The following is a 50737-nucleotide window of genomic DNA, read 5'->3' on the forward strand; positions in this document are numbered from 1 at the left end:
TTTCATAAATATCCATACTCGCTTTCTTAATTACTATCATTATAGGCTCGTTGCATAATGTACTATTAAACGATCAAGAAGGCTGTAGAGATGAGTATATATTCGCGTTAGGTAGAATGTCTTTATTCTTACGAAAATGAGTATGTTCTAATGGTTACGAGTATATAATCACAGGAAGTGCTCATACTCTTAAGTATAAACCTTGAGAAAGTACTTAAGCTTTATTCATACTACCCAAAATCATCCACGAGCTATACACTCCTCAAACAGTGACTGTGCGTCCTTCTTCCTAAAACAAAAAGTACGGCATTATTATTCCAAATTATCCAACAGCACTCCAAACAGTAGCACGCTCGCTGTGGATAGATCGCTGATGCATTTCTCAAGGATTTTCTGGGGCCCAGTACCGAGGGTTTTGTTTGTTGACGCAGTGCAACAAATGGAAATGAGTTTACTCACATTTTCCAATATGGCCTCGCAAGCATCTTGGCAGTTGAGTCAGTCACGTTGCCGAAGTCCCTGAACCACTACAGCTTTGTAGGGATGGAACTTGAGGTCTAGGTGTAAGATTCGTCTGACACTCCGATCAGATATTCCCAATAGCAGAGCATGTTTAATGGCTGAACGTCGTGGAGATGTGGTAACAGCATGCCTCACTGCTGCGATATTCTCGGGAGCCTGAACGTTGCGACATCTTCCGGACGACTTCTGTCTGAATATTGAACCTTTTGTCTGAAATGTCTCACCCATAACAGTACGGTTTTCTTATCAGGAATTCTTTCGTGTCGACCTACTCGAAAATAATTACGAAATTGTCACAGCGTTGCAATCACAGTCACAATTAAAAAAAAAAATGCTCAGCATCAAAATGCACTATGTTCACCTGTCCACGCCATGATGGTAACTGAAACTGCATGGCTTGTGCTGTTCAGAGATTTATGCCACTCAAGCGCAACTATCAAGAAACCTGTAGGCCTATGGCGGCCAATTCAAACCGGGGGATTATTCTGTATATTCCCTAAGTTTTACTGAGCAGCACTAGCCCATGTACTTCCCTATGAGTACTTCAGGTAAGAACGGTAAGTAATTCGGTTGTGTATTGGTTGACCCGGGAAGGAATTCGGTGGGATCTTTATCTACTTACCATCAACTTACCATAAGTTACTACTTTACCTTATGGCCTTAACTCTGCCAGCGAAAATAAAACATTATTATTATTATTATTATTATTATTATTATTATTATTATTATTATTATCATCATCATCATCAACCGCAAGGTATTCGAGTTCCTCCCGTTCCGTCCCTTAGTCACTCCTGTAGGGTTACCAAATTTCCTCATGCCAGGATATAGTATTTAGTAGTAGTATTTATTTATTTAACCTGGTAGAGATAAGGCCGTCAGGCCTCCTCTGCCCCTCTACCAGGAGATTCCAACTACAATATCAACAATAAAATTACAATTAGTATTAAATTTACAATTACAATTACAAATAATATTACAATTAGTATTAAATTTACAATTACAATAAAATCAAAGTACGAAAAGATTACCTGAATAATTAAAGATAGATAATTTATCATAGAGAAACAAAGAATATTTTATATTTACTGAATTACAAATTAAATCTAGAATAACAAAATTGTATAGTGATAAAATTACTGAATATTGAAATATTTTGTGATAGATTAAAGAAACTATTTACAAGTAATCAATTACTGACCAAGTGCCTAGTAAGTTTTCGTTTGAATTCAATTTTATTTCGACAGTCCCTGATGCTAGCAGGTAGCGAATTCCAGAGTCTTGGCAGGGCTATTGTGAAAGAAGATGAGTATGAGGAGGTGCGATGGGATGGTATTGTTAGTATTGTTTCATGACGAGAGCGTGTGTTGAGATTATGGTGGGAAGAAAGGTAAGTGAAGCGAGACGACAGGTACGAAGGAATAGAAGAGTTCAAGATTTCGAAGAGAAAGAGAAGTGAATGTAAATTTCTTTTCTTATCTAGTTTAAGCCAACCTATTGCTTCCAGGGATGGGAAGCAATAGGTTGGCTTAAACTAGATAAGAAAAGAACGCGTTAATGTTTTTATTTACTTTGCAAGACAACTGTCCATTTTATTGAGAAAACTACAAAGAGATAAACAATTTCTTATCAGTTTCCGTAGTGACAAGAACACAAATCAGAATCTAATGATAAGCGCAGAAATCACGATCGTAACCTACGCATGCGTAGACTACTTCTCGAGTAAAACAGTGTTAACATTAAGGGAAGAATAATATTTTCCGGGAAAAGTATTCATTTCAGACTAATATAGTATTAGAATTTTTGTTGTACTCTGTCCAAGAAATAAACTGTTAAAATCTGTACAGTTATATTACTTCCACCCTGTATATAACTTCACAGACACTCACATTCAAACACAAATGAATAAACATATTAAAACGAATGACACAGGAAATGTTCCTGGGTGTTGTTGTTCAGTCAGCTGTCCGGAGATAGGTGGGAACCTCATAAGTGACACCAATAAAGCATCACTCATGAAGTAACTACCAGTCAGCTGTATGTCCCTGGCTGGAATGCGGCGACTGTCTACTAGCGAGACAAGGACAGAGCTATGTTACGCATGCTACTACCTAAGTTGAAAACGTTGTTCACCTTTTGCTCATGGTGAAAATAGAGTTGCCAGGGACCTTTTCCACAAAGCTATGGTATTGTATATTACAAATTACTGCTGAAAGATGTTGTAAAGTATGGAGTTATATCTTTCTGTTCCACGAAAGAATTAAAGTGTGTTATACATTACTGGACTTCGTTGAATTGCCACACGCAGCATGCAATCAGGTTGCCGATGTACGGTAGTATAGAGGAGGTGGGCGACCGCCCGATCTCGTAGTATGAGCAGTTCATGTTAAGAGTTGTGACCGGTCCAAATAGATAGAGCAGCTGCAGCTAATGTATACCTATGTAAGCACTTGTTTTTGCATTACTGTGGTTGGAATAGTCAAAGCTTAACATTTGTTCAGTGCAGACAAGAATTCAATCAAACATACTACAATGAGAGTGTTGCTGTTCCAAACAATTGCCCCTGGAATACCCTTACCACCGCAGCCATTCTTGACCCGTTGGGGAACGTGGTTGGATGCTGTTAATTATTATGCAGAACATTACGGCAAAATAATGGAGGTAATTGATGCATTGGATAGCACAGACAGTTCTGCTGTTGCAGCTGTAAAATCATTGCCTTCTGAACAGTTATTAGAAGATATTCTGGTCATTGTTTCTAATTTTAAAATCCTGTCCAAAAGCATTATCCTGTTAGAATCGTCTAAACTACAACTCTCAGAAGCCCTTAATATAATGGATAAAATATCACAAACCGTTATCCAAAATAACAATTCACTAATTTCAAAAAAAGTGAAATGTAAGTTGAGAAACATTATTGCTAAAAATTCTGCCTATTCACAACTTCGTATTATAAATGATGTACTATCAGGTCACACCAAGACGTCTGAAGTTGATGTACTAAAAAGTAGTGATTTTCCGTTCTTAAAATACGTACGTATTACATCGTGTGATGTTGAACGTACATTTTCCCTATATAAAAACTGTCTGGGTGACCATCGGAAGGTCCACACCTGTGGAGTAACGGTCAGCGCGTCTGGCCGCGAAACCAGGTGGCCCGAGTTCGAATCCCGGTCGGGGAAAGTTACCTGGTTGAGGTTATTTCCGGGGGTTTCCCTCAACCCAATACGAGCAAATGCTGGGTAACTTTCGGTGCTGGACCCCGGACTCATTTCACCGGCATTATCACCTTCATATCATTCAGACGCTAAATAACCTAGATGTTGATATAGCGTCGTAAAATAACCCAATAAAATAAAAATAAAAAACCATCGGAGGAGGTTACTTTGCAGTCGCTCAAAATGTACGTAACTCTTCATTGCAATGCACATATTCAAGGATGATGTGAGTATCTTACATGTAAGTTAATATATCTCACTACAAAATAATTGTGTATTTACATGTTTAGACATTTCCCACTTCAATGATCATTCATTATATTTCTTGAATGCAGGATACAGGTTTTATTGTAACCGCAGTATACTGCTCAGTGTTTACATTAGAGGCATACTCAATCCTTAGCACGCCCCCTTCTCATACAGTCTATACTGCGTGCGCAGTAAACCTTGCGATTCTCGTGGAAATTCCACGAAGTCTATACATTACCAATGAATAGCTACGTCGTTAACGAGAAGGACAGGCATCGGCACGAATCGGAGTCACGTGATCATCATGGTCTAGTCATGGCCATCTTGACAATCGCTTAATATAAATACATGTTCAAAGAAATTGGCCCCAGGTCTAGCCTTCTAGATTATCCTATGTTTCTGGTCCTCATCAACAGGTTAATACAAAATTGTACATTAAAGCACTGGGTTATGGCTGGAGCAAAATCACATAAAATATAGTTTTGTGTAAAAATGGTGTGCGATGTGCCATTTTTGACATCATTCCTGGCAGACGTCTGCATCGGACGTTTTCGCTCGAGCACCAAGTAGTTCATAGCATAATCCGATAGGTAGCGTACATGCATGATGGGTAAAATTGTCGCGAGCGATAAATCCTCGAACGGTATAAGTCGAGCGTTAGACATTCGTTCTTGCTGCAGTGTGAACTGTGTAGTATCATCATAGATGTTTATCATTTCAAAACTTTGCAGTGTTTAACTAACCTCTCCATAGTACAACTACAAAACTTCCTTTAAAATGTAATATAAATGTTGTAGGTAAATTTTTTTTTTATTCCAAACAGGAGTAATTTTGTTTCGTGCCACATCTGATAGATGTTATTGGATGTAAATGTAATTATTATAAACGGAGAACACAAATCACGATAATGCAAGAACCGTATCAAGTTTTCTAGTAATAATAATAATAATAATAATAATAATAATAATAATAATAATAATAATAATAATAATAATAATAATTAGTGTATCAATCTTTTTCGTCTGTAACAGTTGTGCAGCATGATCATTCGTTTTATTATATTTTCTGTGACGTTATCTCTGTACTAATATTGTTATTAATCTACTGCTATATCAATAATATTTTGTAAAACGTTTCTACATTGTCGCAGTATATAGGCGGAACACTATGTATGGACCTATCATATTATATATGTGGTAAATCAAATATTGAATAATTATTAATTACCAATAATAACTGTATATCGAAGTTTTTCATACTATTTTATTTATTACTTCGTGTTACTCTTTTGGTACGTTCCATTAAACGTTTGTCATAAACGCAGAAAATAAAGCCTTATTTTTACCGCGTGAGCAAAACATATGTGTATCTTATCTGTCGCCTTCCATACAAGATAAGAAATGTCGGTGAGATGACCTTGTTTTGTGCTTCTATCTTTTACGAGCGTATCACGACCGAACTTATCTCGCTCGAGGGTGCGACATTCGACCCGAGTTCAAGCGAGCGATTAAACTTCAATGCAGCACTCTGGTTCCTGGCTTCAGCAGACAAAAATTTGTTTTAACAATTTTTTATCGCAGGCCCGTGTTATCGATCACTATCGATTAGTAGAGGTCAGGTGTCTTTGATCGCAGTCGCAGAGCATGGTAGAGGACAGGTGGAAGAAGACAGCGACAACAAAGGAATGGAGAGAGTGAAGATGTGACAGTGATGCAGCTGGAACACGCACTCCGATAAGAGGTCCACGTGCCCACCAGCAAATCTGTCTTGTAATTATTATGCATCAGTTCTTACCGGTACGTGTTCCAATCGATACTTGGCAGATTACACGCGTTTGATTAGCATCTTTGTCAGCGAGATAAATCACAGATACTTTAACGATCTAATCTCTTTTTAAAAATAATTTATATTGAGCTGGCCATATCACGACACTTAAGAATGCTTGTATAAACCCACACTGCGATTTTAATGATTTGTAGTAAATCTTATGGATATAAATTTGGAGGACGTACGGTTATCCAAAGGAAGACTGGACCTTTAAATTCCAGATACACGACACTGCGCATGATCGGAGATCCAGAGCACAGATATACAGGGACATCATTTTATTTTTACTAACTTTGGGTTAAAGGTTCAAAACCGGAAACACCGTTGTCTACCCCCTTCCACTGGAGTTCGATGATACTGGCGTAAAATACAAACGAATCACTTTACTAGGTATACGAAGGAAGAAAAGTAGTTCATCCATTTACGTAAAGTAGGAAATATCGCGATTTTGAATTTGATAATTTTCATTAGGTTTTTCTTTAATCAAAATACAGTACTGTATTAACAATAAGTGTTTTTACTCCATTCGGACGTATTAATTATGCAGTGTAGCCTACATTATACTGTCTACAACACATTAGTGTACAGTATAGAGAATGAAGTTAAATTGGAAAATAATCATAATATGGATATTTAAACAAATTTTTGAAAATGGTGGCCGTTCATTTCGATACAGGCTTCAGTTCTTTTTTGCATATTACCACACTATAGACTATTGTACCTAATTCCAATTACCAGTTTCGTCCTTCGTACTAGTAGCTCATGTTGAAATAATTCTGTACCTACTCTATAAAAGAGGACTTTACGTACTGTAAATTCAATCGTCACTTCTGCCCAATCCGACAAGATAAAATTACTCAGACATGCTATCTACTGTCCGATCAAGTGGCTTTGTCGCAGGGTCGTAGAAAGGGGGTGGGAATCATGTGACAGTTAATTACTTAACGAGGCCCTTTTATTTAAGTTATTTTAAACAGCTGTATAATATAACGTAGACGTCCAATTCCTAACAGAAATTAGTGTTTCCAGAAAAGAGCTAAGACAGCCCAGCTACTAGACTTTACAGAGGGGCGAACAGAAGCAGGTGGGAGAAACCGGGATGCGACGTAGGGAAACGAACGACAGTACCTGCAGTACCTGTACGAGAATATGATTCAATATATTGAAAGCGAACATATTTCTGGAACATACTATACTCACTAACTCAGTACTGTTTGTGTTTACTACGACCGTAAGGCGACTTTGACTGTATACGCTTGGATCTGTGTGGAGAATGGTTCCAAGTTTACTAGTAGAAGGGGTGGGAGTGAAGTACATTCAAACACTCAGTTACAAATAAAAATTGAAGTAAAAATAAAATGATGTCTCTGTATATATGAAACTTCCCTTAACGGACACTTCCCAATAGCGGACTCCTCTCCATAGCGGACATTTTAAAATTCCCCTGCAAAATAACATTGGCCCTTATGATATAATTCTTCCAAATAGCGGACATTCTCAATAACGGACGCGGACACTGAAATGTATCTCCCAACAACAATTAAAACTTACAAATAACGGACAGCGTGAAAGAAAGAAAAAAAAGACGGTTGTAAATTAAACGGAATTCTTTGCAACAATCATTATCGTGCATTTCAACGTTCTTGTACTTTATTGAAGGTAAGCAGCACAGTTGTTAGTTGTGATACTGTACGTGAGCAGTCCATACTTTCTTAGTTTGTCAAGTTGAGTGTTCGGAAGTACAGTCACATTAAAAATGTCACAAAAACGTAATAGTAATATACGTTACAAGAGCAGTATGTTGACGTTTTCATGGTCGAGGAAAAGATTGAAAAAGCGAAACGTAGTTAAGCTTTTTTAATTTCCGAGAACATGAAAACAAACATACCTCTCGTGTATCGTACATTATTTTGTGCGAAGATCGTTTATTACATACCTGAAAGACGAATTTCTAATTAGTTGCAATGAAATCTCTATGTTGGTTTCTGTTTAATGACGGCAACTTCGGAAAACCAAAATATTTTTCTTCAACATTGTTGCTATAAAATGTTTTCTGTGTTTACTATACTCCAGCAGGCCGTGATATACGTCTCTCTTTTTTTTTCCCCCAGTCTATAAATGCGAACTTAAAACAAACGGTAAGGATGTAATGATTTATTTTTCATTTTAATATTTTAACAATATTATTTATATAACATATTGCAGTAATAACATCGGCATCTGGAATCTTGTTGATTTTTTCACGGCTTCCTTAATGTTACTTGTATCAGGAATGCAATAAGTTTCGTGGAGTAGTAGACTTTACTTAATTTTTGCAAATATTTAAAAACAATAATTAACATTGCAATTTAGGTGAAATTGCAGTGGTAAGTTTGCAATTTATAATTATTACTATGTTAAACGTCTCTAAAAATAATATGTTAAAAGCCTAAAACAGTAAAATGAATGTCGCGCTTAAGCGGTAAGAAGAGGGAAATTGTTATGTGTGTTACGTTGGGAATACTGAATGTGGTATTTCACACTTACCGCGTATTGGTTCTGTGCGGAAAACAAGCAAATACGCACGATCTCGCACAAAATATAATGTTGAATATGTATGAGAAATTTTAATGTACTGTATACATACTAACGATTTTCTAAATAGCGGACACTTCTCAATAAAGGACATTTATTTTTCCCCGGCGGTGTCCGCTATTGGGAAGTTTCACTGTACAAGATAACGCGTAATTGGATTACCGGTATTTCAATTCACTCTATTTGGTTTGTTGTTGGAACTCGTTGCGAAACTCGGCTGAAAAACTGCAAGAAAAATATTAAGTTGTTGTTAATAAAAGATAGCCTAAATATTAGGCTATAGAAATTCTTTTCATTAAACGTGAATCTTATTTCATTTTATTAATTTCGAAATGATTGCAAAAATATAGGTAGACAGCTGAATAAAAGAATCCCTTCAATTTGTTTTATGACTTGTAATAAAACCGTGTCCACACCTGTGGAGTAACGGTCAGCGCGTCTGGCCGCGAAACCAGGTGGCCCGGGTTCGATTCCCGGTTGGGGCAAGTTACCTGGTTGAGGTTTTTTCCGGGGTTTTCCCTCAACCCAATATGAGCAAATGCTGGGTAACTTTCGGTGTTGGACCCCGGACTCATTTTCACCGGCATTATCACCTTCATCTCACTCAGACGCTAAATAACCAAAGATGTTGATAAAGCGTCGTAAAATAACCTACTAAAAAAATAAATAAAACCGTAAATGAAATGTATAAAATTGTAAATTTACGGTTTTATTTTAACAACACGCTTTAGCAAACTTATTGTCACAATTTAGATCTTACAATATCTATTTGAATTGGGTGATTTTTTCTTTTTAACAATAACAATTAAATGTAAAATGTTTTTTGACAAGAAGCATTAAGGAATTGATTTTAAATTAGTAATAGTTATTTTTGCACGATAGTGTGTTTTTTCGTCGTCACTGCAAACGGCCCCCACTATTGCAAGTTGATTTTACTGAATTCAGATTTGCCAACCTAGATAAGTATATTAATTATAGATATATTAATTTGTCCTATAGGATTGAATTCGGCGTAGCTCAGTGGTCAGAGCGCTTGGTACGTGGAACCAAGGACCCGGGTTCGATCCTCGGCGCCGGAGCGAATTTTTCTCCTCAAATATTAAATGTCAATATATACAGATGAATTCTGTAGGACAAATTAATATATCTATAATATTCTCATAGCTAGCAGTGCATAATAACTAGGGATTCCCGGCCAGATAAGTCACTCAACTGAGTGCGCTCCTAGTATAATGGCAGTTGACATTGGATACACGTCAACATATATGCCTAACTTGGAGTCAGGCCACAAAGGGAAACATTGAAGGAGGAAGGTTCGATCCGGTGCTGTGGATTGAATTCGGCGTAGCTCAGTGGTCAGAGCGCTTGGTACGTAGAACCAAAGACCCCGGCGCCGGAGCGAATTTTTCTCCTCAAATATTAAGTGTCTAGATAAATATGTTGAAATATTACAAATATACCCTAACTGCTGTAGGGTTGTAATTAAAGCTACTCCTGCCATATGACGACACCTATGATAAATTTCTTGCTGAGAAGTAGCTCATATTGTCTAAAAAGTGCTTTCCATACTACATTCCTTGAACAGATAAAATTTCTCCCGCTATCGCTCAAAAAAATACTAGTGGAAACACTAGTAATGCCCCACTTTGATTTATTGCTATTTTCTACTGACTGACCTCAGTGTCAACCAGTCGCAAAGATTACAACGTGTTCATAATTCTTGTGTTCGCTTCGTCTGCGATGTCCGTCGCGCTGACCACATTACCCTATCCTTCCAAACTCTAAACTGGCTACGGCTTAATGAACGTAGAAAGTCTCATTCACCTGTTCTCCTTTTCCAAGTCCTTCACACCTCTACAGCTACCTACCTTGCTTACCGCTTCAGTTATCTATCATAATCGCTATCGCGCTTGTGGAATACCCTACGCAGTGACATCAGGACTGTCGGAATTTAACTGTATTGCAAAACAAACTCATTAAGCATTTTCTTACTGCGTGGAGTGCAATGCACTACACCAGCCCCGTGGCAAAAATGTGATCGTGCTCCGAGCCACTGTGTAACCTGCAACGTGCATAGCACATATGGAGGGAGGCGGACGCCCGAAGGGGAAGTGAAGCAACTGTCTGACTTATTAACGGATTTTCATTTTCCTTACGGCAAGCACTTAAATATAATTTTATATAATACAAGGCTACAAACTAATGTTTAATACGTGTAACGAAGAAAGAAATGAACAAACAATAAAACATAGGACACATTATCACAACCTAAAATTAACTGTCTTCAGAATATCTCTGAGACAGAGTTTCAAAATCAGGAATTATGTCACTTACTGCCAGTCGTAGTTGATCGCGAAGGTATTTGTCTGTCAGTCGTGATCTAAATTTGGTTTTTATTATTTTAATTGTTGAAAAATAATTTTTCACAAACGTAAGTTGTAGAGAACATGGCTTCAACAGAGCAAGCGAAAGAACGAAGCTTCGGGTATTTATTTTTTAACAAAGATTTGGAAAGTTCAACATTTGTCAAGTCCTTACATCTAGCTTTCATTTAACATGACATAGTAAATTAGTGAGTTTAAATTGAAGAGCTAACCGCATTATTCGTACATCTGCTGAAAAAGGGACAACGTACAGAGATAATAATAATAATAATAATAATAATAATAATAATAATAATAATAATAATAATAATAATAACAACAACAACACTTAACCTTCTAATGTTTCATGAGTGACATGTATAATGCCGTTTTATGTCATACAACGTTTCCTCATAATACTTTTGAAGAAATCATACATTTAATATTCTCATCAATTTGGTTTTTTGTAGAGGTACATGCTTTAGAGAGAGACATTGCGACGATACGCCACAATGTGCTCGCGAGTCACATTTTTGCCACGGCTGCACTACACTATGCATACTAACTTACTGCAAATGTTTCGAAATTGTTACTGTTTTGTTCCGCTTTATATTTGCACAGTCAGCTACTTGTTTCTAGATATTTAGTCGTTTTTCTTAATCACTAAGGGTGCTATGGATAGATATTTCGCTAGCCCGCGCTACGAGCGTGCTAAACTAGCCCCGGCTATCGACTGATTACTTGTACAGGATTCATATCATATCATATCGCTATCACTGGTTTATGAATACGAAAAACGTTAGGTCGTTGATTATCCACCGGAAGCCCGCGCTAAGAATGTCTATGAATATGGCCCTAATACAGGGACATAATTTTATTTTTACTAATATTTCTAGTATTAACCTCGCTATACCTTTGCCTTAAAGGATGTGAACCGGAAACACCGTTTGCTACCCCCTTCCACGACTGGAGTTCGATGATACTGGCGTAAGATACAAACAAATCACTTTACTAGGTATAGGAGGGATGAAAAGTAGTTCATCCATTTACGTAAAGTAGGAAATATCGCGATTTTGAGTTTGATAATTTTCATTAGGTTTTTGTTTAATCAAAATATACTACAGTATTAACAATAAGTGTTTTTACTCACGAACTGAGCTGTCCGTTCGGACGTATTAATTATGCAGTGTATATTATACTGTCTACAGCACATTAGCGTACAATATAGAGAAAAAGTTAAAAATAATCATAATATGGATATCTAAACACATATTTGAAAATGGTGGCCGTTCATTTCGATACATATTTCAGTTCTTTTTTGTATATTATCACACATAGACTATTATAGGCCTACCTAATTCCAATTACCAGTTTCGTCCTTCGTACTAGTAACTCATGTTGAAATAATTGTGTACCTACTCTATAAAAGATTACCTTAGGTACTGTAAATTCAATCTTCACTTCTGCCCGATCCAAAAAGATAAAATTATTCAGACATACTGTCCATCCAAGTGGTTTTGTCGCAGGATCGTAGAAAGGGGGGAAATCACGTGAAAGTTAATTAATTAATTGAAGTTATTTTAAACAGTTGTATAATATTACGTAGACGTCCAATTCCTAACAGAAATTAATGTTTTCAGAAAAGAGCTAAGACAGCCCAGCCACAAAGGGACGGGCATAAGTGTGTAGGGGAAACCGGGATGCGACATAGGCAAACGGACGACAGTACCTGTGCGAGAATATGATTCAATATTGAAAGCGAACATATTTCTGGAACGTACTATACTCACTAACTCAGTACTGTTTGTGTTTACTAAGACCGTAAGGCGACTTTGACTGTATACGCTTGGTTTTGTATGGAGTACGGTTGGAAGTTTACTAGTAGAGGGGGTGGGAGTGAAGTACATTAAAAAAACTGAGGTACAATAAAAATTGAAATAAAAATAAAATGATGTCCCTGTATATTAGATACGTAGTCAATAAATTGTGTTACTATTTTTGCGCTCATTGTGGTCTTAACTTCCTCCTTGTGTACATGTAATTTTTTTATTATCTCTCTCTTTTTTTTGCATTTGTGCTTTCTGTATTAGTAATTGTAATTTTATTTCTGTTTCTTATTTGCTTCTTCTCTCTGCATTTATTTTCCTATATGCCTATTTGTATTCTGGTGGTATCGTAGAGAAGAATCTATCTCCGCCAGATTAAATAAATATATATAAATAAGTAATTAAGTAAATAAAGAAATAAAGAAATAAAATAACGTCCACACCTGTGGAGTAACGGTCAGCGCGTCTGGCCGCGAAACCGGGTGGCTCGGGTTCGATTCCCGGTCGGGGCAAGCTACCTGGTTGAGGTTTTTTCCGGGGTTTTCCCTCAACCCAATAGGAGCAAATGCTGGGTAACTTTCGGTGCTGGACCCCGGACTCATTTCACCGGCATTATCACTTTCATCTCATTCAGACGCTAAATAACCAAAGATGTTGATAAAGCGTCGTAAAATAACCTACTAAAATAAAAATAAAATAACTACAGAAACAGATCACGAAATGTGTCTCTGCGGCTGGGTAGTGTGTGAGTGATGAAGCAGCTGTAGATAAATTACACAACCTCCTTGTCATCTTAACACGCTTCATTGCCAATGCTCCGTGCTGGTACCATTGAGCTCTATACTAAAATGTTTATGATGTTGAGATCACTGGCTGGTACCTAACTATCACATTAGCTACCGGCGTGGCTCAGTCGGTTAAAGCGCTTGCCTGTCGATCTGAAGTTGCGCTCGGGCGCGGGTTCGATCCCCGCTTGGGCTGATTACCTGGTTGGGGTTTTCCGAGGTTTTCCCCAACCGTAAGATGAATGCCAGGTAATCTATGGCGAATCCTCTCACCAAATACCATCTCGCTATCACCAGTCTCATCGACGCTAAATAACCTCGTAGTTGATGCAGCGTCGTTACATAACCAACTAAAAAAAACAAATCACATTCTTTATTGACATCCTTTATTGCCATTTCATCGGCTTCATGTATCGTATTAATGCTTTGTATTTAGAAAACCATCAAGACTGGTGCTTTGAGACAAGAAACTAACGTCGCGTTCTATGTGCCATAAAGAAGTTGTTTGGCCTGCAACTAATAGGAAGGGCTTCAGTCACGTGCACTTGTTGATATACGAAGTCTTCTTGCATGGAATGAAGATTAGTGGTTCTGATTTTCTACCTATCAGTTTTTTAATTACCACGTCAATAGGAGCGGAAGGAAATACGTAGGCCTAGTAGAATAGAAAGTCCATACCTGTGGAGTAACGGTCAGCGCGTCTGGCCGCGAAACCAGGTGGCCCGGATTCGATTCCCGGTCGGGACAAGTTACCTGGTTGAGGTTTTTTCCTGGGTTTTCCCTCAACCCAATATGAGCAAATGCTGGGTAACTTTCGGTGCTGGACCCCGGACTCATTTCACCGGCATTATCACCTTCATCTCATTCAGACGCTAAATAACCTAAGATGTAAAATAACCTACTAAAAATAGAATAGAAAAAAAGATGAAAAATTATCTCCGTGTAACAAATTTTATTATCACAGACGTAACACAATGAACAATGAAATTAAATAATTACATCATATTGTACATAAATTTTATTGTGTAAAGACATCGCATCTGCACCTGTATGAAACATTGCAATAAGCCCATTTGGGTGTAAAATAATACTGTTCTTTCCTAGGTAAAATGCAGACTTCATAGTAAAGGTACAGTATGAGTATTCGGATATGCACAGCATTTGTCTTTTTCCTCACCGTCATAGGAAATTAATTCAAATAGAATACATGAAACAATAAACTTAGTCATCTGTGTATCCTGTAGAACAGTCATAATTACAAGTTTTCTTTGCATTGGTAAAAAAATTTACATCATTCTTAATTAGGTCATAAAAATCCTGAACATTACACAATGTTGTTCTTTAGTCAACTGTCCGAAGACAGGTTTGAATCTCATAAGTGACACCAATAAGGCATGACTCATGAGGCAACTGAGCCAGGAGATAATGCTGTAGGGTGGTCAGTTCCTTTCCTCCTCCATTGCATATATCGCTGACTAGGAACATATTACGCCAATCAGATTGCAGACGTATTCAAACAATATCCTATATAATTCAATGTAATTTGGATTTCACACTTTGTAAGACTCAACTTTTATTCCTTTTATTATTCCATTTTGTATTTAAAATTGAACATACTTTATCTACATAGGCATTTGAGCCAGGAATACTATAAAAAAAAAAACAAGACGAAATTTTGGATTTTTATGACCCGTAGACTACAACCGACATAAGGCACATGATTTTTCCTATACAATTACTGGAAATCCCATATAATACTGAACGCGTGGCAAGTTATATGGGGAAGTTTGCGCGCTAGAAATTACAAGGATTTTTCCTCTACAATTACAGGAAATCCCGTATAATACTGAACGTCTGGCAAGTTATATGGGGAAGTTTGCGAGCTGCAAGTTTGTGTCCTCAATGCTTGAATTTGGTGTTTTTTTCTTAGATTTTCCAGCTAATCACCTTTTTCTATTTTGCTGTCTGCGACATTTCTAAGTATTTGGCCCTTTTAATTCGATCACTGTGTCTATTCCAAACAATAGCCTGTGCGGGGCTAATTTGTAATATCCTTTCGATAAGTGAAAGCAGTAGCCTATTTCGGCGCCAGCAACTTTCATTTGAACTTTAAAGGGGCGGTCAATTGTGCAGAACTTTATAAAGTTGGAAAAACTCTCATTTTGTGCCCCGCGTCACTAAAATAATAATAATAATAATAATAATAATAATAATAATAATAATAATAATACCTTTGAGACGAAGCAGAAGTGGACAAACTGAATCTATGATTTCATGACAATCTATCCAGTTGAAACATAAACATTCTGGTTTGTGCAGAGCGAATGAAGAAGCTATGCAGTACCATTAAGGAGGTGTGAGCTAGGTGACACGTGATTAACGTATCGTGTAATTTGCGTATTAAGAATGCTGGAAAAAATTGCTGCATTTTTGTATTCTATGTAGTGTATGTAAGGAAAACCTCCATTTTGGGTACCCGTGGTCCAAATACGTCACGGATACGGTACCACGTGACTCCAGCAGCCAAAAAAGCACATCAATGTCTTTTTTTTTAAGATGACGGATTAGCTACATAAATTTCGTGCTCTGAGCAGTTTTGAGAGGATAGAAAGTCCAATCCAAGGAAAAATCAAAGACGTTCTATGATTCAACCGGAAAAATGCTTGAAATCGGTGCGACGGATATGACGTCAAACTATACCTTCTACTCCCCATAATCCTCCGCGAAACACTGCCAAATATTCAATTGGTGCTGTCGGTTTCGGTCATACGTAAACGCTTTAGAATGGATGTGGAGGTAACGGGAGTATTAGTAGATTATTGTAATATGAACGTATATTTCACTGTTTCCTATTTATTAGGCCTAAATGTGTTATGCTTGTTACATGGACTGAATACTTCATTTCTGCTTTCTTTTATTGCTGTTCGCTATATTCTCCAACAGAACAGAATATTATCTTATCTATACTAATAATAAATCTGTAGCCGAAAATTTTCTGGTAATTTTCGATTTTCCAAAAATAATTGGTCCTAACATATATAATTAACCACCCTGAAACCGAAAATCGCTTTTTTGAAATTTTTGTTTGTATGTCTGTCTGTCTGTATGTTTGTTACCTTTTCACGCGATAATGGCTGAACGGATTTCGATCAAAATTGGAATATAAATTAAGTTCGTTGTAACTTAGATTATAGGCTATATGGCATTCAAACTACATTATTTAAAAGGGGGGTTATAAGGGGGCCTGAATTAAATAAATTGAAATATCTCGCTTATTATTGATTTTTATGAAAACTGTTACATAACAAAAATTTCTTTAAAAATCATTTCCGATAAGTTTTAGTCTTTGAAAAATTTTGATAGGACTGATATTTAATGAGATAAATGAGTTTTAAAATTAAAATAACTGCCATCTAAGGCCGTGTAATGAATTAAAAAACAAATGACTTCGTCTATAAGGGGCCTTGGACAGCAACAATCGAAAGCTATGAAAGAAAGCCTACAGATAATGTTTCTGTGTTTGTATGAAGTAATATCGGAAGCTAAATTAACCGATTTGTATAATTAATTATTAATTCACCATTGGAAAGTGTAGTTTGTCTAGATGGACATAATGCTATAATGTTATTACAGTAACTTCTGAGTGAATCGAGGACAGGCAAGATTAAAATAGCTTCTTATGCACAGAAAACTTGATAGGCTATCCTGTACATTCGTTTCCTGTATTTCCTAAAATAATTTTTATGACCAAATGAGTGGTCTCTGGATCAAAATGATCGCATTTTAATTATGCAAATACAATTTAAATTAGTAACATAATAAACGATTTATCCTTCTATCAAACACGAATGTTCCCTGGATCAAACGTCCTATTTTAATTATGTAATTACTTTATATTTATTTCTAACGGGTGCAGCGGAGCGCACGGGTACGGCTGGTCTTATTAATAATTGATTAAATAGTAATCTTACTCGTGTTAATTATGTAAGCATGTGTGGCTTACAGCTGCTTCGGTGTTACTTGACACCATCTTCAGAGCCTACTAGATCTCGGCGCTATCTCAACTTCGCTGCCTGTTGTGTGGGTGCGTTCGTGTGATGAGTTGAGTCAAATAGTGTGTGTATTCTGAAATTGATGTATGTGTTGAGAATTTGTTTTTTTTATTTTTTTTTATTTTAGTTGGTTATTTTACGACGCTTTATCAACATCTTAGGTTATTTAGCGTCTGAATGAGATGAAGGTGATAATGCCGGTGAAATGAGTCTGGGGTCCAACACCGAAAGTTACCCAGCATTTGCTCATATTGGGTTGAGGGAAAATCCCGGAAAAAACCTCAACCAGGTAACTTGTCCCGTCCGGGAATCGAACCCGGGCCACCTGGTTTGCGGCTAGACGCGCTAACCGTTACTGCACAGGTGTGGACCTGAGAATTTGATTGGGGTGTGTTTTAGTGTGTCTGTATATTTCATATTGTTCTAGTGTGTTGAGTTTCTGGCTTTTTGGGTTGTATGTGTAGGATTTTCATGTCTCTATTTATGTTATTGTATGTGTGGTTAGCATTAGTTATGTGTTCGGCATATGTAGATGTATTGTGTACTCTGGTTATTGCTTTAATGTGTTCTTTGTATCGAGTTTTGAATGATCTGCCTGTCTGTCCAATGTAGAAACTGTCGCAACTATTGTATGTGAGTTTGTATACGCCTGTGTGGTTGTATTTATTTATTTGTGTGTTGAGATGTCTTTGTAGTGTGTTTTCTGTTCTGTATGCTATGTTGTATTTCTGTTTTCTGAATGAGGATGCGATCTTGTGTGTGTTTTTGTTTTCGTATGTTAGTGTGGTGTATTTTTTGTGTTCTTTTGTTTGTGTTGTGTTTGTGTGTTTTGTGTTTATTATTATTTATATAATATTATTATTTATATTATTATTTATATAATATATATTATATAATATAATTATTTATATTCAAGTGTTAAAAGTAGTGTACGAAAGATTCAACATGGATTATCTTATTTATAAAAATAACACCCCGCTCAATTTTACTAAACTTTTGAAATATTCACAATACGAAACAGAATTCGTAATCGTCTTAATAATACGAACAAAACAGCTGATTAATACGTATGAAAAGAGATGAACTATGGGTAATTTGACGGCCATATTAGTACACCCTTTTTATTTCCACCATTTCAAGCGTATACTCCCTCTTGTCTTTCTATCCTCTCAGACTAATCCACAAACAGCCATGAAGAAATGCTTTGATAGTTACAGCATTCAGTTTGACCAACATTCTGCAACTTACAGTTTCCAATAATTCCACATTTCTCTATAAACAATGCGTAAGTCCAACTTTGTTCAATAAAGTTGGATTTTTTTTATTGCACCCAGCTTTTACACATGGGCACTTGTATGTGGCTCTACCGAGAACACGATCGCAAGATACTATAATAGTACATTATGCAACGAGCCTATAATGAAGGTAATTAAGAAGCGAGTATGGATATTTATGAAACGAGCACAAGCGAGTTTCATAATTTTCATACGAGCTTCTTAATTACCATTATAGGCGAGTTTCATACGACTTTTTATGCTCGACCATATTTCTAACTTGATATTAATAATTTTCTTTGTGTCTGACCTTGGCCAATGTCCCGTATGTTGTGAGATGTGCGCAGACGCGAAAATATTGATTTTTTCCTAGGAACAGATGTTCACATTGATCTTGCTAGGCCATAAGAACCTACTGAGATAACATTGAAATTAAATTAGACATTGAAAAACGAGATGACAAATTGAATTTATTTGAATATTATTTACAATTAACGCTAATTATTATAGTAACAGAACATAACCTTCTGCGACAGTATTGGATTTCCAGCCTCCTTGACTTTTCGCTAATTCTCTTTCGATTGCATATCCGAGAATAATCGACACTTGCGGTTTTATAACGATAGAAAGCTGACCTGTCATTGGCTGAACAGTTGTAACCTGTGTCGTCATTGGCTGAAAGACCTGACCTTTAATGAGTAGGTGTACTTTAATGACATGCATTAAAGGTCTGCTACCAGGTGTATAATTATTACTTTTCGGCATGGTCGAGCATAAAAATTTAATGTAACACAAAGTGAGGAGCAGGGCCATGTTTTAAAACATAGAGTTTTTACGAGAAACACTGTGTGCAAAGAAATCCTTTCTGGTTAAGGTGAATGAAATACTGTTGCTATATTTTTATCGTGAATTTCTTGGTTCCTTTAGAATCAATTATATGTATAGATTTATACTCAAAATAATTATAATCCGTTCGTGGATTCTGTATTGTCCGTCCCAGCGATCTGTAGAGTAGAAAGACGAAACAAGAGCTCAGCGCATGTGATATGTGGGAGGGCTAGGACCAATGACCGCTTTGAGGGGAGGTATTGCTTGAACGAAGCGAGCTTGGAAGGAGGGGATCTGTAGACGTTAATCACATTTCCTGTTAACACCATGTGCTATCACGAGCATCTTGCCTCTTAGCGGCCTCGAGCTGATGCTGCCCGCAGTACACTCCGGCACAAATAGACTCCTCCCACATGAGCGAACTTACTTCACATATTCCTGAGGCGGACCATAGAGAAAGTGGCACATGACGTCACTCGGGAGAAGGCTTAGCCACAGTCTACTATATACAGTCACGAAGCTTGGGATAATTTTTTGCCAACGACTTGCATTTCTCGCGATAATTGCTAGCCGCTTGGAGCGCTGTGAGTACTAGGAACAATATACTTGTTTTTTTTAAAGATGGGACATGACAGTTAAGCGGCCGAACTTGGAACTACAGTGCTATGTTGCCAATATTGACTACCACGCTGCCAGCTGATTGAAGGTATCAATTGACGTTAAAACATTCATTGACAATTGACGCGAAGGTAAGAAAACAGTACAAAAATCGACAGAGAATCAAAGACCAAACGTACCAATGCTAACATTGTGTGCACAATAAATGTCGCCAAGAGAGCTATTAAGCACTCGCCACGTGGGAACGGTAAGTTTGGCAACTCAACCGTTGTTACCATAGAAACAGGCCTGCCACGCTATATGACATTCAGTTGTTTTTCCGATTTCAACGCTCCTGTCATGTCCCATCTTTCAAAAAAACAAGTATAGACTGTGTCACTGCCATCGTGATCTAATACAGGCCGCAAGGCAGACTACGTGACTGGCTTAACCCGATCACGAAGGGCGGCGTTTCAACCATATAAATTAATTGGAATGCATAAAGAGTAACATAATATATTTCTCTAAAATGTAGTGTAATTGCATTAATAAAATTTAAAACAATGATTAGGAGACACTTCAGACATAATTCCTTGCGAGTTAAGGTGTAATATTATTTTTGGTGTAAAAATTACGTTGTTCGTATGTGTAATACCTGCCTTTATTTCGATTAAATATTGCGAAATTTTGTACATTCATTTATGCACGATTCAATAATTTTCAGTTGCACCGTACGGATATTTAGATATGTTGAAATTATAGGTTATGTTTACTGTACCAGTTGCCCCTTTCTGTCTAATTTTAGTGGTCTCCAATGCCCTGCCACTACATACGTATGTTATGTCATATGGAAATTATAGGTTATGTTTACTATATTTAACTTATATTCGCAATTATACATTATAATTAAACATAATGTCATATATGACACCCGTCACATTCTATTTGTCTGTATTTTAATACAACAATTGAGTACTGAATTATTGTATTTATCTACCACCTAAGAGACGAAGTAACACAATCGTACGTACACTAATTTCATAGGAGTGGTATGGTAAATTTTCTGTCTACAATTAAGTGAGGTAGATGTGCTAAATTAAAATCAGAATATAAATTCGTTTTTATTGAACCTCAAAATAGCTTCCATTCTAAACTTGAAATGTTGACGCGAACAGATTATGTTAACATGTAAAATTCTCTTCACAGTTTTGTAATTATTTCTGCAACATATTATGCAACAAGAAGTAAATGGAACTTATGGACAAACTGCACTAAATAAAGCTTAGCAATGATAAGCAATAAAGTTATAATATTTCACTGAGCTCCATACACTGAAATGGAAAACCCGAACAAACATTACGGCCTGGTCTAGATCGAAAAGGCATTGACTGTGCCGTATTTCGCATTTTTTGTGAAAAGCTATGTAAACTGTGAAATGTTCGTTATCGGTTGTAATAACTGTAAATGGCTAAAATACAATAATTTGAATAATAATATGGGACAAGGAGACGTTTGTAGTACTATAAGTTGTAAGAAAAATAGATTAGAGTTTTCCTTCTTCGGAAAGATCCAGGAAGGTGAGTTTATAGAATATAATATATATTTTGTGAAAATAATTATTAAACCTTATGTATTTCATATTTCAGTAGTGGAAGGAAGGTGTTAATTTTTTCAAAAGAACACGATATCGAAAGTACAGATGCCTCAACTAGCAAGCTGCCTCGTTCGCGCAGGCGCATACAGCACTTCTCCCTTACCACTGTCCGCCTACTGCCGTGCACTGTGGACTAGGACGGTACAGCTCAGTTCTAATGACAGTTGAGAAGGCTGCATAGGGAGGGTACATCTTGAATACATTGTCAAGAGGTCAACTTTTCAGATAATATGACTATACCTGGGTATCGGAGTCTAGGTGGGCCCCCTCCGTTAGCTCTACTACTTCTCCTCTCCAGGCAGCTTCCTAGTTTGAGGCATCTGTACGATACATTTTATCGTCTGCTAGGGAAAGAGTCTATGATGAGGTGACAGCGATCCTGGTGGTGATCAACTATCTATGGATGCATATTTCAACTGTCTGTGTTTGCATATTTAGTAAGTATTAACCTTCGTGACTGTATATACTAGAGTCTGTGTGATGTATCTTGTCTCACTGTGAAAAGAGAGAGAAAGGAGACATGTCTTACTTCGTCTGTATTGTTATGGCAATGGAGGAATGGAGCGGTGCCGTCCATCCATCCAGTGGCGGAAGGGATCAGTTGATACATTCTGTAGCGCAAAATAAAATTACAAAATATCTCTCTTCGTACTGTGTATAGTCCTACCATCGGATCTGTGCCCCCGTAAGATATGCGAACTGAACCTTAATTCCTTTTCAGCCTCGGTAATTCATTTCTCCCCCTGTATTCCTATTTCTCTCTTTTCTACCCCTCTCTCTTTCTCTCCCCCCCTACTCGCGGGACAGTTTATTTGCACTTGCAGTCCAGTGTTGTCAACTCAACATGAATACTGTAGCATGGAGTGGTGAAAGAAATATTATTAAGCAAGTAATAGCATTTTGCATAAGTCAATCAGCGTCATCAGACCTACTTAAATTAAATTATGAATAAGTAATAATTAACCTTACAGTATTATAAGCAATATTCAAGAGATATGATACTGTTTGACGGAAGTTTGGCAACATCCCTATTCGACAAGGTTCTTGGCCTGCTATTTGATGTAGTGGGAGAGAAACGGGTGAAATGGGGAGAGAAGAGGCGTTAACTTTTCCAAGAACGACGACAGCGCTGAAGGGGCATAGATTCGATGGTCCGACAATAGTTCCGTCACTGAGCTTGTCTTTCAAGAACCTGAGTTCCGGCAGCCTGTACAATGACAAGGTTTTGAAAGGAATCCTGAAAATTTACAACCCTCCTATAATCTCCACCCTCATTTGAAGGGACTTGTTTTTATTGCTACTGAGACAAGATGCCTCCTCCCTTCCCTTCCCCAAGCTAGTGACAGTTCCCTCTCTCACGCCCCTGACCGCTCATTGGGCCAACCAGCTATGATACGAGTTGCGCAGAAGGTTGTTTTGTGACTGGCGCTTTACAGATTGGACGGACTACACATGCATTATTTGGGGCTGTCAAAAGAGCGGGTTAGGAGAACTGGGAGTAGGCGGAAACTCCTCTGCTGGCGCCGTCCCTGACCTGATCAGGTGGCGTTGTAGGAAGGGATGCTGTCCTGCACACTGGCGCGGCACACAGCCTGTCTCCTGAGGTCGGGCCGAATCACGACGTGGATCACGGAGCCCACGAGCAGCGTGCAGCACAGCGTCACGTTGGCCCAGAGCGGTCCCACAGACCGCAGCATCTCTCCGTACCCCAACGTGAACAAGGCGCCCGATATCTGTGCAGGCAGAATCAAGATCCCGGCCGTCATGCCTTCAGGCTCCGGGTACGTCAGTTCAGCTGCGAAGTCGTACGCAATCGGCATGTACCCGCCCAAGAAACACCTGCAACAAAGGGACATCGCTAGAAAATCAACACATTCCAGTTCAAAGGAGCTGAACGTGGCTTCAATTGAAACATTTTTATAATAAAATACTCTAGTAATAATGTTTTGGGTACTGGTACAGAGTTGCTAATCTCAAAAACTGAAATGAAAGCCTGCCAGGGGAGTTTAACTTTTGTGTTGCAAGTTGTATCCTCATGAAAGTTCGTCAACTTGCCGGATTGGGGCTGGAGTGGTGTTAGCTGTGTTACCACAAGAATGACGGGAAAAACTAATTATAAGTGTTGCCAATCTGACAATTTGAAACAGATGTTATGAATAAACATTATTTACAGTTTGTCTCTATTATTATTATTAGACCTCTATTATTGTTATTATTATTATCATTATTATTATTATTATTATTATTATTATTATTATTATTATTATAAGGGTGTGATTGATGTTTTGTTATTTGAAATGTTGTATCAGTGAAGAAGTGTGTTGTGTCAGTGTAGTTTACAGTGGCAGTGGAAAGTATTTGAACAGTGAAATGTTTTTGAAGTGTTAGTGAAATCAGAATAGTGTCAGTGAAATGTTTCACAGTTCCAGTGCAGTGAGTGATTTGATAGCGAAATGAGTGTAGTGCTGAAAGGTTCTTCTGCATGTATAAACATAGTAATATGCGTTACAAGAGCGGTATGTTGAAGTTTTCATGTTCGAGGAAAAGTTTGAAAAAGCGAAACGTAGTTGAGCTTTTTTAATTTCCGAGAATTGAAAGAAAACATACCGTTCGTGTATCGTACATTATTTTGTCCGAAGATCGTTTATTACATACCTGAAAGAGGAATTTCTAATTAGTTGCAATGAAATCTCCGTCTTGGTTTCTGTTCAATGACGGCAAATTTGCAAAACAAAAATACCTATCTTCAACATTGTTGCTTTAAAATGTTTTCTGTGTTTACTATACTCCAGCAGGCCGTGATATACGTCTGTCTTTTTTTTTCCCCCCAGTCTATAAATGCGAACTTACAACAAACGGTAAGGTTATGTAATGATTTATTTTTCATTTTAATATTTTAACAATATTATTTATGCAGGGACATCATTTTATTTTTACTAACATTTGTAATATTAACCTGGCTATACCTTTGGATTAATGATTGAGACGCGGAAACACCGTTTGCTACTTCCTTCCACGACTGGAGTTCGATGGTACTGGCGTAAAATACAAACAAATAAATTTACTAGGTATAGAAGGGAAGAAAAGTCGTTCATCCATTTACGTAAAGTAGGAAATATCGTGATTTTGAGTTTGATAATTTTCATTAGGTTTTGTTTAATCAAAATACAGTACAGTATTAACAATAAGTGTTTTTACTCACGAACTGAGTTATCCATGCGAACGTATTCATTATGCAGCGTAGTTATATTATACTGTCTACAGTACATTAGCGTACAATATAGAGAAAGAAGTTAAATTGAAAAATAATCATAATCTGGATATTTAAACACATTTTTGAAAATGATGGCCGTTCATTTCGATACAGGTTTAAGATCTTTTGTGCCTATTATCGCACTATAGACTATTGCATCTAATTCCAATTACCAGTTTCGTCCTTCATACTTAGTAACTCATGTTGAAATAATTCTGTACCTACTCTATAAAAGAGTGTCTTACGCACTGTAAATTCAGTTTTCATTTCTGCCCGACCCGCACAGATAAGCTATCTACTGTCTGCGTCCAAGTGGTTATGTCGCAGGATCGTAGAAAGGGGGGAATCACGTGATAGTTAATTACTTAATGAGGCCCTTTTATTTAAGTTATTTTAGACAATTTCTAACAGAAATTAATGTTTTCAGAAAAGAGCTAAGAAAGCCCAGCCACTAGTCTTTACAGTGGAGCGAGCAGAAGCAGGTGGAGGAAATCGGGTTGCGACGTAGGCAAACGGACGACAGTACCTGTGCGAAAATATGATTCAATATTGGAAGTTTTCGTCACTAGAAAACGCGAACATATTTCTGAAACGTACTATACTCACTAACTGAGTACTGCGGCCTTGGTTCTGTGTGGAGGATAGTTGGAACTTCGTTAGTAGAAGGGGTGGGAGTGAAATACATTCAAAAACTCAGGTACAATAAAAGTTGAAGTAAAAATAAAATTATGGCCCTGTATAACATATTGCAGTAATAACATCGGCAAGTTTAATTTTGCCGGTCAAGGAGATGTTTAGAAATGGAAAATATCTTTGACATCTAATTCTGCACATTGAAATTAATTGTTACATTTGTGCAGTTATTCAGAGTCACTGGAGCACCACCACCAGTTTTTTCTATTGTGCAGTAACTTTAGTGGAGTTGTAGAGTTTACTTAATTTTTGCAAATATTTAAAAACAATAATTAACAGTGGAATTTAGGTGAAATTGCAGTGGAAAGTTTCCAATTTATAATTATTACTATATTGAACGTCTGTAAAAATAATATGTTAGAAGCGTAAAGCAGTAAAATCAATATTTCACTTAAGCGGTAAGAAGAGGGAAATTGTTATGTGTGTTAGGTTGGGAATACTGAATGTGGAATTTTAGACTTTCCGCGGATTGGTTTTGTGCGGAAACCAAGCAAATACGCACGATCTCGCACAAAATCATATATAGGCCTACTAGTGATTTTAAATTTGAACTTAGGGTTAAGATATAAATTAGATTTACTTTAATTAATTATGTTATATTGGGATGCTCCTTGTTAATATTATTGTATATTGCTATTATTATTTTATTATTAATATTATGACTCAGTATTATTATTGTAATTATTGAGTGTAATTAGTTACCACTGCCACCAGGTATTTACCCATTTGCAGTGTGAATAATTACATTATTATTATTATTATTATTATTATTATTATTATTATGATTATTATTATTATTATTGGTATGAAAAGGTCTTCTCTTTATAGCCTATTTATAATTTTAGTCGGAGACAAAGTAGCCGTGTTCTGTTCAGCTTGTCAGTAATTAGATGTTGGCGACCCTGTTATGTTTGAATATTCATATGTTAACTAAAAACCTTGCGGTATGCATATTATGGTTAAATATTTCATTTAAACTGTTAAATCATTGCGGTCTCTACTTTCGGAAGTAGCAGTAGCAGTAGTAGCCTACCAATAGTACTAACTTACAGGATGAATTTGCGATATTGGCCAATAACGTTTCAGAATCGCCTTAAAATCAACCAATCACAGTTAGTATGTTTGTTGACAAGACGCCTCGTACAATACTTCAGTTTCAATCACAGAAAATCAAGAAATGGCAACAAAATTTAAATTTGAAAATTGCATTTTCAATAATTATAACATCAAGTAATAAATAATTGTCTCTAAAAACCTTCCGAGTTTTTATTCCGTTAACGTAACATTTCAGCTTATCTTACTTTTGAGGTTAAGTATTGTTGTTTCATATTTTCACTCTGAGTAGTTGGCAATAGTATTTAGTATGCCGTGATAGATAGCAGTTTGTTTTTGAACTTCATTACAAGGAAACATAATAATGTCTTATTGCTGTGTTTTATAATAATTATTATCATTTACGTAAGTAATTCGGTTATGCAAGTTATTTAATTTTGTTCGTTGAATAATCTTATTAAATTGCAATGCCCAAAACCAGCGAAAAGCACCATTCAAGATTTGGTGCTAAAATCGTGTACTAGATCTATTGCAAATGTAACAAGGAACAGAACGCCTTCTGTCCGGACACCTCAACTTGGCGCGAATTCAGGAAATGATGACTGGGATCCTCGAAGTCCACCACGAAATTGGCTCAACAGGTCCACGCGAGTAGGAAAACTTGTGGACGTGAGTGAAGGCTTTGAAATTCAAACCGTACCGAGTGACAGCTGTAGAAAACTGAGCACGATAAGATAAACATGTAAATTTCTGCCGCTGGTTGTTGAATATGATTACAGATGATCGTTTGGGCACGTTGTTGTTTACCATGACTGATGATGCTTGAGTTCATCTATCGGGATATGTAAACTCCCAGAACAGCAGGTATTGGGTTCTAACCTAGTGTACAAGCAACCCCTACATGACCAAAAGATCGGTTTCTGTTCATTCCCTTAGTACTTGTCGGTCCAATATTCTTCGGGTGTATAGGCTACTTTACTTTCTTAATGAATTCTGTCCACAACTAACAGAAGAGGAGCGTAATTACTGCTTCTTTCAACAAGATGGAGCTACATCTCACACATCTAAGAGATTACTTACGCGTATTCATGAAATGTTTTTGTGTGACACCATAAAAAAAACTCGAAACATCCAAAAACTTGTCTGAAACAGGGAGGTGCGTGCCGTGGAAATTAAACTAGACTCGCTACCAGGTTCAGAAGTACAAGTACTAAGGGACAAATTCCAGAATGTGTTTGGGAAAAACAGTGGATATAAAAAAATGTGTAAAGTTGCTCAAGTATTGGAAGGTGTGCCTGTAGGTGAAATTGACGGTGTTTGTATTTGTGACATTCCTCTCTTTAAATGTGCACATCTGACATCCTGTGATGTGGAAAGATCGTTTTCACAGTATAAGTCGTCGTTCAGAGATAATCGGCATGCATTTGTGATGGAGAATTTGGAGATGACCTTTGTTGTTCACTGCAATTCTCGGCCAACTACTAGCACTCAAGTGTGGTTGGTGAGTACCTAGTAACATTTTTTTTTCCAAGCTAAGTAAGGTATTTTTGTCATATTTAAAACAAATATTTTTTTGTTTTTAGCAAATATTTTCATACTTTTTAGCACATAAAAAATAAATATATTTAAATTTTTTAGCACATAAAAATCCGCTCCCTAGTACTAACTTATAGGATGAATTTGCGATATTGGCCAATAACGTTTGAGAATCGCCTTAAAATCAACCAATCACGGATGTGTTTGTTGATAAGACGGCTCGTACAATAATTCAGTGTCAATCACAGAAAATCAAGAAATGCCAACGATCACTTACACGTGTTCATCAAATGTTCACTGAAGAGCGGACTGTAAGCGAAGGCTTGTGGCCACCGCGGTCACCAGATTTGTCGACATGTTACTTTTATTTATGGGGATACTTGAAGGCGGAAATATACGAGCAGAACCCTCATACTATTGATGAACTCAAGGATAACATCAGGAATAGCATCCGCACTATCACCCGTGAGGAGTTGGCACGTGTCTATTTGAACCTGTTAAGACGTCTAAATGTTGGTGGAGGGCACTTTCAACATCTATTATGAATATTAGTAGAGGACACATTCATTTATTCATTTTATTCCATTTCTTTGAAGAAACGTTTGTTTGAAATGCGATGTGACGGGCCGGTTTTATCTGCCCAACCCTGTATAATTTTGATGACGCTAAGACGATGATGAATGCAAATCACGTGACACTCCTTGAAAGAGGCCTGCAGTCCACTAGTCTGTACTTACCCCAGGATTGCCACTGTGATGTATATTGCTACACTGGACTTCAGTTCAAGCGCTAATGTGAAGGTCGACATTCCCACCAGACTCATCGTGAAGGCTGCGAGAGTTATTTGTCTGGAAAAAAAAGTATAACACTTTAAACAACGAATCAGATCTTCACGTGCTCATACAATATAAGTTACATGTAGGCCTGCCTATCTTATCAATTAATTTAATTATTGTCTGTCGTGACCACGTTGCCACCGAGCAATGAACCACGGACATCGGATATTCTTTTTTAAATACAGAGATAGCCTATAAAATGATCATATCGGCACAAGATATGTGAAATGTACGGAAAACACATCCATACATATTAGGGGGAAAAAATTAGAATAAAAATTACATAAATGGGTCGGCCGCAAAATTAACATTTTTCCTTAGCGTGTCGAGATGTCCCTAAACGACCCTATATTGTACTCACTTAAATCTGTGTGACCTGTCTTGTAAAACTCCTAGCAATACTCCTCCGACCATGCCCGAAGTTATGCTCACCAGTCCCACTATACCGGCGAATTCTTCACCTCCCTGAAAAATATCGGGGAATTATAAATCCATAAAATTATATAATGCAATTCAAGCTGCAATTAAAAAAAAAGATTTAACACATTAATGGCCGATTACTAAAATGTTGGATAACTTTTTACCCTCTTGATAAATATGAAAATTACTGTAAAAGTGTTCCTACATACTCAAGATAATTTTATCCTGTGGTAAATCATTGGAATCCAATATTGTCAAAAAGACTAGTATTTTAATTTACTAGATGACAAAAGAAAATCGAATTCTTGTTTAGAAAAACAAACGAACAGTCTGCTGTTACTGTTGGCTAAATATAGGCTGCTAATTATGTGATATTGTGTTTATTTCCGAGTTAAAAAGCTATTTAATGGTTTATTTATTAGTCAGTTAAGAGTTAATTGAATTATTAAACTTATTTAGTTACTTGATTTAAATTTTAACTTATTAATTTCAATTAAAATTGTGCTAAATTGAAGGAATGATAGCAAAAACCGGACAAGTCCAAAATATTAATTTTTCAGAAAACGAAAAAAAAAAAAAATGTCCCTCACGTTTCCCATAAAATAAAATAATCTGACATATTTTATATACGTATCTCATATATCTACCAACTTTGTTAAAAAGTTCCACTGTTCTCTTTTATGTGGTTTCTTGGAAATAAAAAAAAACTTTTGGACATATTCACTTTTTGCAGAAAATTTCAGATGTACACACATTAATTGAGAAAAAGTATATGAAATCCTGTTTCATTAATATTGTCAACTGCATCAACATACAATTAAATAGGCTACTTTGTAAGTGTTTTATTTAATTAAAAACATAAAGTTGGAATGATTTCCTGAAGAAGAAAAGCAATATTGTTATGTTTATATCTTTCTCTTTGTAACTTTGTGCCCTTCAGCCTTTGAATTCTTGGCACATCAAGTATACCAAGTACCGAAAAATAATTATTGTAATAATAACAATAAACTATGCCCAATAAAAATAATAATATTATTATTATTATTATTATTACTATTAATATTACTATTATTATTAATATTATTAGCCTATAGCTGTTTTAAAACTATTCCAATCAGTTTCCCAACATAATTTATATGTTCTTCACCTTTAACTTTGACATTTCTTATTTTGTCTTCCTTCTTTTCTTTCCTCATCCTCTCTTCTTTGCATATTTGGATCTGGTTCATTTTGATGATCATTCATTTGTAAAACGAAATATTTAATCAATAGCGCCGACAATAACAGCTACTAGGGCGATGAAACAAAAGAAGATAATACTAATGCCTTCTTCACGATATTTTCTAACAAGAACCGGATAAGTTTGTGACTTGTTCGTCTTTTGCTAGGAAGACGTTGGACTAATTCGCTTTTTGCAGAAATGCTACATTTTCAAACACTCATTTCAGTGCCACAAATCCCGTTTTTGTATAAACTTATGTCAATAAATACCGCTTGAAACGAAGTGAAGAGAACTGTACAATGCTCAAAATTGGAATTTTTGTACTTGTCCGGTTGTTGCTTCCAATCCTTAAATGATTTTCCTTTAAAATGATAAGAATATAATATTTTCTGGCTTAATGTGGTTTGAAAAAAAAAAAACAAGCCATTAACAATAGGCAACAGTGTGTTTCTGAAGACTTCTAAATTTCATAACCTGTTCTGAAAATATAGGCTATTATTTGTATCTTTTTTTGTTAGTTTAAAGTTTAGGATTTCTAAAAATTGTATTAAGCATTTCAAGAACACCATTCCTATCACCAGTAAAGAGTTCGGTATCTATGTCGTTTACACCCTGTATCAGAGGCGGCCCGTCCATATGTGCTACAGTGCTACAGCACAATGATAATTTTGCTCAAATAATGTATTTGCAATACCATAGTATTTGATCTGTTATTTGACAATTTCCCGTGGTTATGTTCATGACGCGTTATAAAGTGTTTAGTCTTCGCTCTTCGGTGCCTCAGGGGGTTCGTTGTGCTACTCAAAACTCCACATGAGAATGTAGACAGCTAATGAGCATGTGCGAAGCTGAAATCACTGCTCTGATTGGCTATTTTTACGCGGGAAAGTGCTGTAGTCAGCTTCAGCACAACACAGCTTGGAGATTGCAAAAGTAAAGCCTGTTTGTGGAGGCACAGTCTACTATATACAGTCACGAAGCTTGAGTTTTGAGGGTGCTAGAAACAATAGACTGTGACGGTACTATTTTGCATTGCCTGTAATGAGGCGATATTAGCGATCCTAGTGGTGAGCAACTATCTAATGTTCGCATATTTACTACGTATTGAGTTTCGTGACTGTATATACTAGACTGTGGTGGAGGAACTCGGAACTATTTGCAATGTATTTGGTAATTCAAGTGTCCGACTGCTGCTGCCATCTACCTGTTGAAGTTGCTGTCAACAGCTATACTATACTAAACAAAAGAGTGTTCCAGATACAACTTCGATTTCTATACGGAAGACCTGACTTCCGAAATATAGATGGAGCTGTTTAATTGTTAAGGTACGGTCACACGTCGCTACTTTTGCAGCCCTGCAGTACAAAAAACTGCGCAACTCTTGTACTGCGACGTGTAAACAACGGTGCAACCCGAAAAGTAGCGGCTGCCGAACCTGCTGCCCGCTACTTTTCCATGCTGCACGCAACTTAAAAGTAGTGATGTGTGAACAGGGTTCTCAGGGTTGCAGCCGCAGCATTTTTGATATCGGTTTTGTTGAAACTTTTGCTGCGGTTGCAACCAGTGTTGCCACCCAAATGTGCCAATGATACTTTTATTGTTTGGATGTATTTTAATGTTAAATGTGATGAAAATAAATTATTTGTAACAGTTATTAAATACACAACACAGTCTGAGCATAATTGGAGACGATATAATTCATTTTTTAAATTTTCCGTAGCGTAGTTCCAAACAGGAGGGTTGCCAACATTGATTACGTGAATATACTGCTGGTTATCATTTAAGTATATAGGCGTTTTTAAAAGCTTTATAGTAAAAATAATGTCAATTTCCGAATACTAGATACGACAGAAAAGCAAATAATAGATAAGGAAGCTTTCGCGTGAGTTTCTTAATAATGCGAACATAACCACAAAATGTATATTGAGAAGTCAACACGGAGATGGAAACCTGCAGCATGACTGCGGATGCAAAAGTAGCGCCTTGTGTGTGAACAGGCTCGCAACCTCCAGTTGCAACTTTTGCAGCACTCGGGTTGCGTAGCACGAAAAGTAGCGTGCAGCGCGCTACTTTTGGCTTACGTGTGAACACGACACCCAACTTTTGCAGCTGCAGTATAAAAGTAGCGCTGCAAAAGTAGCGACGTGTGACCGTACCTTTACAATACATAGTCTCCAACAATATACAGGATCCATTCTGTGAAGTAACGAAGTTGTTAAATATTTTGGTTACAACACCAATGACCACTGCTGAGCCAGAAAGATGTTTTTCTTGCTTGAAACGCATAAAAACCTTTTTAAGGAATACTATGTCCCAGGATCGTCTCACTGCTCTTGTAATACTGTCAATAGAAAAGACTATGATGTCCAAAATGGAGGGGTTTAACATCAAATGACAAGTTCGAAAGTACGTCGTATGGACTTCATATTTCGTCACTAGGCAAGTCTCAAATTAAGATAAATACATATAACTTAAGTGTATACAGTAGGCCGATATAGAGATCGTAGTACACTCATTATTTTGACCACCAGCCGCTACTGCCCTGTATAAGTTAAGACCGGTATGAAGGACGAATCAGTTAGTGCAAAACATCTAACATGGAAATGAAGGAGGACATGTTCCAAAGTAGAAGACGGGAGGGCAAAAGAAAAAAGGCAAAGTAACAAGAAACAGAAAGTAGTCCTAATTTTATCTATCATTCTTTGGTGCTGAAACTGCATCATAATGAACAAATGCACCATCTTCACTTGAAATGGCTCTCTACTCACACCCTCTATTCGAGGGCTATTGTAAAACTTACCTCGAAATAAGTGAGTAGCAGCTGATTGAGTAGCGTGGACACGGAGTTGGTGACGCCCTGGTTGATGCTGAACGCCAGCAGCACCAACACGAAGCTCCTGTTGCCGAACAGCCTTTTCACCAGATTCACGAATCCGTCGGCATTTCTGGAAGCGTTCTCTTTCTGCTGTGCTTGTTGGGCACTGGGAGGAGTAGGAGGTCGATCCTGGAAAACTACAGCAATGCTTGTATTGAGATTTCATTGGCATCAGTTTTTAAAACTCTCAATTACTAACATATACTGGGTGTTCAGTTCAAAATGTGTCATGGCTCGCTGTATGCCGTCATGTGGCTAGCCGATGAGCCTAGAGAATTCAATCTTCCTAAACTTCCGCAGAGGCATATTACCTATGTGCCAGAGAAGTTGCCTAGCAAGTACGGCGTTCATTCTGAAGAGTACTTACCGATACGTACGGTAACGCCGATAGTGGCAGGAATATGAACTGTGTGGAAACATGTACTGAGGTGAGTTTTTTTCTTACTGTCGGGATATGGGGAGAGGGTTAAGACGATTACTTACATACAGCATTTGTTCACATTAACTTGGACGGTCAACATGGACACGGAGCATTTTATTTGTATTGTGGAATGTTGCCGTAAGCAATCGATGATAACAAATACCCTGCGTATGACTTGGCCGCGCAAAACACAGTTCGAAAGAGGTTATGGTAGCACACAGACCGTACAGACCGCCATCTGTTGCTACGACGTTCAAGTTATACCGTACACGTTCTCAAGTTCAGATTGAACGCCTTGATTAATAGGCAACTTCTCTGACATGAAAGCTGAAACTCGCTTCAAATCGCTGACTCACAACAGTGACGTCATGACACACTTTGAAATGAACATCCAGTAGTTCTACTTACAAGGGAACCTTCACTTGTGTCATGTTGAGGTTCTTTTCCAAACTTAGCAGACTGAAAGGTCTTGTTAAGAAAATAAACACAACAAAAAAAACGAGCCCATTACCTACACTGTCAGAGTCTTCTTTTGGATGTAGTCTAACGTTATCGGTCGAAACACTTTGAGTAGCCTCAGACTAGACAGCTACGCAAACACTTCGTCTGCCATAATGTTTACGTTGCATCGAAACAATAGCAAGGAATTAGGGATGGAGCTGTACCGTTGAACTCTATATTGAAGATCATTCCGATATACAGGGTGTATCAAAATTAATAGCGAAAACCAAAACGGTTGAAAGTACACGAAAATAATTCTAAATTATGTTTTATTTAACGACGCTCGCAACTGCAGAGGTTATGTCATCGTCGCCGGTGTGTCGGAATTTTGTCCCGCAGGAGTTCTTTTACATGCCAGTAAATCTACTGACATAAGCCTGTCGCATTTAAACACACTTAAATGCCATCGACCTGGGCCGGGATCGAACCCTCAACCTCGAGAATAGAAGGCCAGCGCTATACCAACTACGCTACCGAGGCCGACTAAAGTACACGATAATGGAAGTAAAAAAGTTCCAGTAAATATGGATTCGCAAACGAACCATTTGCGAGATAATTGCGAATATTTGGTTACAAGCCGCCACTGACTTCATTGATCGTTGTAAACATCATAATTAATGCTTTACTCATTGCGCACAAGTAGCGGACCGCGATGTGCTCTTGTTTACAAACCTGAAACGGTTTAAAGTACACGATAATACAGGGACATCATTTTATTTTTACTTCAATTTTTATTGTACCTGAGTTTTTGAATGTACTTCACTCCCACCCCTTCTACTAATGAAGTTCCAACTCCACACAGAACCAAGACCGCAGATAGTAAGCAGTACTGAGTTACTGAGTATAGTACGTTCCAGAAATATGTTCGCGTTTTCCAGTGACGAAAGAGCTTTCAATATTGAATCATATTTTCGCACAGGTACTATCGTCCGTTTGCCTACGTCGCATCCCGATTTCCCCCACCTGCTTCTGCTCGCCCCTCTGTAAAAGCTGGGCTGTCTTAGCTCTTTTCTGAAAACATTAATTTCTGTTAGGAATTGGACGTTTACGTAATATTATACAGCTGTTTAATTTAACTTAAATAAAAGGGCCTCGTTAAGTAATTAACTGTCACGTGATTTCCTCCCTTTCTACAATCCTGCGGCATAACCACTTGGACGGACAGTAGATAGCATGTCTGAGTAATTTTATATTTTCGGGTCGAGCAGAAGTGAAGATTGAATTTACAGTACGTAGAGTAGGTACAGAATTATTTCAACATGAGTTACTAGTACGAAGGACGAAACTAGCAATTGGAATTAGATGCAATAGTCTATAGTGCGATAATATGCACAAAAGAACTGAAGCCTGTATCGAAATGAACGGCCACCATTTTCAAAATTGTGTTTAAATATCCATATTATGATTATTTTTCAATTCAATTTCTTTCTCTATATTGTACGCTAATGTGCTGTAGACAGTATAATATACACTGCATAATGAATACGTTCGCATGGATAACTCACTTCGTAAGTAAAAACACTTATTCTTAATACAATACTGTACTTTGAGTAAAGAAAAACCTAATGAAAATTATCAAACTCAAAATCGCGATATTTCCTAGTTTACGTAAATGGATGAACTACTTTTCTTCCTTCCTATACGTAGTAAAGTGATTTGTGTTTCACGCCAGTATCATCGAACTCCAGTCTTGGAGGGGGGAGCAAGCGGTGTTTCCGGTTCTCTAAAGGTATAGACAGGTTAATATTAAAAATGTTATTAAAAATAAAATGATGTCCCTGTAGAAGTAAAAAAAAAGTTCCGGTGAACATCGATTCACAAACGAGCCATTTGCGAGATAATTGCGAATATTTGGTTACAAGCCGCCACTGACTTCATTGATCGTTGTAAACATCATAAATGCTTTATTCGTTGCGCAGAAGAAGCGTCTGCGATGTGCTCTTGTTTACAAACCTGAAACGGTTGAAAGTACACGATAATAGAAGTAAAAAAGTTCCAGGGTGATTTAGTTTTTATTGGCCCGTTTTATTTATCCTCCGGACCCTTTACATCCGGAGGTTACATTCGTTGTTTTATATGTGTTTATTTCTACTTGACATTTCGGACCTTTTATATCCTAATACGAGAATTTTATTGTTTTGAAATCCCAGAAAATTTGTCTCTGGTGGGATTTATTTTATAATTTTGTTTTTTTTTTAAACGTTACCTAGGGTCTGAGAACTGTTCCTTTTTTGTTATTTTTACTCATCACCTTGTTGATAATGCATTTGTGTACCTCGTTTTTAATGTTACAATGTCTTTTTAGTTCGTGTTAGCATTCAGCTTAATGTATTGTTTGTGTTTTTGTTTTTTGAAGAATTTTAGACAAGGGCGCAAATAGCCATAGTAGCTGATGCGCCCTTTTAATCCCCACTAACTAACAAACTAACTTTTCTCGCGTCATCTGCCATCCAACCATATTGCATTATAAGATAATTGTTCTTCCGCGACCCACCAAGTTGTTCCCGCCTAAAGGCCTGTAACACACTTGAAGAGTTTTCGCTAGCGAGAAAGAGGCGAAGAGCCTTCCTCCACACACTTGGCGAGTTCTCGGTATCACAGATCACACCTCGCTATGATCAGCTATGCACTGCCTTCATGCAGAAAGCATTTATCTGATTATAGTAATCACTCGTTGGGGGAAATATTATAGGTTATGTATTTACTTATATGGTCGTTCTTAAATATACGTGGTACAGTCATTAAGTTCTAATACTGAGCGCATAGTAGCGTTGTGGTGCACTATAGCGGATAGGTGGCGCCATGGTATGATACCTTGTCAGTTAGTCTCTCGACCCAACACGAGACAGTTGAGTGCATGCACTGTAAGCAGAACTACGGTCTTTGTTGTGGCAGTGATTTGAATGCGCGCGTCGGAACTCGAGTATGTTGCAGATTGAGCAACGGGCAAACGTCACGTTCTGTCAGAAATTAGGCGAAACTGCTATAACCGATCATAACTGGAGACGAAACATGGTGTTTCCTTTACGATCCGCAACTGAAGCGACAATCCGCCACCTGGAAAACGCCATTATTTCCACGACAGAAAAATCCGCAACAAGACAGGTCAAAAGGCAAGGTGATGCTTTAACAGTTTTTTTATTCAAATAGAATTGTTCACATAGAATTCATCCCACAAGGTGCAACTGTAGACAAGATCCTCTACAAAGAGATCCCTGGCCGTTTAACCAATTCAATTCGTCGTAAGCGTCCTGAGCTTTGGCATAGGAAGAATTGGCTGTTGCTACACGACAACGCCCCTGCACATCGCTCCATCCTTATCCAAGAGGAACTTGCAAGGCAACAGGTCGCTGTTTTGCCACACCCTCCGTACTCACCTGATCTCGCACCATGCGATTTTTTTTCTCTTTCCCCTCATGAAATTAATTCTACGAGGGCGTAATTTTTATGCGGCCGAAAAGGTCGTGACCGCCACAAGAGAAGCCGTACGGCATCTTGCTGCCAACATCTTTCAGCGGTGCTTCCAGCAGCTACACCAACGTTGGCAGACGTGCACAGCGGCCAACGGCGACTGTATTGAGGGAGCATGTCGATCTGTTTAAGTGTACGCCGTATCACGCGGCATCTTCTGAGACATCCAGATTCTTGTGGGTGCCTACCATTCAGGCGTCAGTGTCAGAACTTAATGACTGTACCACGTATAACCTGTAAGTATATTGTCGTACTTTACAAATTACGTACGAACGCTATGCTGAATCTGAGTATTCAGATGATGAGGAAATGGAGTTACATGAACATATTTTGTTCATGAAAAGAAGAAGTACGCCTAATATTAAAGCCAGAAATATCTGAAAATCACATTGTATCTTACGAAAATAAGGGCGAGTTTTGGACACTAGTTTCGATTTTAATGATGATACGTTTAGGCGTTATTTCAGGTTCAATGGACCATAGATTTTTTTTTTTTTTTGCCATTGATGATATGATAGAGAATTCTTTGCTATATTCTGATTAAAATTACGTAAACTGTTAAGACATAATAGATACATTATTTCAAATGTTTAATCAATACTATTAAATCTCATCAATATAAAATATACCCCTATTTATTTTCAGATAATCTGATATTTGTCGCCAGATTTCTTCTTTAAGTTTCGTGTTTTTATAGTTTTCATCCCGTGCATCATATAAATAGGCCTACGGGTGACATCGTACAAGTTCGATAAGTTTCTGACTGCAATTATCAGCCATCTTTCCTCATTTTCAAATAAAAACAATACAATTCATCGCCACCTGTGATATCTTTTTCTACATTCAATCGTCATAAAGAGTATAAATGTCAAACATCTTTGATAAATGTGTCAAGAAAATTCGCTGAGCTACCGATTCCAGCGAGAAACTCGCGCGAGGTTTTTGCCTCGAGTGAGAATCTCTTCCAGTGTGTGGACGTCCATTTGAATCCATGTTATCAATTTTTTAATTTTCTCGCAACACATTTCTCGCTGGCGAAAACTCTGCAAGTGTGTTACGGGCCTAAGCTGTTGGTTCTTTCACATGCGTAAATCTATTCAATTCAGCCCGAATTTTTAATTTATTTAGAAGTGAGGCTGTGGTAAAGACTATCGTCCCCGACCTTGGGACGTAATGGCATTACTCTTTATTTATGAGTAGGCTTACATACGTACAAAGAGTACTTACAAAAAACAGCCGCTAGGAACACGGCGGTTGAAAACCCCGCTGTGTAGTAGAACATGATGGAGAGCTCTGATCCGATGTCGTCCGTGTTGTCGTGATTCTTTACAAGGAGTGGAGGGACCAGAAATCCCATAGCGATGCCGAACTGCGAACAGAAAAAAGTTATTTTCTTCTTTCACGAAGTACTAAACAGGGTTAGTATAGAACAGGTTTCTCAAACTTTTCTGAAGTGGGTTGTAGTTAGTTGTTTGAAATCCTTCTTATGTGGTACACGCAGTAGTTGTCCATACTTACTTACTTACTGGCTTTTAAGGAATCCGAAGGTTCATTGCCGCCCTCACATAAGCCCGCCATTGGTCCCTATCCTGAGCAAGATTAATCCATTCCCTATAATCATATCCCACCTCCCTCAAATCCATTTTAATATTATCTTCCCATCTACGTCTCGGCCTCCCTAAAGGTCTTTTTCCCTCCGGCCTCCCAACTAACACTCTATATGCATTTCTGGATTCGCCCATACGTGCTATATGCCCTGCCCATCTCAAACGTCTGGATTTAATGTTCCTAATTATGTCAGGTGAAGAATACAATGCGTGCAGTTCTGTGTTGTGTAACTTTCTCCATTCTCCTGTATCTTCATCCCTCTTAGCCCCAAATATTTTCCTAAGCACCTTATTCTCAAACACCCTTAATCTCTGTTCCTCTCTCAAAGTGAGAGTCCAAATTTCACAACCATACAGAACAACCAGTAATATAACTGTTTTATAAATTCTAGTTGTCCATGTCTCTGTTAAATAGTGCCATTATAAATAATAGAAAACTGGCTTCGATCCGGATCTTTGAAAAGAAAGGAACATGATGATACGCTTCATTTATGCAGTGCTAATAGTTTAGAAGTTGTGTGTGAATAAATATATTAATATCAGTGATTATTATATTAAAGAAATATCTAGTCCTAGTGGTAGCTATTCAAAGAAAAAATACTTTCGTAAATATGACAAGAGTTATTTGGAACTTGGATTTGCTTGGTGTGGCAATGAGAGTGAACCAAAACCTCGGTGCGTTGTTTGTTACGAAGTGCTTTAAACTAGTGTATGAAACCATCGAAATTTAAACGCTTCTTAGAGACGAAACACGCAAGTGCAAAAAGTAAATCTGTCGGATTTTAAAATATCCGGAGTCTAAAATTTCTTATATCGTCATCTGGAAAAACAAATAAAATATTAATACAGAAACATGCCCGATTTTCAATAAGTAAAGATGCAATTTGGCACGTTCTATTATTGGTGTACGACGTACAGTACGTGCCCATTTGAATGTGCAGACTGGGTGTCGGCAAAACTATTAAGAAAGTCATCAATACCTGAAAAGGTTCGGTACTTTGGTCCTCTGTTATGAATTCGGGTGGTCCCTGGCTGGGTTGCAGGTTCGGCGCCAGATATGCAGGGAAAAGATGGCTAGTACTTAAAAGTTCTCTTTTATTGTTGAGAGTAGAGTGGGAAGTGGGTAGACGGCTAGGATAAGACATTTCATAAAATATCAGTAGTCTACTGGGAGAAAAAATGAAAGGCGATTTCCATGTGTAATTTCCAAACTCTAAGATTTTCAGCTATAGTGTGATACGCAATTCGTTTGAATTTTTTCTTCCGTTTTTTTTAAGGACCACAAGGGCAGAACTCGAGGACCACAGGTGGTCCGCGGACCATAGTTTACAAACGCTGGTGTAGAAGAAATGCACACTTTCATTGTTGTTCATAAAAATGGACTTAATGCATTTTGGGATAACACTCTGCAATTGAAAATAACGAATGTTGGTAACAAAATATATGTAGATAGCAATTATATGATATAATGTGCCCACATCTCGTATTTGTGCTTAGCCGTTCCTCAGCCAGATAACAGGCCGCTACTTCGAATCTCTGTAAATGTTTCTACCTGTTTTTTGTATCTAATATGTTGTATTACGATTTACTTTTGACATCCTTACCACTCGACGTTTATATTCTAAGATGGAAGAACAGTTGGAAGAAGAGCAGTTTGGCTTCAGGAAGGGAAAAGGTACGAGAGATGCAATTGGATTGCTACGAACAATCGGCGAAAGATACCTGGAGAAGAACAAAGAAGTGTATATACTATTTGTGGATTTAGAAAAGGCGTTTGACAGAGTGGATTGGAGTAAACTGGGCTCGAAAGAAAATTGGCGTGGATTGGAAAGAGAAGAGGCTGTTCAGTAACCTTTAGGCTATATGAAACGAGTCGAAGTCAGGATAGGAGACGAAATGTCAGAAAGAAGTGAAATTGGGAAAAGTGTACGACAAGGATGCCCTTTATCACCTACCCTGTTCAACATCTGCTTGGAGGATTTAGTGAAGAACTGTTTTCAGAACATGGGAGGTGTGATAGCAGGAGCAAAAATAAAGTGTATGAGATTTTCTGATGATATGGCGATATTAGCAGAAGAGGAGATGATACTAAAATATATGCTACTGGAGCTAAATGACACCTGTGAGCAGTATGGGATGAAGATAAATGCCAACAAGACGAAGAGCATGGTCATAGGAAGAAAAGTAAAGAAGGTAAACGTGCGAATTCTAAATGAGGCAGTAGAGCAAGTGGACAGCTTCAAATAATTGGGGTGTACTATAAGCAGTAACATGAGCTGCTGCCAGGAAGTCAAAAGGAGGATAGCAATGGCAAAGGAAGCTTTTAGTAGAAAGAGGAGCATCTTCTGCGGACCTCTGGAAAAAGAACTAAGGAAGAGACTAGTGAAGTGCTTTGTGTGGAGTGTAACATTGCATGGGGCAGAAACATGGACATTACGACGAAGTGAAGAGAAGAGACTAGAAGCATTTGAAATGTGGATATGGAGAAGCATGGAGCGTGTGAAATGGACAGACAGAATCAGAAACGAAGCTGTGTTGGAAAGAGTGGGTGAAGGAAGAATGATGCCAAAACCGATCATAAATAGGAACGTGAATTTGCTGGGCCACTGGTTGAGAAGAAACTGCCTACTGAAGGATTCACTGGAAGTAATGGTGAATGGGAGAAGAGTTCGGGGCAGAAGAAGATATCAGATGATAGACGACATTAGGATATATGGATCATATGAGGAGAGAAAGAGGAAGACAGAAAATAGGAAAAACTGAAGAATGCTGGGTTTGCAGTGAATGACCTGCCCTTGGCCAGAACACTATGAATGAGTGAATCCTTACCAGGGCACAGGTAAGGGGTGTCTCAATTTCTGCATGGCGGTGTAAAGTGCAGGTTTGCCTGTCAGCCAGCAGGGCAACGAGGCTCAAGCCGATATATCACTCATTAACATTACATAAAAATATTTAGAATATTTCTACTGTACCATATTTCCAAAAACTGCGATGGAGCAAGCGGTGGACACTTCTTTAGCACCGAACCATATTGCTGCCAAAGTCGGAGGGACGCTGAGCATGAAAACTTGGGACATTGCAACCAACGTCTGTCCGACGAATGTGACCCAGAATAGATCTGGGTGCACTGATGCTATCTTGATGCAGGCTCCAGCTGCTGTACCACACGTGCCCAGGATTATCGACCATCGCAGACCCTACACAAGACATAAAACATTCCTCACCACAACTTTAAACACAATATACAGTACGTAAATAAATTGAAAATTTGTTTTCTAAATTTTGTATTTCACTGTCGAATTGTATCAGCGTTCACAATATCACTTACAATTAGTGAAACTGGACACCACTACCTACTCCAAAACCAAACTTTTGACACTTGAATATACAGGGTGTTTCCGAGGTGATGTTACAAACTTTCAAGGATGATGGCGAAGGGCACATGAGATAAGGAACCATGATCCGGAAATGACTGAGTCGAAAGTTACAAGCCAAAATAGTTGTGTGGAAATGAAATAATTGTATTCCTCTGCACACCTTATTTATGTGTATTTTTCTGTACGTCTTACACATACTGTATTCATCTGACGTTGTTTACGTTGTCTACTTACAGTATTCCATTCATTGCGCTGTCTGAGGGATGGGGACAGGAAACTACACTATAGCAATGCAGATAGCGTAATGTGTAACGGACATGGTCGGTCCTGATATGCACGTCTGTAGACAGCAGTGTATGTGTACAAGTTGCAGTGTCCAGTCGATCAGTCCTAGTGAACTGGAGGAGTACACGATTGTGGAATAAGCAGACCTGATTTTCGAATACGGATGAGCCAATGGGAACAGTAGACAAGCTCAGAGATTGTATCGGCGCAAGTACCCACGTAGGAGACATCCGGCCCATACCATCTTTCCACGATTATTCCAAAGGTTAAGGTAAGGTGGGCACTTGGTGCCAAATTACAATTTCATTTCCACACAACTATTTTTTATTATAACTTTCGACTCAGTCATTTCCGGACCAGGGTTCCTGATCTCAAATTGATACATGTGCTCTTCGCCATCATCCCTGAAAGTTTGTAACACCACCTCGGAAGCACCCTGTATAGTAAAACAAGGAAATACATATTCATGTTTTATATTTATACAAGTAATTCAGGAGAAAAAAGCTACAAAGTGGCTTGAAGACAGTGCTACTGTTAGTGATAAATTGAATTGTTATAAATTCTGAAGGGAAAAGTGGCAATATAATTATTTACAGCTGAACCGCCAGGTGAATTTATAGTTTTAGAACCGCCGATGCGATCCTTTTGACCGTTTCTATTAGTAAATACGAAGTACAGTGCCAAATAACAAAATAAGCAACTAATAATAATACTTTAATATTTCTCTTATTTTACTGGAAAAATTAACAATATATTACTCTTACTTACTTACTTACAAATGGCTTTTAAGGAACCCGAAGGTTCATTGCCGCCCTCACATAAGCCTGCCATCGGACCCTATCCTGAGCAAGATTAATCCAGTCTCTATCATCATACCCGATCTCCCTCAATTCCATTTTAATATTATCATCCCATCTACGTCTCGGCCTCCCTAAAGGTCTTTTTCCCTCCGGTCTCCCAACTAACACTCTATATGCATTTCTGGATTCGCCCATACGTGCTACATGCCCCGCCCATCTCAAACGTCAGGATTTTAAGTTCCTAATTATGTCAGGTGAAGAATACAATGCGTGCAGTTCTCTGTTATGTAACTTTCTCCATTCTCCTGTAACTTCATCCCGCTTAGCCCCAAATATTTTCCTAAGCACCTTATTCTCAAACACCCTTAACCTATGTTCCTCTCTCAGAGTGAGAGTCCAAGTTTCACAACCATACAGAACAACCGGTAATATAACTGTTTTATAAATTCTAACTTTCAGATTTTTGGACAGCAGACTGGATGATAAGAGCTTCTCAACCGAATAATAACACGCATTTCCCATATTTATTCTGCGTTTAATTTCCTCCCGAGTGTCATTTATATTTGTTACTGTTGCTCCAAGATATTTGAATTTTTCCACCTCTTCGAAGGATAAATCTCCAATTTTTATATTTCCATTTCGTACAATATTCTGGTCACGAGACATAATCATATACTTTGTCTTTTCGGGATTTACTTCCAAACCGATCGCTTTACTTGCTTCAAGTAAAATTTCCGTGTTTTCCCTAACCGTTTGTGTATTTTCTCCTAACATATTCACGTCATCTGCATAGACAAGAAGCTGATGTAACCCGTTCAATTCCAAACCCTGCCTGTTATCCTGAACTTTCCTAATGGCATATTCTAGAGCGAAGTTAAAAAGTAAAGGTAATAGTGCATCTCCCTGCTTTAGCCCGCAGTGAATTGGAAAAGCATCAGATAGAAACTGACCTATACGGACTCTGCTGTACGTTTCACTGAGACACATTTTAATTAATCGAATTAGACAATATATTACTCTACTGAATATAATATACTTTCTTGCACGATCGTGTTTTTTGTTGTATTGTTGTTAGGCCTTGAAAGTTAGAATTCCCACACAGAAACTTGTTGCTAGGGAAACCATTCTTCATAACATAAAACTATATTGAAAATGGACCATTTACTATTGCACTTGTTACTTGGTTACCATTACTGTGCAGTTTTGCGAAGGCTTTGGAATAATAATTACTCTAAATTTTCAATACAAAATATATTGTATGTTATGTCTTTTTCTTGTGTACCAAAATGCCATGAATGCTTGTAATTCTATCGGTTAATAAAGATCTTATCTCATCTAATCTACGTTCTTATAGATCTAGCAAATTGCAATTAAATAAGCATTATAAAGTCGGTCAGCATTGTCAAAACCAATGCACAGAAACTGTCATAGATAGCACATTAAATATCACAGTCAGCTGAGGAGATAATGTGGATTCCAGGAGATAGCCGAGCATTGATACACATCTTACAGCTCAAACATAGTGGTGGGCACGCTGGTAACTGAAATGTACTATTCATTCGTTTAAGTGTTTATGTAAATCCCTCTGATAAGGAACATATTTCAATCAATACGCAATTTTGTCCTTTATTTTATCGCTATTAACGTTCAATAATTTCACTAATGGTAGAATAATAAGTAATGGTGCTTAATTTATAGAAATTTGTAGATTACAGGTTCTTCTGGATTCATAATTTCAATAATTGTTTTTATAGAATGATTGAGTTGTTTTCGTTTTAATTGATCATGTAAATTTGATATGTGTATGTATGTATGTATGTATGTATGTAGGCCTATATATATACTTTATCATTGATTTAATCTGGCGGAGTTACGGACATCAGGTCTTCTCTGCTACATCACCAATTACATCCGGAGATTAGATTTGTTGTTTTATATATTTTCTTTACATACTTGATATTTCGGACTTTTTGTATCCGAATGTTTTATAAAATTTTATTGTTTTGAAATGTGCTGTATAATTTATCTCTGTTGGTCTTTGTTTTATTATTTTATTGGTTCGTTTCGAATACTACCTAGGGTCTCAGAACTGCTCACTTTTATGATTTTATGAATCACCTTGTTGATACTGCATATGTTTATCTCGTTTTTACCGTGACAACGGTTTTTAGTTCGTGTTAGCATTCAGCTTATTGCATTGTTTGTCTTTTTTTTAAGAATTTTAGACATGGGCGCAAATAGCCATAGCAGTTGACGCGCCCTTTTAAACCCCACTAACTAACTAACTAACTAACTAACTAACTAACTAACTAACTAACTAACTAACTAACTAACTAACTAACAAACAAACAAACTAACTAACTAACCAACTAACTAACCAACTAACTAACCAACTAACCAACCAACTAACTAACCAACCAACTAACTAACCAACTAACTAACCAACTAACTAACCAACCAACCAACTAACAAACCAACTAACTAACCAAGTAACTAACTAACCAACTAACTAACTAACCAACTAACTAACTAACCAACTAACTAACTAACCATCTAACTAACTAACCAACTAACTAACTAACCAACCAACTAACTAACTAACCAACTAACTAGCTAACTACATCACCAGAAATGAAAAGTAAATAAGAAAAATAATTAAAAGTAGCTTACAAATGGAAAAAAAAAACAAATGAAAAAGAGGGCGCAAAAATGCAAGTACAAAGATAAAATAACTATAGGTGAAAAAAAGTACTAAATATAATATTTATATTAATATTTAGTGATTGAAGGAAATAACGGAATATTTGAAAATAAATAACTGATTGTACAAATTTCAAGAGAAAACAAAGAGTAACAATTTCGAGACATTTACAATAAAGTTGAAATACCCAGTTTACTGCATTGTACTGAGTAAAAAGATGCTTTATTAACTGTAAGTTTGTTTTTGAATATAGTTAAATTCCGACAATCCCTGATATCACTGGGTAGGGTATTCCAAGCGAGATAGTAATGTTGATGAATACGTTGATTGAAAGCCTCTTTTGCAAAGCAGGCATAATGCTGAATATCCTGCCTTTTTCTCCAAATGTGTCCAAACAGGTCATCTTTTATTCATAACACGACATGCAGGAAATAACCATAGAGCTATTTACGGATGAACCAGAAGTGCTGAATCACTTGTACAGCTGTAAAAAAAAAAGCGACCATTCTCTAGAATATAAGTTCCCTTTGGGTATCTTCGCTACAATTCGGAGACAGGAGATGTTCCATATTGTTGGATCACGTGGTCTGATATCTACAGTTATAATTGAAGTGTTCTGCATGTTGCTATTGTAGCATAGTGGTAGCGTTTCGGGCTGGTATTCGTGAGGTCGTGCGTTCAAACATAACGTAGTGCTTTATATGTTTTTTTTTTTTTAAGAGAGAGAAAAAATATAATAGCTCCTGTCTCTTTTATGACTGTTTTAGTAATTAACATCAGGTTCATGAATGTATTATGCCATGAATTTATCATTATTTATTATGAAATTATGGCTGCAAATGGAAAGAAAGAAAGAAAGAAAGATTATATCCTCAACAAAAATATCTTTCGTGGCATAAACAAAACAAACTTACTGGCAACTGCCTTAGAAAATTCAAACAATTAAACGTAAAAAAAAACACGATTCAATATTTAGTCCATCTTGATTACATCTTGCAGTCGAGTGGGCATGGAATCGACTAGTCTTTTCAAATAGCGACTTTTCTCAGCTACAGCATCCCAGGTATCCTGGACGAGTTTCCACAAATTATTAGGACGTCTTGAAGGGGGTTTGGGCCAACTTTTTCGCATATACTTCTTTACTTTCGCCCACATATTCTCCAAAGGGTTCAAATATATCAGTTTGATATCCTGTCTCCTCGCAAACCAATTGAGATGTGTGGACTGGATGATTATCCTGTTGCAATTCTTCAATTTCAGCAGGATATAACTTCAGTACTTTAATTTACCAAATTATTTTTTGCAGCGATCTTCAGTTCATTCAGTGTTATTGAACTCCGTAAAAAGTAGTTCGTATATTATTTTTACTGATATTTCAGTCTGAAGTAATTAATAGAAGTATGTTCATTTTGGCAACATTTATTCACATAATTTATGTATTTGTTGTAATACAAATTGTATACGTCACGTTTCTTAATGCTTTGTTTCGCAACAAGCTAACAGCTGTTCCGCATAGTTGTCGACACGTGTTCCGCAGCAGCAGAAAGTTCTCAGCTGTTCCGAAAACAAACGAAAGTTGCCGAAATGATGCAGCTGCAGACGAAGGAACGCAGGATCTAGACCACAGATATAGGTCTTTCAATGATCAGTGTTGACGTCGGTCAAGTCCATAACCATCGCAAGCAATCTAATTACGATCGCGCGCACAGTTTTCTTTGTCGTGATTATCTTGCCTTATTTGGATACAGCCCTAGTGGACCTTAATGCATTCTATGTAAGGGTAACAGCCATCGTTTCGAAACAATATTGTTGGGAGCAAACTGGTGTTCGTAAACTACAAATATTACCTACAAAAATATAGTTTTACATATAAATCCTTTGCAGTTATGTAGAAATAGGAAATACATTATCTTAAGCGATGAAATGGGATCACTTCAATGAAGCAACATTATATTTTGAAGTTTTAAACTTTGTTGATGCAATTATATTGAAGATTTAGACTATTTAATGCTTTCTTGCAAGGGATTATACATAAATGTCTGTATGTCCTCATACAGAGGTGAGCCTGCCTGGAGAGAAATAAAAAATAGGTTGCAGCCGCCAAATGACTCTTCAAGGAACGACCACTCATATAAATTGAGGGAAAGAAGACAGAGGACGGACACTGGAAAGTTTTCTTTTCTCAATCGTACTATCAGGGAGTGGAATGCTTTACCTGCAGACTTACTAAAGGCTTTACCAACAATCAAAAACGTATTTAAAAATAGGCTTAAGGACTTTAATAATAGGCGGTAGTAACTATTTAAAGGGTGTAATTGATATCTTGTTATTTGAAGTGTTCTATCAGTGAGGAAGTGTGTAGTGTCAGTGAAGTCTATTGTGTAAGTGAAGTGTGTTGTGTCAGTGAAGTGGCTGTGGAAAATATTTGAACAGTGAAATGGTTTTGAAGTGTTAGTGAAATCAGGTAGAATCAGTGCAGTGAGTGAGTTGACAGCGAAATAAGTGTAGTGCCGAAAGGTACTTGTGCAGATATGAACCTGTCACACTCGTGGGTCTTAGTTCGAACTTAGGGTTAACATACAAATTCGATTTACTTTAAACGTTATTTTAAGTGACCATGCTTCATTTAATTTAGGATGCTCCTTGTTATTATTATTATTATTATTATTATTATTATTATTATTAATTATCGTTTTTTATTAGTTGTGTTTATTATTAATTGTCATTATTGAGTGTAATTAGTTACCACTGCCACCGGGTATATACCCATTTGCAGTATGAATACATACATACATACATACATACATACATAATTAATTATGGTTAATTGTTGGCTTACCTTTTTGTCGAGGAAGTTCATTGCAGGAAATATAAGTGGGACGAATACAACCATGAAGATCATTGACGTCCAGTCGATTGCCATGCTTTCAACATTATAGTACTTACTAACAATATTTTCTATGATCGAGTATTGAATCCACTGAAACGAATTGAGTAATGAGTAACAAGAGAATATAAATAACAACAACCATCGTTTACGATAAACCTTGAATTCGAATATGGATTCTTGTTCACTGCCTGTCAATTGATTTATTGTAGAGGAACTCATGGTAACACAATAAACTTGTGTAGTTACGTCTCACGACTTTCTGATAATACTAATTCCATATATTCGTCCGTTGAACCATTCCTTCTGTCGAGTTTGCGTTGAATCACGATTGACTGACGATGATAAATAGAAAGTGACAGTTTTTCTCGTAGAGATGGCGGTGCGAACAGCTGATTTGATAACATATCCCGGAAACACTGATTATGACAAGAAGATAAACTATTCATGTTAGTAAAATAATAAAACGCAATTCTTAATAGTGAGATAATGAAATATAATTCATAATAATAAGATAATGAAAAGTGCTTTAGCATACAACTCATTCTCAAGGTTGGAATGTAACGTCACAGCCAGCTGGCGTTATTGTTATTACAAGACAGTCACACGTCCACTGTACAGCCTCTGCCAATGAAAATGTCGAAATGAAATATTACTTCTTCTCTTTGTGCAGAGTAAAAATTTATACGTGGCTCAGTCTTTAAAGATTCTGTAATAATTCAAATGTCAACAGTTTAAGTTAAAGCATGTAAAAGAGCTAGTTCTAAGAAACATTCAACTGCTTTGAGGAACTGTATTTCCTCACAACGACATCTGACGCTGGTATTTGAAACTAGACTTGCGTGTAGGAGTGGGAGTATGCAGTTCTAATTGCCATCTCAAAAAATCTTAGACATCATGCTATTAGAAGCAAACGGAATTATCCAGCCATGCATCTCCATAGGGCCTCTGTCTGTTTCTTAATGTAAGAGTGGAGCAGGTGCTGTATATACTGATAACGTCACTGACAACGACGCGTCAATGAAAATAA

At 37.3% G+C, this 50737-nt stretch overlaps 1 protein-coding gene across 1 annotated transcript; it reads right to left on the reverse strand.

Annotated features, from left to right (window-relative positions):
• Positions 1-23270: 23270 nt before the first annotated feature.
• On the reverse strand, positions 23271-50425 carry LOC138708500 (choline/ethanolamine transporter flvcr2b-like). The gene is made up of 7 exons (XM_069838632.1): positions 49660-50425; positions 42630-42854; positions 39278-39419; positions 33583-33794; positions 29502-29605; positions 29042-29152; positions 23271-23608 (listed from the first exon to the last, which is right to left on the reverse strand). The coding sequence occupies exons 1-7, from the start codon at positions 49927-49929 to the stop codon at positions 23308-23310; spliced, it is 1365 nt and encodes a 454-aa protein (XP_069694733.1). The 5' UTR covers positions 49930-50425; the 3' UTR covers positions 23271-23307.
• Positions 50426-50737: the final 312 nt, after the last annotated feature.

Source organism: Periplaneta americana, chromosome 1 (assembly GCF_040183065.1).
Source record: "Periplaneta americana isolate PAMFEO1 chromosome 1, P.americana_PAMFEO1_priV1, whole genome shotgun sequence".
Lineage (NCBI taxonomy): Eukaryota > Metazoa > Arthropoda > Insecta > Blattodea > Blattidae > Periplaneta > Periplaneta americana.

Bases quoted from the DNA above. Each gene is read 5' to 3' on its own strand.
- LOC138708500 (XM_069838632.1), bottom strand. From the start codon at position 49,929: ATGAGTTCCTCTACAATAAATCAATTGACAGGCAGTGAACAAGAATCC. The intron at 42,855-49,659 runs GTAAGCCAACAA...TGTCTTGTGTAG, and splicing joins TGAACTTCCTCGACAAAAAG to GGTCTGCGATGGTCGATAAT. The intron at 33,795-39,277 runs GTAAGTACTCTT...GCATTGCTGTAG, and splicing joins GTTCCTAGCGGCTGTTTTTT to TTTTCCAGGATCGACCTCCT.